Source organism: Zerene cesonia, chromosome 1, assembly GCF_012273895.1.
Source record: "Zerene cesonia ecotype Mississippi chromosome 1, Zerene_cesonia_1.1, whole genome shotgun sequence".
Lineage (NCBI taxonomy): Eukaryota > Metazoa > Arthropoda > Insecta > Lepidoptera > Pieridae > Zerene > Zerene cesonia.
Window position 1 is genome coordinate 2,056,003 of NC_052102.1, and position 72,089 is coordinate 2,128,091.

General features: G+C 33.6%; 7 protein-coding genes and 1 non-coding gene across 8 annotated transcripts in view; 3 read left to right on the forward strand and 5 right to left on the reverse strand.

Moving 5' to 3' along the window:
• LOC119831977 (zinc finger protein chinmo-like) overlaps positions 1 to 6,129 on the forward strand; it is a 45,000-nt gene extending 38,871 nt beyond the window's left edge. The window contains exons 4-7 of the mRNA XM_038355557.1: positions 2,449 to 2,771; positions 3,167 to 3,372; positions 3,871 to 4,062; positions 4,390 to 6,129. Of these exons, the coding sequence (XP_038211485.1) occupies positions 2,449 to 2,771; positions 3,167 to 3,372; positions 3,871 to 4,062; positions 4,390 to 4,610 (942 nt within the window). The 3' untranslated portion in view covers positions 4,611 to 6,129. The remainder of the gene's footprint in view (positions 1 to 2,448; positions 2,772 to 3,166; positions 3,373 to 3,870; positions 4,063 to 4,389) is intronic.
• A 6,286-nt stretch (positions 6,130 to 12,415) lies between these two features.
• LOC119830020 (larval cuticle protein A2B-like) lies at positions 12,416 to 13,989 on the reverse strand. The gene is made up of 2 exons (XM_038352881.1): positions 13,978 to 13,989; positions 12,416 to 12,916 (listed from the first exon to the last, which is right to left on the reverse strand). The coding sequence occupies exons 1-2, from the start codon at positions 13,987 to 13,989 to the stop codon at positions 12,416 to 12,418; spliced, it is 513 nt and encodes a 170-aa protein (XP_038208809.1).
• A 2,459-nt stretch (positions 13,990 to 16,448) lies between these two features.
• Positions 16,449 to 17,097, reverse strand: LOC119830106 (cuticle protein 7-like). The gene is made up of 2 exons (XM_038353004.1): positions 17,086 to 17,097; positions 16,449 to 16,994 (listed from the first exon to the last, which is right to left on the reverse strand). The coding sequence occupies exons 1-2, from the start codon at positions 17,095 to 17,097 to the stop codon at positions 16,449 to 16,451; spliced, it is 558 nt and encodes a 185-aa protein (XP_038208932.1).
• A 3,493-nt stretch (positions 17,098 to 20,590) lies between these two features.
• Positions 20,591 to 21,305, reverse strand: LOC119829881 (larval/pupal rigid cuticle protein 66-like). Its single transcript, XM_038352584.1, has 2 exons — positions 21,294 to 21,305; positions 20,591 to 21,170 (listed from the first exon to the last, which is right to left on the reverse strand). Exons 1-2 carry the CDS (start codon positions 21,303 to 21,305, stop codon positions 20,622 to 20,624), a joined length of 561 nt encoding a protein of 186 aa, XP_038208512.1. The 3' UTR covers positions 20,591 to 20,621.
• Positions 21,306 to 24,464: 3,159 nt separating this feature from the next.
• On the reverse strand, positions 24,465 to 38,876 carry LOC119830179. The gene is made up of 8 exons (XM_038353129.1): positions 38,723 to 38,876; positions 37,993 to 38,632; positions 34,298 to 34,454; positions 34,039 to 34,255; positions 31,163 to 31,216; positions 30,434 to 30,980; positions 25,483 to 25,496; positions 24,465 to 25,322 (listed from the first exon to the last, which is right to left on the reverse strand). Exons 1-8 carry the CDS (start codon positions 38,732 to 38,734, stop codon positions 24,537 to 24,539), a joined length of 2,427 nt encoding a protein of 808 aa, XP_038209057.1. The 5' UTR covers positions 38,735 to 38,876; the 3' UTR covers positions 24,465 to 24,536.
• LOC119831542 (larval/pupal rigid cuticle protein 66-like) lies at positions 33,705 to 34,532 on the forward strand. The gene is made up of 2 exons (XM_038354954.1): positions 33,705 to 33,772; positions 33,949 to 34,532. Exons 1-2 carry the CDS (start codon positions 33,761 to 33,763, stop codon positions 34,459 to 34,461), a joined length of 525 nt encoding a protein of 174 aa, XP_038210882.1. The 5' UTR covers positions 33,705 to 33,760; the 3' UTR covers positions 34,462 to 34,532.
• A 750-nt stretch (positions 38,877 to 39,626) lies between the features above and the next one.
• Positions 39,627 to 44,830, reverse strand: LOC119830260. Its single transcript, XM_038353252.1, has 4 exons — positions 44,735 to 44,830; positions 43,476 to 43,935; positions 40,291 to 40,373; positions 39,627 to 40,101 (listed from the first exon to the last, which is right to left on the reverse strand). Exons 1-4 carry the CDS (start codon positions 44,744 to 44,746, stop codon positions 39,733 to 39,735), a joined length of 924 nt encoding a protein of 307 aa, XP_038209180.1. The 5' UTR covers positions 44,747 to 44,830; the 3' UTR covers positions 39,627 to 39,732.
• A 12,970-nt stretch (positions 44,831 to 57,800) lies between these two features.
• LOC119832222 lies at positions 57,801 to 57,919 on the forward strand. The gene has a single exon (XR_005287919.1). It is a non-coding gene; the product is annotated as a 5S ribosomal RNA (ribosomal RNA).
• Positions 57,920 to 72,089: the final 14,170 nt, after the last annotated feature.

Genomic DNA, 72,089 nt, shown 5'->3' on the forward strand with positions numbered 1-72,089 from the left:
AAAGCTGTAATAATAGGAGCTTACGATATATACAATTTGAATAAATAAGTAATAATTTTTACAAGGCTAATGAGCTACAACTAATCTATGTAGATAAACAATTCAACAAGTCTATATTATTGGTCGTAGTTTAGTTTAAACGTTTGTATAAAAAGCAACAAACAATTCGTACATTATTAGATTATCTGAACAATTATCAATGATCTTATATACCACTTTATATAAATCAAATTAGTACACAATACGTATACTGATGATGCTGATGACAAAATAAAGCTTCATAAGACTGAAAGTAATCAGCTCAACCTTTATATCATCAGTTAAGATACATTTTCTAGAGCAGGTTTGTAGGAGCATTTTACCCAAATTCCCACCCATATTTGCTCACATCTTCAACCTATTTAGTTCGCGTCTTTGATGGCATACAATACATTATTCAGCCTTATTCTAATCAATCGTATTCGCTCTCTTTTACCTCATATACAACTTTTGAAAAACTGTGTTTTCAGTTAACTTCAAAAAAGGAGGAAGCTTTCAATTCTAATGTACTTTTTACCTGAAAAATACCCAATGAAGCTATACTGATGATTTTTTTTTATAAGCTATTGCCTTTCATGTGGTTTTTTGTTAATTTTTGTAAATAATTTATGGGTCTCAAGTACTTCTCTTATTTTATATTAAATATGCATATATAGTATAGAACAATTTATATTCTATTATTTATCATATCCATTAGCATTTTTTATAGTTTGAATTTCTATATTTTCATTAGTCAGTAAGGTCAGGTCGCTAAATGCCTCATAATAAAGACCTATGGTATTACGTCATAACCACTTAGAATGAATGTATATCTATAAAACCTATCTACCCCAACCTGCTTTTAATTACCAGCAATTATAATTTCGTAACACTTTCCAAAGCCATTTTAACATTTTCAGCATATAAATAGCTTAATTCATGAAATATCTTTTTATTTTGCCAACAAAGCTAGAACCCGTTTTAATTTTGTTTTAAAGAGTCAAACTATTGTCAAATGAAGTACATTTTAAATCGGAAACATGTATTTTATTCATAATCTATAAAATTTGAATATATAGGTATATTTAATAGACATAGACATACATTTATTCACAATCAAACACACACACAACAATTAACAAAAAAAAAAAAAGACAAAACACTGAGCATAAAACAGGAAATAAGAAAAAAAAATAAAAACATATAAAAAGAAAAGAAATAAAATAAAAACTAAGTTAGGTTGCTGTGATGTGTTATGGCTGTGAAAAGGTCCAGGCTCAGCTTTATATGCCATGAGTCAGTTGACCCATGAAGCTGTTAATTCTGCCAGAACCCAGAAGGAAGATGGATAGATTAGAAAGAAATAAATAAACACAAATAAATCAGCAATGATGTTAGACTACATTATAGATAAATATGTTTAAGAGACAAGTGAAAGAATTGAAGGATAGAATATTTAAATTACCACAAAAACAGAAAAAAAAAAGACCAGGATATATATATAATAGAAAAAGTGACTAAGTTTGAAGTGCAAGAAAGTAAAATAAATAACTTAATCCTTACAAATATTAAAAATGCGAAAGTGTGTTTCTTTGTAAGTCTATCACGTCGCAACGGAGCGATTTAATAATTATTTCTGGAGATAGGAGGTTACAGACGACAAAAGCCATGTCTCATTTCCATGGGAATTTCCTATGACTATTCAAGCCAATTGGGAAAGCTAGTGGATAATAAAATATACTACCATTTTCTCAATTTCTTATAATTACAAACTAAATTTAACTAGATACTCACAGCATTATTGCGATTATTGCTAACACTAGCCTGATTCATTATTCAGTATTCATTTACTAAATATCACTTTATTCAATACTAGTTTTACCCGCGGCTTCGCGTTATATTCGAAGTAGTTTAGTAGAAGTTATTGTACATATAAACCTTCCTCTTGAATCACTATATGTATTAAAAATATCTTATCGAAATCTTTTGAGTAGTTACCTGAGTATACATACAAACATAGGGACAGACGCGGGCAGCGACTTGCTTTATACTATCATATTCGAAAAACTATAATACAACAAAGCTTCGCATTTATAATATTAGTTGGATAATACAGAATATCAAGTGGCTGAAATATTACACGTTATTACCCTTATCTCGATAGAGTATCAAATGACCTAAAGCCGAAGAAAGGAAACTAGGTGGTCCAAAATCGACCATGAGTTTTATGATTTACATAATAGCAGGTTATGAAGGTTTTTTAGTGAAGTTTTTAGGTGAAAAACGTGACTAAGTATTAGAAACGAATACTATTATTTAATGTAAACAGTTCTTAAGAATGTTGTTAAAGATTATGTTTTTAATTGCATTTGCAACCTTACGACGCCAAAGCCTATTGTTAAATATAGCGTGAATGGTTTTTTTTTCTAGGTCAAAGGTCTCTCCATGGAGATGTCCCAAGACGCTTGGGTGAAGCAACAGACTCAACAGTCGGGGGAACGTCACCAAACCCGCGTGAAGACTAGTCCAGTATCTGGTGTGAACTGCGAGGTCCAGGAGTCAGCGCCACCACAACCTCATGCGGGCTCATTCGGACCTATCATGACCCAATATGGAATACCCATTCATGGTGGAAGTGGCGGGATGGGCCGGTATGCTCCACCCGCCCACGTGCCAATACACTCGTCGTCGCATCGAAGACCACCGCCTCCAAAACCGTCGCCATCAGCCAGCCCTGTAACAAGGAATTACAGGTAAACAAATTCAGAACACATACCGTGATGTAGAAAAAATCTGATCACAACAGAAATGTCTGTTCGTATCCTAATGCCACTATATTATTTCTTATCACTTCACTAACTATTACATTATATTTTCAACTATCTTTACTGGCATTTTAAGCTACTGAAAGTATATGTACATAAAGCAGCCTTAGCAAATCGTAGGGTTCTGCAACAAATTTATTTGCTTCATAGGGTGAGGCAAGGGGTTCAACCCTACAGCAATTCTATTCAGGAAATAAAAGGACATTTTATAAACGCGTCATTGCTATTCGAATGCGAGACTGCTATCTTGCATTGTTCATATTTACGCTAACATTGTTTTCTGTTTTTTTTCCATCTACTAAAATATTAACGAATATCTTCAGGCAAAGCTCCTCTTCGTCACATTGTGGCAGCGTGGCGGATGAACCGGATACTCGTTCATCTCCCGGCGCTGGTGCAAGATACGAAGAGAACCCCCCCGACTGTACCTCTAGCGTCAACAACCCGATCAAGAACAATGGCTATGAACGATCTGCTCCAGCTAAGGATGAAGTAATGGAACGCTTGCCGACTGATCAGGGCGCTGAAGGTAAGGACACCCAAATCATGGCTTTCATATTGACGATATTCTTTTAAAGAACAGACATACTATCTTCTACAAACACTTGAAACGTACCGAGTACATACTGATGGGAATATTCGCTTAATGTTGTAATTTGGTTTATGAATATTATTCAAAGTACAACAGAAAATTTATTGCGTAGATACTTCTCGAATCTACAACAATATAAATTCTAATATATTAAGTGTTCAGTTACATAAAACGCAATTTTGGTTTCAACAATAAACAATATTAAAATAACAGGATGAAGTCCCGTGTCCGTCCTTTCCGTCACCTTTGCCAGTCCTTTATGCCAAGTTGTCAATTCTTTCCTTATCCTTTACCCTTTAACCATATTCCACGGTCCTACTCAACAAAATGTTCATGGGCGGTGGATATCGCTTGCCATCAGCAAACCACTAGCTCAGTTTCCCGCTCATGACATAAAAAATAACAATGATTCAAACAATTCCCTGTCAATTCTAGATTTACGGATAAAAAGCGAAAATGACTACGCAGGCGGCTACAACAACTCGCCGCCACCAGTTGTGCCGATATCCACAACCAACTACCACGACAACCCGCATGAGACCTCGCCCGTGCCGCCCAAGCCCAGCCCTGATATATGGCCTACAAAGATCATCACTAGCAAGTCTGGAGGAATCGCTACTGCTGACGGTAAACTATCCAGCTAGTTATAAACAGTTACAATTCCTTGTAACAACACCTTAACTACACCTAACTAACACCTTAACTATGGATACAGAATGACCAATTGGACTTTACACACTGTAAACAAATCTCATCTTAGTGTTTTGGTATGAAGAGTTAATTAGGCATTTACAGCAACAGTTTGTTAGTGAAATATCGTCCCTTGGGGTTACGATTTTAAACGGTTTAATCACAATCAATGTTCATTATATTCGCATGACGCAAATGAGTTCTTTAAATAAACTTACTTATCTATAATTTACTCCACTGTACGATAATCGTATGCAATTCCAGGAAAGAAACTAAAGTGTCCATACTGCGAAAGACTATACGGCTACGAGACAAACCTGCGCGCGCACATCCGACAGCGGCATCAGGGCATCCGCGTGCCATGCCCGCACTGCTCCCGTACCTTCACCCGCAACAACACCGTGCGCCGCCACATTGCTCGCGAGCATCGCCACCAGGTCACCCCCCACCTCCCTCAAGGCCCTCTTCCCAATCATACGCAGTAAACCCTTTAAGTTATTCCAAACTATCAACCGATCTACCTCTATTCTTTCCGACCGGTTCGAACGACGCCCTACAGCCGTTCAAACCGCGTCCCTAACACGCGTACAATAAAAATACCTCGTTTAATGCATATTTATGTAACAGTAATCTACCTCAAAATTGATCTTAAGAATTTTTTAAGATATTTTCAATATGTGCGATAATATTTACTTAATTTTAATTTCCACGTTTAGCTGTGTGGTCGCTCAGTGTTCACCTTTTTATGGTACCGTGTTTTGAACATTTTGTACCTATTTCATCCCTACGTACCTTAATTTGACTGTGAATTGAAGTTACCTTTATAGACGTTTTATTTTGAGCTCTCGGTCGTTATGATATAGCTTATTTTATATTAAACTGAGCTAGGGAAACTTAGAGTTGATGTCGAGACTGATGGTCATAGGCTTAGTATGTAAATAATAGGAGAATGTATATCGCCGTGACCTCTGTCGACGTGTTACTGTGGCAAATTATATCTCTATTTTATATTAATTTTCTTATTCATAACAATAGACTGCAAAACCGGGTTAAGTTTTATAATTTTAACGCATCTGTGATACAATAGAACAGGCTCTATGATAATTTAGTTTTGCCACACTGTCATGAAATCCGAAGTAATGTTGAAACGCGAGTGTCAGGCTTGTGCTGTACAGTGCATGGTTTTAGTTTGTACAAAGTACAATTCGCCCTAGGGACATAAGTAGTTAGGTAAAGACGTGTTAATTTGTTTGCATGTAAGTTAGGAGGCGTGAATGTATTACCTATATTTTGTTCGTTCCCAAACTCGCCTATTCGGGTGTTACTATTGAGACCAAATATTATATGTTTTAACGCGATGGTGTCGATTTTATCATTCCGTTAAATGTTTTCGTAGTGCATTTAGAAGGCCACTTAATTTTTATATAGCTAGTCATTTCAAGTGCAACCAGTTGAGATTTAAATATTTAATATATGGTAGCTAGTGTCGCTAATGTATTATAATTGAGAGGGCGACACTGGCTCCCCACACCTTAGTATCTGCATTATCAAGCAAATGGGACAGTGCCAAATATCCTCAAATTTTAAGTTCACATTTATTTATTTTATATTTTTCTTTGTTACGTGTGAATGTAGCAACTGTGTGTTGTTCCTGATATTTAGGAATGAGTTGCATTCATATTTATTATATTTATATTTTAGGTTACAATAAATATTTTTTATGAAGAACGCTTTATGAAGGCTCAGTGATTTTATTATATGTTCCGTTGTCGTGTAGTTGAAATCTGAATGTTTACCTCGATTTCCTTAATGTATTTAGCATCTATTAACACTTAACTCAGTCCTGTTAGTGTCAGTTTAGATAAGAAATTCTTATATAAATGTCCTTTAAATATTAAGAAGAAAATATTTTCGAATAGTTCTCTACAATCAAAGATAAATTAACATTCTTGTACCTTTTTGTTATTTCCTGTACAACATAAAGAAGCTATTTTACAAATTAGAGAGGTCTTTAAAGATTTATACTTCAATATTTTTAATTGATCTTGTATTTTATAGTCTTACTATTTTATCTCAATCAATAATCGTTCCTTGGTCAAATAGTTTATTGAAAGGAAACGTATGGGCTACTGGTAGATTGGAATTGCGGAGAAGTGCCGAGTGTGGCCTAAATTCCTGAAATACAATGGGAGGTCACTGTATTTTTTATTTAGATATGAAAACGTTTATAGAACGTTATGTTGGCGGAGAAATTGGAACGGACAAACTTTGAAATAAAAAAAATAATAAAAAATAAAAAATTATCGCACGGATGTGAACTGAGGAAAGGTTTAATTTGCGTGATTCTGGTTTGGATTAAGAAATGGACTAGACATGAATCAACGCACCTTACAAATATGAGTCTTCGAAGTCGAGACTATTTGAATTGCCATATGTCTTTGTATACAACGGTTATGACCACAGGCCTTTTGTATGGGCCATCTTGCCGATTATTTGAAGAAAATTGTCGGCTTACGTGTATTATATAGATGGTTCACTCAGATTCTATGGTCCATAGAAAGGGCCTAAAGTATACTATAGGTTTTTAATAGTTGTAACATTTTTCTTATTAATGTTCTTGTCTAGTTGGGCTAAATTGGGAGATAATTTGACCTTTTATTTTTATCTTTGGATTATTATTGTAATAATATACATTTTAATATTTTTTTTGGCATTTACTTTAGGCGTACTATTGTTAAGACATGTTTTCTTTCAATCTTAAATTGTTAAATTTCCTTTATTATATTTGAAAAATATTATGGAGAAGGAGTAATTATTCTGTTTTTATCATTTATTTCTTATGAATTTAAAATTCATAGATGTGATTTCTTTTGACATTTAATGTTTTGTGATATGTAAAAAAGAATCGATTAATGCATCACTTTTAATTCTTTTTATTTTCTTCTTAATTTGGATAGCGATAGATTTACACGTGGAGTCGCTGGTTTGTGTATGTACAAAAGATCAAAATATCAATTACGTCAATTTTTATTGTTTACCATTTTGTGAAGTTTAATTATTTCGTTGTTGTGTACAAAGTTCGGTATACTACTAATGTTTGGACAGTTGAAATCGCATTAAAATTAAGTTTTCTCATTGTTATATCTAATGTAAGTGGACGTATGTCTACGCTAGATGTAATATTATTGATGTGATAAGGTTTTAAATAAGTCGATGTTTGCATCCTCCCCTTCCTCGGGCTGATCTCTAACACTGTTGTGAGATAATAATATAGAAAATGAGTTATAAGTGAATTCGTATTGAGGTTTTGTTGAGTATTGGCTAATGTTTGGTTTTGAAGTTTGAGCAAGAAGGCTAAGTCGTACAGTTGCAAAGAATTGCTTTGAGGGGTAATATTTATTTGAAGGTATTACAAAATTTCATTGACCATGGTTTTTACACCTTAATGTTGTTTCAAATTAAATATCACTGTAGCAAGACATTGGCACATTTTCTGTGAAATTGTTTGTTTATAATTCAATAAATATTACCCTATGTTCAGTCAAATTTAAAAAAGAATATCCTTTATATGTACCTCCGTCATTCCTGTGCAATAGATAAAACTCGTTGGCTCAAAGCTGCATTTATTTTGCTTAAACTTTGTCTCCATTTTGGGTTATTAAGGTTTAGTTTTAAGTTAATTTTAATTGTATATAAATCGCGATATGTCGTGATGGTAAAGCCAAAGATTGTTACGGGTATGGTGACCCTCTGCCGTCACATGGATTGTACTGCGATATGCATTCAAACGTTTGTACTACTACAAATTCACAAAACAACATTAGCTGAACGAATACGTATCACAGTACAATCCAAATTAGTCCATAAGTTTATCTACCTCGAGGATTAAAATAATTTTAAGCTTTTAAATAGATTTTTATATGATGAAATACTTAGGTTAAGCGTAATGGGAAATTTATGAAAAGTACAAATCGCTACCTCAGGATTCAAAGTCAAATGCTCCCGTCACAGAAGTATTAATGTTACTAAATAAAGTTTAGAGATAACGGATTTATGTGTCATTGATAGCTAGTTGGATAGCGTAGGACTGAACGTATGAGAAACAAAATGTACATGTAAGAGTCCTCGGCGTTCGGTTCGAGGAATATTGAATGTAGATCGCAAATTGAATCTCTGAAAGGTAGTCAGTGCTTTCAGCTCAGCGTGTGCCCCAGAAAACCTTGCGGATACTGTCAGAACCGTTGAGTTGATAGTTTTTAATTAGGTTAAGTGTTAATTAGGCTAGTTATTATAATCTCATCGATGTTCTACCTCATTTCGACACAATATGTTACAGAGATCGGCCCTGAGACGACAGCGAAATCTAATCGTACCTACTTCACTCTACGGAGTATAAAACCTATTTTTTTTTTCGTAATTTTTATTTATTTTTTCCCCAGTTATTTCTTGTGTTGCATAGATGTTACTATGTTTTAAGGAAATGAGAATTGAGAAAAATTATTGTTTGTTAGGTTTCTGCGAATTAAAAAAAATGTAACAAAATTTATTATTTTTTTTGGTTTTGTTTTTTTTTTCTCCCCTTTTTTTCCTTTTTCTTTTACTCCACAAGTTACACCCGTCCATCGTGTCTAAAGTTTATTGTAATTTTAAGTAAATTTAAGGAATTGACAGTCACACACGTTGGACAGACATTTAGGAATGATTTTTGGTGTTTTATATTTTAAGATTGCACTAGTTTTAGCCGCGGGATCGTCTCGCGAATTATTGTTACGAATTTGACGATGAATATTTGACATTATCTTACATCTAACATTTATTAGATAATCATGTGAAGTGATTTATATGCTCACTTAGATCTTCGATTATATAAGGTCATCGTTTCATTGATCCGGCGCTATATACCTACGTCAAGTATTGGGAACTCAATATTTTCGTTTGAACTTAAATAAACTTAATGTAAAATATATAAATAGAACAGATTACTTATTTTCAACTGAAATAGATAATTAAATAAAATGTAATTCGTACGTAAATTTTGACGCATTTTTGAACAAATTTAATTATTTACTCCGATTATTTTTAATTTTTTAATGCAAAAAATTGTTTCAAGATGATATTTTTATATGTTATTACCCTACATGTTTGAGTATACAAACATTTAATCAGTTCATTGCATTGAATGTAGTCATTAATGTAAATAAAACATAGTGTTTCATTAATTGTACATCTAAATTTTACATTACGTTATGTTCGAAAGTGTTTCGGTGTCATTTCATGTCTTGGTGTTAAGTGTGAGTAAAGAGCTCCACGAAAAATTAAAAAAAAAAAAATTGTCGTCAAAAAAATTTAACTAAATTAAAAATCGAGCACGGTTATTCTTCAAAAACTAAAGTACAAATTCAAGTCTTAAAAGTTACTGTCAGTACAAAGTAATTAAAAAAAAAAAATTATTGGATTTTATGTAAATGTTGCCAAAATTCTATTTTTTGGAGCATCCGCGAAATTATTTAACGTAGTTTTATTGAGATGAGTACAAATTAATTACTTCGTTAAAAATGTACGGCAGCCCGCAACGGTGATGTTGAGCGAATGATTTTATTCACAATTTTCATTGATTTCGAAGGTTCCATGCTGATTTAATTCCTGTATACGATATATATTGCAATCGGGTTTCGTTACCAATATCAGCTTTCGTTTCGAGGAGCCTTCCCTTAAAGAGATTATTACTTTTCTTTGGTGCGATTTGGAGGAGCAAGGGTATACAAAATAGAACTGGCTTAGAGGATAAAGTAAGATTGTATGTAAACCATCATGGTTGTAAAACTAAGTAAGGTTTTGTACGTAAAGCTTAGTAAGGAATAATCGGTCGGTATCGTGTGTAAAGGAGAAGTGATTGTCTGTGATTTTTTTAAGCGACTTTTTTATATGAAACCCTTAACAGTAAGAATAGCACTACATGTGATTATACATAGGTATTTTATTAGTTGAACTTCATTTTTGTACTATATGATATAGAGATAGGTGGCGGGCGTTCGGCGGGTTGATGTACATAATCTTTTACATATGTACTTAATATTTGGCATACGGTATGACCATGCGACGCTGAATATCGGTTGCGTGCTCTTCACAATTTGCCAGTGAAATTCAAATTTCTAGGCTCATACGAATTTATTCCCGTTTGAAGACGCGCGGCTTAGTAAATTAATTTAATGTAACATTAATTTAATGTTCTAGCGAATTTTTTAGTGTGGTAACATTCTTTTTGTTAGTCCAATAATAATTGTAGTAGGTTAACTGTTATGTTTGCTTCCCAAAACGGGCAAAGCTGATACACATAGACGGCAACTGGCAAAGGTAGTTTCTGATTGGAGACTTGCCCGTTATATGTATCAGACACAGAGCTTTGTGTTAAATACTTGTTGGATATACGTGTTTCTCACTAACTTCCATTGTCTATGTTTTTCGATATCTATCCCCCATTTGATCTACGATCTCATTAGTATCGAACTATCTCAGCAAGTATAATAGGTATATATTTTGGTGTTCTTAAATGTTGTACAATTCTAATGTTATCTGTAGATATTCAGGTATATTAAGACACACGTATATCCAAAATATATGTACTATGATATGCGTAATCGGACTTAAATACAGGTATTTTAATAGTCCATAATATGCACTTAATGTATTAATAAAATGCCGTTGTAATCCACTACTTGTACCTACAATCTGAATAGGCATAGATATTATATGGAAAAAATTTGTTCCATTGTGGAATTCTTAATAAAAATGTTGCTAAAATATATGATCTGTAGTTTTATTTTCTGTGTTCCTTATGTTATCCTCGTGCTGTTTTCTACTACATACGTTTTTGCTCGTTGATTTCAGTGAGGCGTTCAATTTTTAGTTAAAACGCAAGTATTTGGCTTTTTGCTAGACTAGAGACTTTGTAAGCTCCTATCAGAAATTAAAGCCAGTACCACTTGCCTACGATCATATTAAACAAAGATGAGGTCAATAAATTAAGAATAATTAAATAGGAGGCCTCCAAATTGAAGCAATTAGTAAATTATTTTAAATAATGTTTTGGTAGTGAAATGTTATTCCCATAAATTTAGATTAATAATTTAAAAGAGCATAAATTACTGTATAATTTATTATGAGCACTTCTCTGTAGAAATCGCTTTCGGAATCGATACTAAATATTAAATTGTGTATTTTGTCGATTCAAAAGAGCTTCTGAAGCAAGTTTTATTATCAAAAAAACTAGTAATAAGCCATAACTGAATGAATGTTTGTGTTTTACATCTGTTTGAAATAATTAATAATTATGTGTGTATATGATCCCATGTCCCCTAGTGGGGCAGATGATATTAGGATAAGTAGGTATCACCCTTTTGTGTCCTATAAGACAGAGACTATTTTTAAGTCTCTTCTGGGAATCGTATCCAGGACCCCTCGGTTATACACTCACGCGTTATCAATAGTACGAAGGAGGCAGTCTAAGCCATAACAGATATTAGGAAAACATATTAAAATACACCACTAATGCTTTCCATGTATAACGTGTTCTATAACAAGCTAACCAATTACAAAACAAGGAAGCGTTTACCTCCATGAGTGATTACTAGATCTAATTTGGCAGGTACATATTTGGTATAAGTTCATACGTTGGTACCGCTATATACGTCGTATCGTTGTCTCAGGACGTGGGCAGAGAAAATTATAAAATAATACAGTGATTTTTACTCTTTCGAATGTTTGTCTATTACTATATTCATATGTAATTTGTACATAAAATACATTATTAAGTTATGTTTCTGTCGCTAGAATGGCCTATGACAGGTAAAATCGCTTATTCATATTTTGCAATTCTTATCTATTTATTTATATATATTCCTCAGAATTCGATTGATGATACCGTTTAGAAAATAACTTAATGCTTGACTTAAGTTATTATGGACAATATATTGTTATTGACTACTACTTTGTCAAAAGTGGTCGTTACAACGAAATAAAGTGTGTGTAGGTATTATTATTTATCAAAAAATACAAACCGCAAAGAAAATTATAAATTCTTTTTGTGGTTGTTTATATTTAAGATTTATTTTTAACATTTTTTTCTAGCGTAAAGACGAGTGATTGTTCGATTTAAGTGAATTTTAAATGATAATTCGTAAGGTACTTAAAATAAAAACAACGATTGTGAAATTCAACTGTAATTTAAAATAAAAGTTTTTTTTTACGAAATTTACACTATTTACATTTTATTTGCCTCTTTGTATGGAATTTAGTAATAGGTGACTGGGACTGTGCCGTAAGTGTTATAGTAGGGAGAGTAAGCCTGGGAGTACACGCTGGGGGCCAAGTAGGATCTGCTGTATACAGCGGGGGCGTATGAGCGGGCAGCGACAAGAGGAGCTGAGGTGGCGTACACGGGCGAGGCAACGGCGGGGGCGACGACGGTGGAGCGGGCGGCGACAACCGCGGGAGCAACTACGGCAGGAGCGGCGGGAGCGGCGGCAGCAACAACGCTGCCGACTGCTTCCTTGCGCACAACAGCGTTGAAGCCGTTGACATCGTCAGCGGTGTAGTCGACGATGCGCTTGGTGCCATCGGGCTCGATGAGGGAGTACTGGCCGCGGACGATGCCACCGACGCGGCTCTCCACTTGGTTCTTGTAGTCGCCGGTGTTGGGGTCAGCCACGCCGTATTCGAAGCTGGACGCTTCGTTGTCAACGGGCACCACGGAGCCGTGGGCTACGGCGAGAGCGCAGACAAGGGCGATGAACTGGAGGGAATAAAAACGAGTTTGTAAATAATGCAATAGACTGTGAAAGATATTTACACAGAAACTAGGCCTATAATTAAGAGAAACGCATACGTAAGAATAAACAAAAAAAAATAATAATAATAAAGCATAACATGTGGTTGCCTATGCAAAATAATATATAAAATAAAATAATAAATAAACAAAATCTGTCGATTACTAGTGCTTCAATAAAATGAGATATAACTTACATTACAATATAATGACATATTTACTTGATAATAATTGATTTATGTTTCATACTAGCTGACCCAGCGAACTTCGCAACGCCATTGACCTTTTTTCGAAACATTTATCCGTATTTTTCCTTTTAAACCTTTCCTGGACTATTATGAATGCATCAAAACCAAAATTATCAAAATCAGCCCAGCCGCTCTCGAGTTTTAGCGAGACTAACGAACAGCAATTGATGTTTATATATAAGATGAACACAGTTACAGTCACTTGGAAAAATGTTGTAAAATAAATTATCTAATTTTTAAACATAATGTGGAAACAGTTTTTGTACTTCGCATAAACAGCGTAGTACCTACTCATTCTAATATTATCTATGTCTGTATTGAAAAATCAATATATTTCCTGCGCGCTCGCCCGGTCTCGAACCCCGACTTAAGTCCGAGGTTCTCACCACTGAGCCACTATTGCACGGCAAGAAATAAATTGAGTTTTCAATTTATCTGCGCATGTAGATAACATCACCACTGCTTAAAAAGGAAAACATCGTGAGGAAACTGGCATGTCTTAGAATCAAAAAGTTCGACGACTTGCGACATATGCCAACCCGCACTTGGCCAGCGTGGTGGATTATGGCCTGAACCCTAATAGGAGGCCTGTGTCCCAGCATTGGGAACATATGGGCTGATGATGATGATGATGATGATGATGGTGTCTGTATGCGAATATTGTACATTGAAAATTAGTCATAGAAAATATTATTTATAAGAAAAAAATCAAAGTATTGCAAATGTTTTTTTAAATAAATTATAGCATACTATAAAAGTAGTATTATAAAACTCTCCTACCTTAGATGCCATGGTGTCTTTGATGATTCAGTCCGTTTGACTAATACCAATTTGACAAATACCTTAGTTTTTATAGTAAAGCTAGGGGGCGTGTCGTCATATGTGGTTGATCTTTTAAAAATATTAGTACTCGTTAATGTCCATTAAAATCCGGACGTACAAGGCCGATTACCAGGGAAATAAATAGATCATAAAGAATTACATTACCAATTTGCATATGTTTGTGGGGTCTTTACTTTGGTGAAATCAAATTTAGAAGGACCAATTTATAACTGTTTCAGGTATGACTAAGAAAGATTTCTTGCAAGTGTGTTTATTTGTACTATTAAGTAGCAATTCTTCGTACTAAAGAAATTGAATTAAAGTATGCTTATAATTAATAACTATATGTACATACTATACAACATATAAAAATACTTGAAATAATTAGCTAGTTGATGCATTTGCTGTCTGTGCTATTCAATTTATGGTAAGAAAATTTATTATACCATCGTTATAATTATCTTGATAGATAGCAATGCTTTTCAAAAGCTATAATGCATAATTTCATGGTGTTTAACAAGAAAGTCAAATAAAGACCCTAACAGCTCTTTAGTTTTTTATATTTTTACAATTTAATGATAACTATACATTAATCCAATTAAATTTACAAATTCTTAAGTCTGGATTTATTTAAAAAACAATTGATCGCAGATTTGGTGCCAAATATAATTTCTGTAATGAATAGTGATGGCTCTATGGTCAGGAGTTTGGACCTCAACAAATGGTTCGATGCTAGTTCAATTTATCTGCCCATTATTTACATTAACTCTGCTTGAAACGGTGAAAAAAAATACTTAGTAAGTAGACCGGCATATCCGGAATTAAGTTTTCCTAGTCATATGATTTTGGCATAAACCCTCACAGAAGACCTGTGTCCTAGCAGTGGGAATAAGTATAGGCTGATGATGATCATATTTTCCGTTTTCAACAGTTGATATACTCCTTTTCGATGAATCAAATATGTGTACCTAGATATAACCTCTATGTATAATTTTTTTTAATAAAATCGTAGCATAATATAATTCTTCTAAATACTAAAATTTGTTGGTAGATATAAACATCGATGCATAATAGAAAATATTTCACATAAGTGGCCAATAAAATTTAAAAAAAAAATGGCAGGAAGTCCGGAAAATTACATAGGACCTTATCAGTAGTGTTTTCAACCAGGGCAAACAGGGAGTCATTGAAAGTAAGAATCTTGGTTTAAAAACCTAGAATAATAATAAAAAAAACATATTAATCGAAGAATAGAACGAATTTAATGTTTTTACTTATAAATCTTGGTATACATTTCATTTAGTTATAGTACAATAAAGGGCGATCAGAAGCGAAAAATAAATTAATATAATTACTATATGAAGCGCTATGTACTCAGTTATTTCAGTCGCTACTAGTCAAGTCTCAAGTAAATATATACTACTTATACGTATCATACTGTTGAAATGAATTTTATACAGTAAGTTGTTTGGTCACACGATGGTAAGGAGTCACCACCACCGAACCACCACGAACATTCGCAGAGGTCAGTCAGAGAACATTCGCAGTCTTTACAAATGTGTTGGCAGCCTAAACTAGAAGGGATTTCCCACTCAACTGATTGTTCTGTGGTTATTCTTAGTTGATTTTTCTGTGGTTATGGAACCATCCCCGGGCAATATGAATCAATTCGAGTGGAAGCATGCTCTACTCCAACAAGAAACATATATATTTTTACGTTTTTCTTATTTGATGGCTTGCATCTGTCATATCATTGTGACTTAGATAACAGGCTACATTATATTACAGTTATTTCTATTTACAAAATATCACAATGCTCTCATTATCAGATTAATTGTACCAGATTATTGCATTGATACTAATGTCACATATGTAAACAGTGGAAAGCCAAAAAGTGGCTCAATATTGACTTCAAAGATTTTATTACATTGTTAGTTTGTCCTATTCTATATCATATTTTATCTCTATTCACGATATATATTTAAAAATCCTGCATTTACAAAATGTATTTCTTTTGAAAATAAACAATAAAAACGAACTTATTTTTATTTCTGAGTCAGTCTTAATACTTGGCTTAATTTTTTATACTCAAATTTTTAACTCAATAAAATGAAATTGCGATGAGGGCATGAGTATCAATGATTCCATTTAGAAAGAAGAGTTTAAATGCTATACGAACCATACTAAATAACAATATTAGTAAATAAACACATTTCTCATTCTTATGACATCGAATTTTTATCCATTCTAGTTAAAAAAAAAAATAATAGATGTTTATATTTGTGTATATATTATATATTTGGTTGGTAACATAACATTGTTATAAAAAAGGCATTTCGAATTCAAAAGATATACATGTCTCTCTATTTCAATATAAGATCTATAAATATCGACATTATTTACAGTTAGTTCGCCTCTTTAGTTTACATTTAGTAGTAGGTGACTGGGACTGTGCCGTAGGTGTTGTAGTAGGGAGAGTAAGCCTGGGAGTACACGCTGGGGGCCAAGTAGGATCTGCTGTATACAGCGGGGGCGTATGAGCGGGCAGCGACCAGAGGAGCTGAGGTGGCGTACACGGGCGAGGCAACGGCGGGGGCGACGACGGTGGATGGAGAGTAGGTGCGGGCGTACGTGACGGGCGCAACTACTGAGGGAGCGGCGTAGGAGCGGGCGGCGACAACCGCGGGAGCAACTACGGAGGGAGCTGCAGCAACAACGCTGCCGACTGCTTCCTTGCGCACAACAGCGTTGAAGCCGTTGACATCGTCAGCGGTGTAGTCGACGATGCGCTTGGTGCCATCGGGCTCGATGAGGGAGTACTGGCCGCGGACGACGCCACCGACGCGGCTCTCCACTTGGTTCTTGTAGTCGCCGGTGTTGGGGTCAGCCACGCCGTATTCGAAGCTGGACGCTTCGTTGTCAGCGGGCACCACGGAGCCGTGGGCTACGGCGAGAGCGCAGACAAGGGCGACGAACTAAAGAAATATATACATCATTGTTATACATGGTTTTAAAAATACAGAAAATATTTTTTAAGTATGTGAAATTCACGTTTTATCGTCTCACCTTAGCTGCCATGTTTTATGTCTTAGGTGTAGTGTTTGACTGATACTAAATCGACCCAGTTCTGTACTTTATATATCAAATCTTAGATGTACATGTGTGGTTGATATTTACAAAAATAGTACTTGTTAATGTCCATTAAAATCCGGACTCACAAGGCCGCTAAATTTGGATAATAAAATACTCCTAAATGATTTTGTGTCGGCGAGTACCTTATTTGTAAATGAATCAATACGGTTATTTAAATTTATAAATAATTACTACAAGAAAAATGTTCTAGCGAATTATTATTATTATTTTCCATAGGCTTGAACTCGAGTTCGATAACTTTTTTTAACGAACATTATGAGATTGAGATGGTTGTTGTATGGCGTGACAATGGAATTTATTTTTTGGGAAAGTTTCCTCTCATATAAACATAATTATTAAAATTGCACAATATGTACAATAAAAAATGTTAATTTATACATTTTGTAACCCGAATTAAGCCTCTAAAAATCTTTGACAGCTTTCTCAATTTCTTAAAATATATAATTTAATTGATTTAGTTTTCAAAATTTTCATGAAATATGAAAAGTTATAAGCCGAAAATAATTAAATGTACGTATTTTATCAAAATCACAACCTACACTTTTTAACAATGACGAATGTGTTTTATTTGACTAGTTTTATAACCAGCTCGCTATAAATTTTTATTAGTTAATATTCATTAAAATAGCATACGGAAATTGTCAATTAAAGAAATAATTGTAACCCGAGTTAAGCCTCTAAAAATCTTTGACAGCTTTCTCAATTTCTTAAAATATATAATTTAATTGATTTAGTTTTTAAAATTTTCATGAAATATGAAAAGTTATAAGCCGAAAATAATTAAATGTACGTATTTTATCAAAATCACAACCTACACTTTTTAACAATGACGACTGTGTTTTATTTGACTAGTTTTATAACCAGCTCGCTATAAATTTTTATTAGTTAATATTCATTAAAATATCATACGGAAATTGTCAATTAAAGAAATAATTGATCTAACGTGCCATTACTTGGTATACGCCCATGTAATATATCTATAACTTATAACATACTCCATCGTTGTACATTATCATTATTATTTTTTAAATATCATAGTCGGCAAAGACGTTGGTGGGTCGCCTCAGGTAAGCGTCTACCACCGCCCATAAATATTCGTAAAGGCGTAATGCTATTTGCAGACGGCTTTTGGCAAATTGGTTGCCGACTTTAAAAGGATAAACGAAGGATTGATGAGGAGAATAAAGATGAGAACTAGGAAGGGTAAGGAAAAGAATACGGACCATACGAACATAATAGAGTTATCATATAAATATGCTGATTATTTATTTTTAGTGTGGGAATCAAGTTGATCCCGTCCGTACGAGTTGGGCCACCTCGCATCGGGCAAGGTACAAAATCCCCACAGAAAATCGGCTTGAAATAGTAGAATGCGAATACAACTGTGATTCGCTCCATGAGTGAGAGAGATGGAGGCCCATATTAATTTCATGGGCGGTCGTGAATGCTTACCATCAGGCAAATCAACCACTCTAGGACATAACAAATAAGATTTTTTTAAACATAATCTGTAACTCGGGCTTTTTCGGAAGTGAAATCTGGTTTAAATCTTTCTTTAGTTCAGATTATTTTTGTTATTATGTCGTGATTTAACAACATTAACCTATACATCCATAGTTATAGTTTTGCATTAGTAATATTAGTAGGAAAAACACATATTAAAATAGTGTTTTTTAACTGGGACTCTTACAACTTATGGATCTCATGTTATATTATGATAAAAGATGTTTTGTGTTATGGTGAAATGTTTATTTAGAACGTCTTAGTGCTTCCGATAATACGTTCATATACTGGAAAAGTTTTAATTTAAAATAATGCTTGTTAGAAGTCAAATGTTATGGTCGAAATATAATATACAGGTTTAGACCATACTATTTTATCAGTTACAAATATTTTTATGATTCATATAGGACAAAGAAATGCAGATAGGTTTAATCTTAGGTTTATTTTTCTTAATATCAAAATTCAATTTAATCTGTTCAGTATTAATTGTTTCATGCGTTAAAATGTGACAAACGGACATAATAAAGACTTAATCTTGACATCCTTATTAAGCCTATCCTACTATCCTACTAATATCATAAATGCGAAACTATAAGAATGTGTGTGTGATTGATAACTCTTTCACGCAAAAACTACGCAAACGATAGTAATGAAATTTGATATGTAGACAGCTGGACAACTGGAATAACATATAGGCAACTTTTTATCCCGATATTCCTACGGGTACGGACTTACGCGGGTGAAACCGTGGGGTGCAGCTAGTATTATATATGCATCAGTGCGTTTGTTTGTCTTTCTTGATGTCACAAGGGAACAATTATATGATATGATATTTAATGCCTGGTGATATTAGGAAGCTAGGATACATTTCACTGCAGAGAAACGTCTTATTTACATGGGAATTTCCTTTGACTTCACAGGTGAAGCTGTGGGCAGAAAGTTTATTTCATATTACTCATCCACTCATTACACTATTAAATTTGAAGGTTATTTTAGCGAAAAATTTAACTTTGAATAATTGTCTCAAGATACATCATCACAACACAAGACATCTTCACTTGGAATAAAATGAGATTATTAAAGTAACGAAATGTGTTCTTATTCAAAAAACCCAATTGTTTGGTAAACAGGGTGTCCTGTATGTTCCTGTATGTTGCTGTTTTTTCTAAAACTCTAAGTGTTAACATAAGCTATGACATATTTATTAAATGTCAACGTAACAATGTGTAAATGAGCTAATATCAATAAAAACAGTAAATAAACATGCGGTATGAGATCGATAATAAAATTTATGAAATGTAATGTATTTCTACTGACATCTTTTGATGATGATGTAAATTATTGAATCTATTTATATATATAGTACTATTTTAATAGTATTTATATAAATTATCTTGTCACAGTGTTTGTAACCAATCAGCTCCGAATTGTTTGACTGCCATGAAGCAAAGAGGCAAATGCGTCTATTATTTCAATATTTCACCCTCTGACTGCTTTAACGGTACTTGTCGTATAGCAGACAATTATTATGTGATATTTGACCTTACCCTTTGGCGTATTCGATCCAGATTCAGTCAAATGTCAGTTATATAACTAGATATTCAGTCAAATAACTAGATTAGTAGAATTTAATTTACGCCAGACGCAGTTTTAAAATCATGATAAATCACTTTTATGTACAAAATCCCGTAAACTAAAATAAGGTTACCTGGCCACACTTGATGGTATTGAATTGTTTTCGGTTATATAGACTAGGAACGTTGTGAAAAGTATATTTTACGTAGTACAATTTATGTGGTGTCTAAACCCAGTAATATATTGTTAAGGAAATCGATTTTTGGGTGTACAGTTATACTACATGTTTTAGTTAAATTCAAATTTATTTACAGATCAGATATAAAAAATATCAACATTATTTACAGTAAGTTCGTCTCTTCAGTTTACATTTAATAGTAGGTGACTGGAACTGTGCCGTAGGTGTTGTAGTAGGGTGAGTAAGCCTGGGAGTACACGCTGGGGGCCAAGTAGGATCTGCTGTATACAGCGGGGGCATATGAGCGGGCAGCGATAAGAGGAGCTGAGGTGGCGTACACGGGCGAAGCAACGGCGGGGGCGACGACGGTGGATGGAGAGTAGGAGCGGGCGTACGTGACGGGTGCAATTACTGAAGGAGCGGCGTAGGAGCGGGCGGCGACAACCGCGGGAGCAACTACGGCGGGAGCGGCGGCAGCAACAACGCTGCCGACTGCTTCCTTGCGCACAACAGCGTTGAAGCCGTTGACATCGTCAGCGGTGTAGTCGACGATGCGCTTGGTGCCATCGGGCTCGATGAGGGAGTACTGGCCGCGGACGACGCCACCGACGCGGCTCTCCACTTGGTTCTTGTAGTCGCCGGTGTTGGGGTCAGCCACGCCGTATTCGAAGCTGGACGCTTCATTTTCAACGGGCACCACGGAGCCGTGGGCTACGGCGAGAGCGCAGACAAGGGCGACGAACTAGAAAAATAAAATAAAATAAAGTTAACCTGGTTTAATATACATTTTTTTAAATAAGTTTGTTTTGAGTGTAAGAATTGGAGAATATTTATATCTTTTTTTTTGTATTTCTATGAATTTTACCTTAGCTGCCATGGTGAATAGGTCTATTTGACTGATACTAATTTGATCTCCAGCGTAGCTTTTATACTTAAATTAACGTGTCGTCATATGTGGTTGATCTTTAAAAAATGCTCACTAATGTTCTTAAATAACGTAAATACAAGGTCATCAGTCGGGAAAATAAAGTATTCATAAAGAAAACATTATCGTAGACATTAAGTAATTATTGGTTCAATGTTTAGAGACGTTATTTATGGCTATAAATCGCATGCCTTTTTATATAGAGCCATTATGCATGTCCATCTATATTTATGCGATTTTCATTATAATTTCTCTTAATAAAATGTCTCATAACAGTTTATGACCTAAATTTAGCACGTGACAATTCACGTGTTAAAATTAGGTCTTTTCATTTTATATCTTTGTTTTAGTTGTCAAAAACTACTATAATTATCATAAGAATATTATGCTTTGTATAGGAATGTTTTTGCTTTTATTTTTGAATTATTTACATCATTATCAATTTAATTGGTCTTTTGTAAAGGTCCCTAATATAGAAGTCATGAAGGGATGTCATCAAAGACAAACTTTTTATTTTCATTTACTTGGATTTTTTCCTGATGTAAAAGGTGGTCGTTTTCCCTGACGTATATGTTTAAAAAAATAATGTAACAACAAAGAGCAAAGAAAAATCAAACGAGTGTTTTATTGAACCTATTGTCATTATTCACTTGTCCAGACCAGTGAATTTGAGTATTAATAATATAACAAATCCATTAATTATCTTTTAAATAAAATACATCTTTATTATATGCTATTATTAATACGAGGATAAATTTTTAAGCTTTTTTAATTTGAAGCAATTTCGAAGGAGTATTATTATATTATCAAAATACAAGTTGAATGAATGAAGCAGAAGGGACAAAAACGAAATGTAAACGTTAAGGTGATTAAAAAAAACGGAAACATAAGAGGTTATAAGAGTTCACAAAAATAATAAATTCTCTGTTTATGTGTAATGTAGGAGTGGATTATTGTTTTGATTTAAATCTAGTTCGTATCTAGTCACCATGTATGACTAGATTAGAGTCTGTCTTTGCGATAGGACACTTCCCTTTACGGGAAGTTAGTCATACTGTACCTACGCATATCTTTGAAGTTTATGTGACACGTGAAATGTATATATACTAGCTGTTCGCCACGGCTCCGCCTGAATAAGCTTGTTACATTAGAGTTTTTGTTTTTAGTAATTTAGCTGTTGCCCGTAGCTTTGCTCGGGTGATTAAATAAAATTCAAGACACCAACCTTCATCCCTAATTTTATACCCGTGGGGGAAAAGCTTACTAAAATCCTTGCTTAAGGGATACCCATCTAATAGTGGCTATCTGCATGCTCTCAAATTTCAGCTCGATCGTTGCAGTAGTTTGGGCTGTGCGTAGGTGACTGACTGATATATACCTTTGAAATTAATATAATGTTGAGATTATATAACCTTCAAAGGGTACTGACGCGCCTCGGGAAAGTGAGTTTTTTGTATTGGTAGTATATATAGCATTTTATTATCTGTGGTAAAGGTAAAGAAAAGTGGCGCGATATATAATATTTTGCTCAACATTTTTAATGATTTTTCTGCGCGCTTACTGTTCCTTGTGATTTAATAAAAACATGAAAAATAATATCGTATATTCATAGTATATTATATATTAATAATATCGAATTATTATGTAATTGATATAACGATAATATATAAAGGAATATATTAACAGGTGTCGAAGGAAACGGTGAAGGTCTTAGGAAATGATTTTATGAATCACTTAGATAAATAACCAGTTGTCCTTTTAAATATCACTGTTGATACTTTTCGCGCGAGTTTCATTTCTAATGATTACGCATTTTCGCATTCTTTATTTGTATACATTGTAATAATAGTTTGTCATTAACAAAATGTATAATCACAATGTTTTATTCTTATGCATTTTTATGTATAAACTGTATATATAACTGCGGTATCTTTTCTCAAAAAATATACTATAGATAGGCAGCTATTTTTATGTTTTTTAATAACATTAGTTATTATAAATTACAGACGATAGGAATAAGAACAGTTGTATGATCCAGCCGCTCCTAGACCCTCTCTTCTGTATGAATTTCTTTTTGATGGGCTAAAATTCTTTGTTAGCCACTCTGGTAGGTATATATCAGTTTTAAAAGCATGATCATAAAAAATAGAAACACATTCAAAAATTTACTCAAGTTATTTAATACTAGCTGGTGCCCGCGTCTAGCGCCATCTGTTGTAATTTATAAATGTCGCAGTGATTCAAATGTACATCTTTACGCATCTTTTCATAAGAAAAGGATGTTTTATTTCGGTAAAAAGTAGCCTATTTAACTCTCTAACGGATAAACGATCTCCAAACACAAAAATCAATCCTGATATATACTCTTCCCATTCTAATTATAGCAATTTGATTTAAACTATATAATTTTTGTCACTAAAAATTACCGACGCTCTTGTTTAAGCAAATACCCAATACAATTTATTTTTCTAAAGATCTATCTTATCTTAAATAGCATAAGTGCGAATTTAAAATGTACATGAATATTTAAAAAAAAATAACTAATAGTGCAAAGCCATATATTTTAACGATTATATTTCTTTAATATAAGAGTGTGTCTTGTATGAAGTATAATTTTTCGACTGTTATTTAACATGAGATTATTAGCGTAAACATGATTTTTACGAAGTCTATTATACATAACATGTTCAAAAATTCATGTATAATGTGTAAGGCAGTATTACTAGTACTTATTTTTACTTATTGCGCAATTTTCAATGCTCATTTATTATTATATTTGAATGATTGTATTAATTTGGCTTTGAATTTGCCGTAATAAACACAGTTACATTCGTATGTTAGTAAATAGATTTACAAATAGGTATCGGATCAAACATTGTAAAATATCCAAACTAATTTGACTATTCCAAGTACTTTGCAAGTATTACAACAAGTCTATAATGACACATTAGCATTGCAATTAGCTCAGAAAGATCTAGATTTAATAACACTTTAATTATTACCCTTTCAATTTATACATTCGTATATTATAATATAAAATTGTGTGTTTATATTGTAGCATGAGGTTAAAAAAATACAGCTTTTATTTAACATTTAAATTTATTCATATGCATATGTACAATAATCTATTTACATATTACACGTCGATACATTTGGTTTATTTAATAGCCTTCAAGTCACAGTTTACCAGTAGGTAGAGTAATATGGGGAGGCATAACGAGCGTATGCGCTTGGGGCAAAAAGTGAGTGACCAGCGCTGTAAAGGGCAGGGGCAGCGTAGGAACGAGCTAGCACTGGAGCTCCGGCGTAAGAGCTAGTGAACACTGGGGCAGATGAAGAATAAGAATGAGAGATGGCTGGAACAGATGCTGCATACGTACGGGCAAATACTGGGGCAGATGCGGCGTAAGTGCGAGCAATGACTGGGGCAGATGATGCATACGAGTATGCGGGGGCGGCAGCGGCGTAAACTGAAGGAGCAGCGAATGAGCTAGTTGCTACCAGGGATGGAGCTGCTGCTGTGTAGAAAGATGGGGCGGCAATGGCTTTTGTGGCAACAACGGCAGGAGCTGACGCAACTACGGCTGGGGCGGATGCTACTACTGGGGCGGTGGCAACAACGGGTGCAGCATATGTGCGGGCGGCTACAACTGCGGGGGCGACGGCGGGAGCAACTACAGCAGGAGCAGCAGCAACAGAGGCTATCACTGCGGGGTCCTTGCGTACAACAGCGTTGAAACCGTTCACATCATCAGCGCTGTAGTCGACGGTGCGTTTGGTACCGTCAGCATCGAGCAAGGAGTATTGACCTTGAACAACGCCTCCAGAACGTGTCTCCACTTGGCTCTTGAAGTCACCAGTGTAGGGATCCGCCACATCATACGCGAAGCTTGTGTAGTCGTTGTCTACTTTCGCTACTGGAACTACTGAGGCATGGGCCAGAGCGACCAGAGCGGTAAGAACTACAACCTGAAAGCAAATTAAAGACTTACATTATTATTGAAATTCTGGAACAAATCCGAGGTTAACACTAACACAAAAAGCTAGTTCACTTTATGTCATTTAATGAACCGACTATCAATGAGATGTAAATAATTTGCAAGATATTATTTAAATAGTTGTCACACACCTTAGCTGCCATTGCTGCTTGTTCAAGAGAATCTTGTCAAGTGAATACTGATGATTCTAAGTTGGAGCTTTTATATGGAGTTGCGGGCGTGGCTAGTGCGTGGTCTTTTGATATTTTAAGCCACATGCACAAGTACATGGTAATGTACGATGTATCTGGAAACGCAAGGCCGTCCGCTGATCTGGAAAGTACAAAGAAATGAATAATTTGTATCAATTAACGTGCCTTTCCCGTGGAATTCACTCATGATTGATGTTTGCTACTGCAGACCAGCCGTTGAGAATTTATGGGTTCAACTTTTTGTTTACGTTGGGAATAATTAAATTTGAGCTCGGTTGTCCAATTGAGGCAATATTATGGGCCCAATGGTGTAAATGAATTCCATTTTAATGAAATGTTTTTTATGTACGGAGCAGCTGGAAAAATATGATCTTGTGACTTGTGAGAAAGTCACTCATTTTTGCAATTCATTGGTTTGTCCCTACTACAAATTTAGCAAAAGTTATGGACCATTTCGTGCAGGTTTTTATGAGTTTACATGCGAGTTACCACAACATAAAGTGTGCTTAATGCTTCGGCGAGACACGACATTTTGTAAGAGAGATTTAGATACGATTGTAAACCAAAATTATTATTACTGTATAAGGATTAAGGATTTTTATTATTAGCTATCTATTTGCTACCATCTCACGTACGGTTTCGTGTGGGGACATAATAATGACCGCTGTTCGGCTAAAGTATTATGCTTGTATGCTAATATTATTTCGGTTATATTTGATATTGTATTCATAATTTATCCTATTATTTGGTTCTTTCGTATTTTGTTCTGTACTTATCAAATTGCACCCCGCGGTTTCACCCGCGTAAGTCAGTAAGTATCCCGTAGGAATATCGGGATAAAAAGTTGTTTATATTTTATTCCAGCTGTCTACGTACCAAATTTCATTGCAATCGGTTTAGCAGTTTTTGCGTGAAAGAGCAACAAACACACATCCTTGCAAACTTTCGCATTTATAATATTAGTAGGATAGTAGGATAGTAGGATTAGTAGGATTTTGATAACAAATGCAATATCGACTAAGTATACGATTATAGCACATTTACCAAAACTAAGTAAGATAACCACGTGTATATTATTGCTAGATAGATTTTGGGTGAAACATATATTTTGGTCTATAATTTTTATATTTTATTTTGTAATATTAATAGTATATGATAAAGAAAAAAACCATACAGTCATACCTAGTTCTAAATCGAACATGTAATTTAATGACAAGTACATATAAAAATGTATGAAACGGAATATTCTCTTAATTTTGAAGCATAATATCAAAGTATCGAAGAAAGAAATTATTGATAAAGGGATTCGGCGCAAGGCCGTCAAGCTTTTGTTATGCTGTGTACACACTAGTGACGTTTTATATTTTATTCGCGTTAATGTAATGTAAATATTTTCTAATAATTAAAGCAAAAACTAAAACGAAATTATATGCATCCTACGTGGAATAATTTTATTGGATATTTCATTTGAATTCAAAATAACAATTATTCCTATCGAAATATTTCACTATTACAATTTTTTTTTCATAATACGATCAAGAGACGATATCTTGTAAAAAAGGATCAAATTTAAAAGCTTTAAACCTATTATAATGTTAATTGTATGTATAAGAAAATTAAAACGACATTAGCCAGGGAACGTTTACTAGGCGAGTCGACATCCACAAACACACTCACCTATACACACACATAATAAAACACCCACACACACACACAAACAAGCGTATACAAATATTTAAATACTGATAAAAATATTACAAGTCTGTTTGTCATTAAATATTATTTTTCTTTTTCTTTTATTCCAGATACTATAACAGAGGGCGCTGGCTCCTGAGATTTTCCTAGTTGGTGATGACAGGCCCTACTATAAACATTTTTGTCAGTAAGCTTTAATAATAATTATTATTCAACACAAATGTGTCCACAGCACGGACAAACTTCGTCTGTTACTTTAGGAAGTGTATAATTATGTCAACTTGAAACAATCTTGACATGAGATGTTATGCTTCCGCAACTTGCTAAGTAATTATTTGCTTTTGAACACTTTATTAAGGTTCAATAAAGATGATGTATATTGATATGAATACGAAATAAGATTTTTTTTTCTAATGTATGATACGGAGTTTTAGCAATTACTGTTTTAATGAATATAATGCTAAGATAGACATAAAGAGTTTTATAACTTTCCGTGGATAAATAGTCTGATCTAGTAAGGAATACCTCTTATATGCTCTGGAATGGACACAAGATGGGAAAAGAAAGCATGGAATTTCCAGGAAATTTACGCAATGATTGGTGGCAGTCGAAGCCAACTCGATTGGGTTGACCTAGCTGGAATGGAACCATCACATGGTTAAGGCACGCGATGGTAATGCCCTCTGTTCCACATATGGGCCATAGGACAATAAGTAACTAATCATTAACAAAATATCACAGTCATTGAAAATATTTCATGAAACACGCAAACTTATTGGGACATTAGTGAAAATTTATAAAAAGAAATATGAGGTTTAAGAGATCAATTCGAGAGCTGATAATGTATAATTCCAGTTAAATACATCCTCCAGCTACAAATTCAGATGAAGTAGGATAATTATCTACAGCTATCAGCCAACCCATCGTTAACTTTGTACTAGTTTAATCAAAACTTTGGGTAGCAACATATGAGATAGGGAATTATCGTGAACTATTGTGCCAGAGGTCTGTTAAAATCAGGTATCTATCCTTACTAATGTAATAAATGTGAAATTGTGTTTGTTTATTTATTTGTATGATAATTTTTTGTCGCGTAGCAATGAAGCGTACGATATGATCTTATGTACCTGGGGTTGTTGGGAGGCTAGAGAGTTACATTTTACCACTGTAAAAAATCTCATTGGCGATGCTGCGCGCGTAAAGTTAGTACTAAATAAGGAGAATTTATGTATCAATATAATATAATTGTGTTGTGGGTGGTAAATACTTACATATTTCAAATTGTTTCCTCCACTAACCGTGATGATACGTATAACATTTTGCATATTGCGATATGTAGAGGAACGATGAAGAATTTCAAAGATTATTAGATTTCTTTTTTTATCTATATGCGTTCTGCTTTATAAGCAAAATAATTTGTTCGTTTGAACCCGATATCGCAGTAACGATTTTATTTCAAGTTGAACCAGTAATTTGAAGAAAAGTATAATTTAGTTCGAATTACATATATATTTTTATTATAAATAAAATAAATCTAATAAAATGAACTTAAATATGACTAGATCATAGACAAAATTTGAAACTAAGAAATAAAGTTTAGGTAACTAATTGTTAAATTATTTTTCCACTTCCACTGCTCCCAGTTTCATCCGAGTAGTCTCGTGATAAAAGCAAATGTAGACTATGACACTCGATAACGTGGCCTTATATTGATAAAAAAATAATAATATAATATCGTTTTGTAGATCCAATGATTAACCCCTACAACGCCATATTTTTTTTCTTTTCATGATAATCGTATGATCGAATCGATTTGAGGCTTTTGCCCAGAAGTGGGACAGTCTTGGCTGATAAAAAATGATAAATCGTATAGATTGACTTTAACTTTATATTATCTCTCAGCGGGGTAAAGACTAAAGAAACAAATAATGGTTATAAACGAATCGCATAAATGCAAATCTAGTACAACTAAACTGTATAATGCTGTATAATTCTAGACTAGATACGGTACAATGAACTCGATAATATACAATATATTATGAAAATATATTAAAATGTCAAAGGATTAATAAATTGTTATATGATGAAATGTTTTATGAATAGTTGATAATATACTATTTTCTTGTGTTTGATTTTACGCGAGTATTATACATTTAGAAATTTAGACTTTTAAACGGGTTTTAAAGGCGATTTATTCATTACATTGACTCAGGTCTCCCCGTGACCACGCTCGCTGAAAAGTGTGCGAAACGTCGGATTTAAAAGTCTTTAATTTCTAGTTGATAATGGACACATGACAGGAAACATGAACCTGCGAAATTTCTCTTCTTACCCACACAAGGATAATATTGTAAATGTTTTTTAGTTCTGCAGTTTGAATTGTATGCAATACAATTTAAGACAGTTTGCTTATATTAATGTAATACATTTAATTCAATTTAAGAAACAGCGTGCGTTTATAAAAAACCGGTTCACCTAAAATAAAAGACACAAAAATGTGTGATAAAACAAAAGCGGATTAATTTACAAACTAGTTTCAATTATCACGAAGAAACGCATTAAATTATAAAAAAATAGTATCATTTGTGAGCAATTAAAAAAGGTTAAACAACTTCATCCTTCTTACGTCAAAATATAATCGATCGAATGTTTTTTGTCGCCATAAATCCAATGGAGACATTGCGAGTATTGAAGGACGAATTCAAATAATAATTCGTAAGTTGCGAACCGGTCGAGCAGGAAGTAAATCGAATTATTCAGTTCAAGTAGGCTAGGTTTCATTTATTGCTCTATTCAAATTCATTACGCCTTTAGTCACATATTTCTAAACATTTCGAAATAGAACCAACCTAACGCTATACTTTTTTTTGTGAAGAAACAATATCAATATTTCATATCCCTATTAAGTGAAATGACTAATCGTTTGACAACTTTTTATTACAGTATTGTTTAGTCATTATCATTAGCCCATTAATAATCCGTATATAGGGATACATAATAAATACGCACGAGCCACATAAGGCTAAGTGTATTCCATATTTTATTTTTTATCTAAGGTTTTAAATGAAATATATGATTCGGTAATAATGTATATTTTTTAAATCTGCATATTTACAAAAATGACTCAGATGGGGAAAACAATATGTAACATCACAGTTTCATTAGTTAACTAGGATCACATAAGGGTTCGATAATTACCAGGCTAAACGAGCGTAACCGTGAGCTCCGTAACCATGTGCTCCGTAACCGTGGGCGCCGTATCCGTAAGCCAGGGGGGCGGCGATGGCGCTGTGGGCCAGAGGAGCGGCGGCGTAAGAGTAAGAGTTGTAGGCCAATGGGGAGGCGTGGGCGGAGTACGCAACGGGAGCGGCGTGGGCGTACGCGACGGGAGCAGCGTGTGCGTAAGCTAAGGGAGCGGCGTGGGCGCCGTACGCGGCAGCAACGGGAGCGGAGTATGTGAGGGGAGCTACAACGGCAGGAGCGTGGGCGACGAGCGCTGGGTCCTTGCGCACGACAGCGTTGAAGCCGTTGTGGGCGTCAGCAGCGTAGTCCACCGTCCGCCGGGTACCGTCAGACTCGAGCAGAGAATATTGGCCGACCACGTTGTCACCGACGCGGGTCTCGTGTTGGCTCTTCACGTCACCGGTGTGGGGGTCAGACACTCCATAGGAGAAGCTGTTGTAGTTAGCTCCATGGATGGCGCTGCCTTGGGCGGCAACCACCAATAGGGCAAGGACGACAAACTGAAAATCGAATTTTTTGGGTCAATTGATGATAATTGTGCAGCCACTATTGAGAAATTAAAATAAATTTTAAGACGTGGATATTATAAGTATATTCTTAATATGCAAACAAAGTTGTGTGAAACTTTGACGCAATAGTTTTAACAAAGGTCGAGAATGCGTGATATAAGTATAACAATTACCTTAGAGGCCATTGTACGTGTGTTTAGCTCGACTTCTGACTGCAACTGATTTGACTGTCCAAGATATTACTATTTATAATATTATCGCGAAGGTTTAATTTGGGGAACATAGCAGGAAGTTCATACGTACTTTCCTTCGCCTCGCATGTGTAATTACTTTATTTATAGCATGAATGGAATAATTGTGGTAAACATTGTTGCTGTATCACATTGTATTATAAAAAATCTAGTAGGAATTACGGATTAGATCATTTATTATTATTTATTTAGAACCCATCTACTATTATTTAGAATCCTTTGAGCATTAACAACTTTAAAACATAAAGTAATAGGCAATTAACTTTCAGTCTAACATTATTAGCGCCTAGAAATGAAAAATCTTCTTATAGTCAACTAGTCCAGGTTGTTATTTCATATATTAGCTGTTTAGCTTTATTTTTTTATCAAACCTTTAAATAAATATATAAACTACTCAATATAAGCTATCATTTTTCTAAACATGGTTTAAAAAGATTGCTGTCAGCGACAAGAACAGAACTTTCGGCTTTACAACTTACGTGACTGTGATTTTGAATGAAACATCGTGATTTGTGAACTCATACAAATATGTGATTTATTTCAATTATAATGAGTTAAAATAAATTTATGCCAATTACCATCAATAATTAATTAATCAATCGTACATTTTAATTAATTTTTATTTAAACGGAAAAAGTTGTAAGTTTTCTTGTTGTTTATTTTGCTTATAGATCCAAAGATTCCAAAATCTGCTTATAAAAACAGCGAATATGATGTGATGATGAGATTATAATAATATATAATAATAATAGAAGTAACCTTACAAAATATCTGAGTTAGAAACTGCTTTCCGAACAGGTGGTGGTGGTTATCTTTATGTAGTATATTAACTAATAATATAAATGCGAAAGTTTGTGAGGATGGATGTATGTGTTTGTGTATACATATACACATACATCCATCCTCACAAACTTTCGCATTATATTAATACACCATACACTTTCACGCAAAAACTACTGAACCGATTGCAATGAAATTTGGTGCGTAGATAGCTGGACAAATGGAATAACATTCAGGCAACTTTTTATCCCGATATTCCTTCGGGATACAGACTTACGCGGGTGTAACCGCGGGGCGAAGCTAGTAGAATATTAATATTAATAATTATTAAGTAATAAGTAATTTTAAAAATGTTATGAACATAAACTATATAGAATAAAAGTAACTAACTAGAATAGAGTTTTATTTCCATTTATGTAGAATATAAAACTTAAATTATATTAAAAAACTTAAGTATTTTTGTGCATTATTCTACATTAGACATTTTGTTAATGTTATGAACATAAACTAAAATGCCTTATGTAAAATAATACACAAAAAGTCCTTTAAATCTTGTTTTTTAATAAGTTCATGAACTAATTAAGGAATTAAAATCGTATCACGAGTACCTACCGGTTTTTAATTGGATAATTTCATTGTTCGATAACATCTTATTTTGTTGTTTAGCACCACATTACTGCGTTTCTAATTAAAAATGTTCTTGGTAACAACTTTCTGACAGACATTGTCTGTATGACTGAAAAGCAGACGTACTTCCACTTCTTATCTGAACATTAATAGTACAAATTTTCAGCCCGGAAGAAAAATTTACGAAATTTTCGCATTTCTTAGAAACAATATAATCTTTTCTCGTAGATAACCAACATAAATTATTCTGCTGATTGAGGTTGGTTATAGCAAACATCAAATAAATAAAAGATAGAAATAGTTAAGTATATTGTTGTATAGTTGTATAGTAAGTATATAGTATTAAATGTTATTCTGCCTCCCTTTGTACACCTAATAGGTTGGCCTTCACCTAAGGGGTTGCCTGGAAGAAATCACTCTAAAGTGATAAGGCCGCCCCGTTATACATTATCTTTAAGTATTGTTTATATTTTATTTTTCTTTTTTCTTCTTTCAAGTAAAAGTGTTAAAATAAATAAATAAATAAATATATCATGGATCATTTTGATTTTAGAAGAAACTAGTTGCGCCCTGCGGTTTCACACGCGTAAGTCCGTATCCCATAGGTATATCGGGATAAAAAGTTGCCGACATATTATTTCAGTTGTTAACTATCTATGTACCAAATTTCATTGCAATCGATTCAGAAGTTTTTGCGTGAAAGAGCAACAAACACACACACATCCTTACAAACTTTCGCATTTATAATATTAGCAGGATATAGTAGGATAATAAGTTTAAATTATAAAAAAAAAAACAGTTGTGTAGCAATTTTTGTCACCGCCTAAATTTGTAACTATTACCGCAATATTAAACATATAAAATATATATTTCGCACACGTAAGTAATAAACCTTAATTCCTTAAAACAATTCATAATAATATAAAATGTCATGACGTATGAATTATTAAACAAAGGAATGCGTGTGAACGTAGGTCACTGTTAACTCTTTCACAAGTTCCTACTCAAATCTGATTGCGTATTGTATAAACGTGCTTATAAAAATTATCACTATATAAGGTGGTAAGCGTAAAGCATATGCATCAGTTGTTTCATAGACAGCACTAGATAAAAATGTTCTCAAAGGTACTTACTATAAATATTACGGCCTTATTAATATGAAAGTATTTGATAAAGTTTCATTCAAACTTTATTTCTTGTTACAATAGTGATCTTGAATTTCTGAGTTTTAATTTAGTTGTAAATTAGTACAAAATGATAAATTTAAACAGGTCAATTATTTCATACTATCTTCATTACAGGTCGCAGTTTTCGCTTTATTCGTTGCCGTTGCGCAATGCAGCGCAATCCATGGAGCTGACTACAACAGCTTCTCCTATGGAGTGTCTGACCCCCACACCGGTGATGTGAAGAGCCAGCACGAGACCCGCGTCGGTGACAACGTGGTCGGCCAATACTCCCTGCTCGAGTCTGACGGTACCCGGCGGACGGTGGACTACGCTGCTGACGCCCACAACGGCTTCAGCGCTGTCGTGCGCAAGGACCCAGCGCTCGTAGCCCACGCTCCTGCCGTTGTAGCTGCACCCCTCGCGTACTCCGCTCCCGTTGCTGCCGCGTACGGCGCCCACGCCGCTCCCTTAGCTTACGCACACGCTGCTCCCGTCGCGTACGCCCACGCCGCTCCCGTCGCGTACTCCGCCCACCCATCTCCCTTGGCCTACAGCAGCTACGCCGCTGCACCCCTTGCCATCAACGCATACGCTGCCCCTCTTAGCCATGCGTACGGCTATGGCGCCCATGGACTCGCCTATTAAAATTGTGACCCAAAGAAGGATAAGATGACTGTGATCTATTTAAGTCGAAAATAAACTTTATTGTTTGTATACATATATTTTTTAATATTCAAATACCCTATTATATCAATTAATTAAGAAAGGAAGAGAGATAGAAACATTTATTTGGCTCCACGTTAAATTTTATTGAATTGTAATCATATGGGTATTATTGGATAAATTAAGAAATAACAGATACACAATCAAATCATACTCATATATAGTATAGTCATGTCTAACTTTTAATTGTTATTTTAAAGTTAGCCTCGTTTATTTAATTAGTCGAAAGCTTTTTAATTGTAATATTCAACACCATAGCATGCAAGCGATTTTTTTTGACCTTTGTTAACCTTGATTTGAGCTAACTTATGTTTTTTCCTTTAATACAAAGAATATCGGCAAAAAACTGGCATTTACTTCTTACGCTGAATCTAATCTAACTACCATTATTTGCTAGCATAAACTGCTATATTTTGTAAACTGTATGTTTAGTTAAAGGGGTAGGTGAGTTACCTAATTCATGTTTTCTGATTTTATTTTAATCCTTCCGTAACACATCCCACCAGTACACATTTCTCCTTAATCTTTCTCGGCATATATTAAAAAAAAAAATCTGGCAATGTTAACAAAATTAAGTGATAATTTGATGTCTTTTAACGGGTTTTGTAACGTATTTTATTCTTAGACCTGCTAAAATGTGTTTCGTTTCTAAATCTATAATAGTTGCGAGCAATCAAACAGAATAAAATGTTAGGATTGATTTATAATTAATTGAAGTAACATAATATTATTTAAAAAGTTATGATCATCATCAGCCCATATATGTTCCCACTGCTGGGACACAGGCCTCCTATGAGGGTTCAGGCCATAATCTACCACGCTGGCCAAGTGCGGGTTGTCGATTTTTAAGTCCGAGGTCCTCACCACTGAGCCACCACTGCTTAAAAAGTTATTAATTTGATTATATTATGTTATTTAATTATATTTTATTTACATACATTTAAATTAAATAACGTATTTAATTATTTATTTTTTATTTTTAAAAACATTAATGTTTGTATAAAAAAAAACATCGCTATAGTCTTTAACGTAAAAGTTATGAAAAGTGCACTTTGCAGTGTATTTGAAGACCAAAGAAAGGATATTTGAATATAAGATTAATTTGAAGTGAAAATTAAATATGAAGAAACAAAATTGTTGTACAATCATACAGGGGCATAATACAAGAAATATAATATGTTGTTTGTAATATTCCGATGAAAGGTATAAAATATTCAATATATCATCATAAAGACATCCTTAAAAGGTATAATACAAATAAGACTCATATATTAAATTATATTAGTTTTATTTACATTATAATACTATAATGATTCGAATCAAGTCTTATTAAGTGCGTATTTTCCTTTTGTTCTGTTGAATTCTAGATAATTATTTACAATTTTATTTATGAATGAAAAAAAAAAACAAGTAATTATTAAAAATAAACGATTACGGCTTAGATAAAAGCATGCATTTAATACCAGTACCGATAACATTAATAAAACAAAAGAAACACAAAAATGAAGTGTCTCTGATTTAAAAATTATTAAAATGATTACTGTGATTAATTGGTAAAAGTATTGTACATGAACTTTGAACGAAGGACGTTTGTGATTGGTCCGCTATTTGTCTATTAAGTATTAGTTCCGCGACTAACGTATAATAATATAATCGATTTTTATCACGACCGTCTATGAGAACTTTAATGTTACCAAAACTTTAACTAGCAATAATCGTCGAAATATATTTGAAATCTTTATCCAATTAAGGTTTTTCCATTTAGTATTAAGTATATATTGTGTTTCAGTAAAAACTCGCCGGTTAAAACCACTTTTGACTGCAAACATGAGTCAAAAGTGAGTATTAGGTTTGATTATAACATATAAAGCTGTGTTAATGGTAGATGTTCATTTTATGTATTTATTATAACAATTAAAATAAATTAAAAAAGATATACATATTTCACAATATTCTAGTAGCTGGAATTTAATGGTAATAATAATTTTGATTATGACGAAGACTTTAAGACCGTACACAAGAACACATGAATAGTTTTAAGCTTTAATGAAAGGTAAATCTTAATCAATTTAGTATTGTTAATTGAACTAGATTGACTTTAAATTATCAATAGACCAGGTGGTTTGACGATTTTATGTTATTAGGTACTCTGTAAGTTTCTCATAATCTATTTTGTTTATATCTTATATTATTTCATGCGGCATTTAGATTAAAGATTTAAAGGTTTCACTGATAGCATCGATATTTATTATGATCTTTAAACAATCCAGACATACACACAAGTAAGGGGATATCTTATAAATTAATAATAGTATTATCAGATAACTATTCAATTTTGCAAATATTCAAAACTGTAAAAAACATACAGGGTAAAACATTATACGCCGAGAGCTTTTTAAGTGTGAATGTGTGTGAGTTTGTTGCTCTTTCATACAAAAACTACTAAACCGATTGCAATGAAATTTGGTTCGTAGATAGCTGGACAACTGGAATAAGATATAGGCAACTTTTTATCCCGATATTCCTACGGGATACGAACTTACGCGGGTGAAACCGCAGGGCGCAGCTAGTACGATATAATAAACAACAATATTGCGTGAGAACATGTTAGTTTCTCATTAATATCAAACACAGGCAATTTAATGAGTGTTAATATAACAGAAATGCATGAGCATAATGCAATATCTTTTAACAATATGTCATTATTGTATGTAAGCCAACAATTCCCAATAACAAGTTTCACCATCATGTATAAAATAGACTAGCTTTTCGTCCGTTGTTTCTTTTAGCATATTATTATATTATTATTGTTATTATCACAGCCTTGCCTCATAAAAAAAAATTGTTTTTAATTTATCGGTTCTGTAACAATAAGAGATATTCTGGAATTACTATATAGGCTTTTAAGCTTGCTTGAGATTATATAATAGTACAATTAGGTCAAACGCTTTTTGTGCTTTCACAATACAAAATTTTGTATTTGCCAACAACTTAAACCATATTCTTTAATATACTTTACGTGAGCGTACTTCTTAGTGGATTGGATGTTGAAAGGTTTAAAATTAAAATGCGAGTTTATATTTGAACTCTGAAAAATATTGAAATGGTAATTTGCAATTTTATGAGCTATTTCATATAAGAAATGTGTATCAAAGCAAATCTAATGCAAATTCAAACATATAATAGATCTTTAACCTTTTCAAACGATTTATAATCAAAACTAGATTACTATCTAAAAAAGACCTACATGTTTATTCCAGCTATAGGTATTGGTTGGTTTATGTTATTAAAGAATAGCAATTTAAATTGGTGTAAATTTTACAAGGAAACACAAGCTTTCTGTACACAATAAATCTTTACACATTTATTTCACATCACAGCAGTTTCATTCATAATATATCGTCAGAATTATTAAATACGTAGTTACATAAATTAGTTCCTAGGTCAGCGTTTAGTAATGTAAGCCGAGTCCGTGAGCGCCGTAACCGTGAGCGCCGTAACCGTGAGCGCCAAGTCCATGGGCGAGGGGGGCGGCATAAGCAGCTCCGTACCCGTGGGCGAGGGGAGCGGCGTAAGCGGCACCGTGAGCGAGGGGACCAGCGGCGTAGGCGAGGGGAGCGGCGTGAGCGACAACTCCTCCATGAGCCACTGAGGTAGAGTGAGCGGAGTAGGACACAGATGGGGCAGCGGCAACAGCAACGGGGGCGGCGTGAGCCACGGCTACTGGGGCCACACGGGCAGCATAAGCCGCAGGGGCGTATGCGGCGTGAGCAGCGTACGCGGCGGGAGCGGCGTGAGCCACGGGAGCGGCGACAACAGCGGGAGCGTGGGCAACGTGACCGATCAGAGCTGGGTCTTTGCGGACGATAGCGTTGAATCCAGAGTGGGCGTCAGCAGCGTAGTCCACGGTACGGCGGGTGCCGTCGGACTCCAAGAGAGAGTATTGGCCGACCACGTTGTCACCGACGCGGGTCTCGTGCTGGCTCTTGACGTCACCGGTGTGGGGGTCAGACACTCCATAGGAGAAGCTCGTGTAATCTCCATGGATAGCGCTGCCCTGAGCAGCAGCTACTAAGACGGCAAGGACGAAGAACTGTTAACAAAAAACAAAACACGTTAGAGCGCAATACTAAAACCGAACAATCACTTTCTAATCAACAAAATTCACTTTAACCCAACCCACCTTAGCTGCCATTTTGAGGTGTGTGTTTAACTGCACAGTGAACTGTGAATGCTAAATCCTGGCTGTGATAGGGCTTTTATACGGGTCCTGAACAATCATTTGGCGCTATTAATAGGAAATAAATGACAGGTCCACGCTCTAGGTCAAGTAAAGTGAATGTTTTTTAGAGTTCATTTTCGTCAGGCACAATTATTCGCTATGCGGAACTGGCCGGACCACGGCTTGTCCGAGGATATTGCACAGACATTAGTATTGATAATTTATAGGAAACCATATCAATAACAATGATTTGTTACATACGTGGTTTATTGGTTTATGTTATCGTCGATTAATATGAAATACTATCGTTTCGAACTAACGCTTTAAATAACGGATTATAATTTTACCCGAAGTTAAAGGATAAACACGCTTCTATATTATTGCGAAATAAATACACTTAAGTATTTCTGTACTCATTAGTAAAGATCTATTATATAATGTATAGGCAAATAGAATAACATAATCAAATCCAAATCGCGTCAAGAACATAGGTATATATGTATTTAATTTTTTTTTACATTCTCTTGTATATTTTCTTTTCCTTTCATGATTATCTCTTTTTGTACAAATGATCGATTGATTGAATTTTTTTCATTTTTTTTTCTTGATACAAAATTGGCATTATTTCTATTGTTCTTATGAATAATACCTTATACATAAAATTCCCGTGTCACAATTCTAGTTAGTTTAGAGTGAACTCCTCCGAAATGGCTGGACCGATTCTTATGAAATTTTGTGATGCATATTGGGTATGTCTAAGAATCGGCCAACATCTATTCGTCATACCCCTAAATGATAAGAGCAAACAGCGTTTGCCGGGTGCAGCTAGTATCCCCATAAAAACATTGAAATAATTAAAAACAAATGAATAGACGGACATATCGGTAATTTATTTACATTATTTACAATAGTACAGACGAACTGGTGTGAGCAAATGAGAATTTTGTTCTAAAATAATACGTTGTGATGACTTAGAGGACGCGGTTGTAGGCGAAGGGAGCGGCGTATGCGTAGGCTCCGAACCGGGCGTAAGCGTATGGGTAGGAAGAGGCAATTGCGAGGGGGGCAAGGGGAGCGGCGATGGGGGCGGCAATGGGGGCAGCGATCACAGCAGGGTCCTTCCGCACTAGAGCGTTGAAGCCCTCAGCGCCGGCGGTGTAGTCGACCGTCCGTTGGGTGCCATCGGATTCCAGGAGACCGTATTGTCCCTGCACCCGGTCTCCAGCGCGGGTCTCGAACTGGTGCTTGAAATCACCGGTGTAGGGGTCTGCTACTCCGTACGAGAAGCTGGAGAAATCAGCAGCGCTGGCGACGGCCACCACAGCGAATAGGATCACGCACTGTTAACAAAATAAATGGCAAAATCAGATATGTTTTGCATTTTGATAGTGAACAAAGCTTAGAGAAAACTAGAAAATCTAGGTCTTCTATTGGAGTGTAGAATGTAGGTAAATCTGATAAATTATTTAGCTAGATGAAAAATAGGTTTGAGACGCCTTATGCATAAAATATTTGCGGTGTATATTTACCTTCGCAACCATTTTGAAGATTATTGGAGAGGTTGTGACTACGTTGATGAGTCCTGAATGTTGTTTCCAGCAAGTTGCACTACCTTTTTATATCATCCAAATATCAGCCCAGATCCAGATGGACCAGTTTGAAGAAATTCAGGAAATGAATAAAAGTCAAGTTCATTGGGCCGATGCACTTTATAAAAATGTCTCGGTGCATATTGTTTATCAGTACCTTTTTACTTAACAAGCCCCACGCCCTTGATCATAGTTTATAGTCAGTAAAAGTGAAATATCAAAACATGAAGCGATATATAAACGCGTTGTGTTCGTGAATTAGACTCATTTGATTGCGGTTTAACTAAATTATTGCATTTAACACTGGCAACTTATACCATATATACATGTAGACTTTAATTATCGAGTATAAGTTTTAAGTAAGATTGGTTATAAAGGTTCGTAATTGGACATATAGCTGGTAGTTTTACTAATATTTTACTCCCAAACTATCATTCTACAGACCAGTGTTTCTAAGTGCCCTAACAAAGTTTCGAGGGTAGATTAGGGATCAAATTTCTACGCTAAAATATGCTACGTGCGTCAAACCTGATAAAAATAAATATTGATTCTATGGACAGATTATATATAGACATGCTATTTGAATTCAAGACAAACATACTAAATATTTCAACATTGTAACTGTCATTAAACTAGAAAACTATTTAGTCGACAGTATAATCTAGGTCGATGTTTTGTGTCTAGTTTAGACTTCCTAAAATAACGCTGGTTGGTTAGTTATTCCTTTTTGTCATCTGGAACCTTATGTCTATCCTAATATACTATTTATGTGTTACCAGGGAATAAAATTTGCCAGTCTTTTATAACAATCTAATGTGTGAAAGAAGATGATTATCATCATTACTAAACAGCTTTGTGCTGCGAAATCATAATAGGCCAGGGCCAATTTATATAAAATGCTCTCTTATTTCATCCTTTAAGAGTGAGTGAGTTTTTCGTTTGTTGTTTCAATATAATTTGCAATTTTATTAACTCTAATTTTAAATTAGAAAATTAGGTAATCTGAATGTCAAATCTTTTGTAAGTAGGCACCCATTGCATAAATGTTCCTGCCCTGATTTGCATAAAACTTTGCGTTTGCAAATGAAAGGTGGTCTGGGTCCAGTTTAGTGGCTTACCTAATGAATAACTTTTGAAATAATACATTTTTGGGGAATTATTCATTAACAAGCGCTAGTGTTTTATGTTAAATTAGTTAATTTATAGCACGAGAACGTTCTCAAAATATAAAGTACCGTAATTTTACATTTTTATATATTTCAGACGTACCGTTTTTTTATCATTCACGTCTTTTTCTAAGTATTTACAATAAATATTAAGAGTTCTATTGTCGAAAATCGCTGACAAAAAAGCATTAATCTGGCTAGTTAATGTAATAATAAAAAAATATACTAATAAAAACTATGATGATAGAATCATAAATTATATCATTTGCTCTTTTACAGAGTATATATACACGTAAGGAAATGATTTAATCCTGGCGATGACTATTTTTTAAATTTAAAAATACTATGAAATTGTTGTAATGTCATCCTTGATAAGTGTACAAAGTTTAAATCAAATCTATAGATATGTTTAAAGTGGGTCAAAATGGAGCGAGTCCAGTATATAAGTGTATAATCTATGGAGCGAGTCTATAGGAAACGGTTATATTATAAAAGGTAGGTGAATAATCGTGCCCTATATGGCACATATATAAAGAGGTATAAAGGAGTTTATAAATATCTACTTTGGAAGGTATGTCAACATTGTAATTTTCGATGATATTTGTATAAGTATTAATCTACAGCAATACTAATAAGTTATTTTAACCTATTGTTTTATCTTGGACATTCCAGCTCATTTGTCGTCCACGGTCTGAGATAATGCGATCAAAGGGATTTTGTGAAAAAACTGTAAGGCGCTCGCGTCAATTGTTCCACGGTTCATTAGGCGATAAGGTAAATATCGTGTAAAAGTTCAATTATAATTAGTAATTAAAATGTTCAACAGCAAAACGATTTTATTCTTCATTTGTCATCTACTATATAAAAATAAGTCGGGTTTTCCTTCCTGACGCTATAACTCCAGAACGCATTAACCGATTTCCACGGTTTTGCATTCGTTGGAAAGATCTTGGGCTCCGTGAGGTTTATAGCAAAGAAAATTCAGGAAAAATTTGAACAAAAAAGCGGGAAAATAATTTTTCACATACAGCCATCTGGTGGCGAAACGGAGTTCGCCGGGTATGCTAGTATGTAATATAAAAATGTTACTAAGCTATGTAAATACATAGCCTGTTATTTTATAAAATAACATCTTGGATGCAGTTAAATATCCGTCACCCTTCTGGTAACCTCCTTGGTACAGTGGTAAACGCGTGAGCGTAGAACCGAGGGGTCCTGGGTTCGATTATCGGTGGGGACAGTAACAAAAAATGTCTCGGTCTGGCAGGACACAGAAGGCTGATCACCTACTTGTCCATAAAGAAAATCGATCAGTGAAACAGATGTATATCATGTGCCCCATACCCCAGTAGGGGACACGGGACTTCACACCCTTCTGGTAAAAAGTATTCGAGCGGGGCTGCTTTTCTTTCTTGTGATATAATGATAAAATATTGTGAGTGTATACAATCCCTCATGACACCAACATATTAATATTTTGATGTGGAATACGTTGTATTGTCAGAAAGTTGTCTCAGCTAGACATCGGCCTAAATCATATGACGTAAATTCTATTTTTTTATTCGTTAACCATAAGTTGTTAGAAATAATATTGTTTACGGACCAAACATTATGTGTAAGGTAGGCCAATCTCTTTTGAGATACACGTAATAACTTAGTTCAGAAGGGATAGATTTTTGAGAACTTATTGTAAATTGAACTTGCTAACAGATTTTATTTTATTGTTGTACTTATTTAAATGTTTTTAAGACTTCTAAAATGAATATTTCGTATTATTATAATACTTGTAATACATTGTATTTATAATTCAATCCGTTCCTTGTGATCACAGGTGATTTTTTGTGAGGTTATTATTCAGAATAAAAGACGTTTTAAATTACGAGTGCCAGAATATATTTATATAATAATAACAGGTACATTTTGCGAGGTCAGTTGAACATCAATTCTACAATACACTTTAGAGCCACAGGTTGTTTTGGTAGGGGTGGAGAACAGAAGAGAAAGAAATGGTTGGTGGGGTTGAGCTGGGGCTTGGCCATCCTTGACTGGATTGGCCATCGTTGCTTCCAGAGCTGGCTGTAGTTGGACGAGTGGATTCTTCCTGATATTGTTCTTGGTGCTGGTTGACTTGGGGCCTTTGGTTGTTGACGGTTGCTAAGAAACCAGTTAAATCATTCGCCTGGTAGTCCACAGTCCTTCTGATTCCATCGGGTTGAATGACGGAGTAGTGGCCAAGGACTGTGTCTCCACGCTTGCTCTCTTGTTGGGATTTGACGTCACCAGTGTGGGGGTCGTTCACCTCATAGGAGAAGTCGTAAGGTTTTGGTGGTTCTTGGAAAGTTTCTAGAAAGATCGGCACCGGAGCTGGGTGAAGAAACATGCACGTGGCAGACATGAAGAGTGCGGTGAAGATGATTAGCTGCAGACGAACAGAAAGTTATTTTTATGTAATGTAAAGGGTATTGGACATTTCAATAAAAATTTGTATCACCTCAAACTATTGAAATACTTGGTCTTGGAATAAACGTAGATCTATTATGGGGTGATACTTCTTAGTGTTCCTAAGCATGGTCTTGATTTTATAAACGAATACGTTTTGCATTAAAAATAGTGGAATCAGTAATTTCATTTATATCGATTGTAGTTTTTACAAGTTACTGAACGAATTCTGTTCTTATAAAATAAGATGTCACTAGAACTGTCCAGAACAAAAAGTTAAACAAAAAAATATAAAATTGACTTAAACCTCGCTCGCAGTTCAAAGACCGGACAAGGCTAAAATAAAACTGAGGCGATGACAAATTTATCCATTTACTGTCATCAATAAATCCGCGATTATATTTATTTATACTCTTATTTACTTCTGAATCGATTTAACTGGACGATGTAAATAATTACAAAATTGTAAAAGGAAAAAATTGTGTTGAATTTATATTAATATTTAAAGTTAAATTTAACAAGGAAGGTGATTAAATATAATTCAATTATTTAATGACTGGGATTGGTGGTATGAATAAAATTTTGATCTATAGTAATTGATGAAGACAATTGAGTATAATGATATCAACTTATCGAATAATAACATTATATTTTTTAATAGTCATTCATAAAATCTAGCAAAAAGTTTTTGGTGAATTCGATATTTTATTGAATAGTTTTATTTTTCTGATATTTTTTTTGGAAATATTATATTTCAAATAAATAGATTATTATATTACCTTGTGAACCATGTTGATAGTTTATTGATGTGATCACACAATTGAACAGAGGACGAGTGTGATTAAAAGACAAAATCTCCACAATTTATATATGAAGAGATGAAAAACGATACCCTTTTTCGCAATACGAATGTGATATGTTTGATATCTTGTGGATTAGAACGTTTGTAAGCTATTGTAGGTCTAGATTACTCTGGTAATTCGATCAGTGCTACTTTTCATTCAATGTGAAGACCTCATTATAACCTCTACGTTTTAATAATAATGAATATGGAGACATTTTTTAAAGAAAGTTGCGTGAGCAGTAGTAGGCTACTTACACTAATAGATAATTTTGTTGATATAATTTGGTCTAAAATTATTTTATGGTAAAACATAAAAAAACAGTACGGAACTTTTTTCTATCTCGAATTATTTTTCCAAGTACCGTAACGATGACGGTGAACTTTGGCATTTTTTTTTTATTTATGAATGATTATTCATATTTTTAGCTGGATGGGTATTTTTGTATCTTTGAATGTAGATGGGGATATAAAAAAATTTAAACATTGAAGTGCTTGCCATTTGTCTAAGCAGATTAGAAAATAATTTTTGCTCTCGTCTGTAAAGCAGGAAATTTTTACTCAGTGTTTAGGTACAAAAATTATGTTTAAGCTTAATAAGATAACTGCTGCAATGTTTACATCTCTTATAATATGATTAATTTAAACCAATTTAAATTTAATTCTAAAACATGAGAACGCGGCTAAAAACAATTCTAAACTAAACAAATTTATTTATTAAAATGTAAACCTTCGCGCTGTGTTAATAAATATGTTTTTACCGTAAATCGAACGTATTTATTCTCAAAACCTTACGGCACCTCTGATGATGTATTATGTAATACATTACGCAACTTGCACGAGATTACCTGACCGTGGCATTGAACTTGCAGCATCGCCGAAAACATCTCGACCTCAATCTGGTCGAGATGGCGATATGACTTTAAGGAAAAACAGCTTTAACGTCCTGAGCTATAGGGCTCATTCTCGTAGAGGTGAATAAAGTGCACGGTGCATTTGATTGGGTGCTTGTACAAGTTGTTTCGCTGTCATATAAGCGTATGATATGAATCTGTTATACGGCAATTTACATAAAAAGGCATGTCTGGGAATCAATATTACTTTTCAACAGTTTGCGAAAATAAAAATGGTATATATTAAAGGAATATACTCATATTGTTTGGCTTCATAACAGTTGAAATATAAATTGTACAGCACTAAAATAATAAATCATTCCTGCATATATGACTATGCTAAAAAATTAAAGAAGAAAAAAGTAATTATATGGATCATAAACATTCAACGGACAGCTTTACAAAATGTATATATTTTTTCTATAATAGTATTGCGTATTATGTTTCTGCAATAACGCAAAATATAATGTTTTGTGCATCAAAATGATGTGGTGCACACACACAGTGGTGATTTCGTGATTACCTTGGACTTCAACTTTTGAGGGTTCGGGACAGGCGAGGGGGCAAGATAATATAAAGATAATCGGTACATTATCCACATCACTGACGGACCGCCTCCTTGGTACAGTGGTAAACGCGTGAGCATAGAACCGAGAGGTCTTGGGTTCGATTCCCGGTGGGGACAATAAAAAACATGTCTCGGTCTGGCAGGACGCAGAAGGCTGATCACCTACTTGTCCATAAAGAAAATCGATCAGTGAAACAGATGTATATCATCTGCCCCATACCCCACTAGGGGACACGGGACTTCACTTTTTTATCCACATCACTGCTCGAAATGATGTAGGAAAACATCGCGAGGAAACAGGAAAGTCCGATAACCAAAAGTTTAAAGTGTGATAAAGGAGATATTTAGGTTAGTTTTTACAGCATCAAAGGACCACATGCATAGGAAGTTCCATGTGTTCAGGTTTTATAAAGTCCCAAAGATTACGTTATTACACTTAAGTGCTTTCATCATGCGATCGAAGCCGCGGTTAATAGCCAGTAAGTACTCGTACAGAACATAAAAGACAGGTGCAACTCATTAGATATCTCTTGATGAATGATGTAATTAAAAGCGATTCTCCAACTGACGAACTTCTTTAATCACACGGTCATCATCATTATTTCGAGAACTTTTGTTTTTTTGTCTTTAGTTTGCTTAAATTAAAATTTCGTATGTTTATATATTGTAAGCTTTAAAGAGTTGTTAAAATTAAAGGTTTTTAATAACATGTTATAATTAATCCTTTGACTTTCAATTCGATTATATGTAATATAAAGTATAGACAGATAGTTAAAAAATCTTTTCTAGATTAGTTAAAGAATTTTATAATTAGTTCATGCATTTCTTTTGTCATTGCTTCATGATACATATTGTTTTTCTTTCTCTCTTTCTATTACGTCGGGATTGTTATCGTTCCGTACCATCTGGATGGATTGATGGGATGGCGGTTCATCACCGTACGCTTCGCTCGCAACTTCCTTTCACACACGGTGATGCTGTGGAACGATCTAACACATGCGGTATTTCTGAACAATAACAACATGGGGGCCTTAATAGCAAATTTGTCATTAACAGACAGGCAAAGCACCTGTAATACGGCTATGAACGGTGGTGACCCACTTAAAATTAGGTGTCTACAACCTGCCCATTCGGTTGGTATGGCATAAAATATATAATTGCTGTTTTATAACAAACAACAACAGGAACATCAATAATCTTTTAAAACCTGTCTGTAGGGCTCTGAAGCTAGTAGCTCTAGACAAATAGTTATATTAATTCATATTTCATTTTGCGGTTTCTATAATAGAGTAAAATTCATTTTGCGATTGTCCAGTTATTATTTCTCTTTTTTGCACGAGAAAGTGAAAAGACACAATATGACTTTACTTATGAAATATATGAGTTTACTTATCAAATACGTTATAATATATTATAGTTCTTCAATTAATATATATAATTAATAATGAAATAAATATACAGCTTTTTTTACAAATTGGACTTGTAATAAAGAGGCTTACAGCTGCAGTATTTTTGTTTGTCTCTGTGTGAAACGGTAAAAAATTTTTACATTATTTCTGTTTTTTCATTAAAAACTATTTATGATTTTTAATAAGGTACAAGAGCAAGTTAATAATAATGTAAATAAGCATTTGCAAGAACAGAAATAAAAATAAAAGACACGACGAATTAACGATACATGCACCAAATAATTCAACCTTGAAACGATTCCGGAACCATACAAAAAACAAGCAATAGATTATAATCTTTCTCGTACGAGTAATATAAAAGGCAACCCATTAAAATAGTTACTGTAAATTTATCCTACAAATTATATGAATTAAATTATTCTATGGTAAAGGTTGGTAAATTGTCATGATTTATTATTATGGATATGAAGTGTAATAAAATCAGTTAAATGCGAGTCGGACTCGCGACACTAAGGGTTTCGTACAAATAAGCTAAAGAGCATATGCGAAAAATGTTGGTCACCCATCCAATTGATGACAGCGCCAACCGTTGCTTAACCTCAATTTTTTAGTTCAATCAATTTCAAAACTATTGTGACAGACGGACGGACAAAAAGACAGTCAGAAAGAGTCATGGTACGTTTTTGATCTGTAGAATGAGATAAATACCACTTGTTTCAAACTACTTGTTGAACACATCGGTTGACTTACCAACTAATTAAGTTGTTTGACGCGTAAGATTAAGTTAGGGCTTTTATTTACAGAATTTCATTATCTACCCCTCCATGATCTTGCTTTTAAAAAATGTTTATTGTTCAGAAAGAGTTTCAACTTGGCATATAAAACATATTACGTTAATTCGTTTTTTAATAATCTGCAAAGAACTGTATCATGCACACGCTTAATTCGGCAAACCAATTAACAATCCAACAGGTCCATATTAATAGGATTTACTAGCTGCCCCCCGCGGTTTCACCCGTGTAAGTCCGCATCCCGTAGGAATATCGGGATAAAAAGTTGCTTATATGTTATTCCAGTAGTCCAGCTATCTACGTACCAAATTTCATTGCAATCGGTTGAGTAGTTTTTGCATGAAAGAGCAACAAACACACACATCCTTACAAACTTTCGCATTTATAATATTAGTAGGATATATCTGATTACTGAGGCAGTGATGGCTCAGTGGTGAGAACCTCGGACTTTAAAATCGATAAGTCGGGGTTCGAGACCGGGCGAGCGTGCAGGAAATAAATTGATTTTTTCAATTTATCTGCGCATGTGGATAACATCACCACTGCTTAAACGGTGAAGGAAAACATCGTGAGGAAACCGGCATGTCCAAGAATTAAAAGTTCGACGACATGAGACATCTGCCAACCCGCACTTGGCCAGCGAGGTGGATTATGGCCTGAACCCTCATAGGAGGCCTGTGTCCCAGCAGTGGGAACATATATGGGCTGATGATGATGATATCTGATTATAATCATCATTGTAATCCTGCTAGTTGATTATTAAATGTGTTCCATCAATTGTTCATTTATCAGAATTTCTCCTTTAAATGTTTATATACATTTTCATGAAAAAATTGGTTAAAACATATTAATTATGTAGTTTTTCAAATATTTGATTAGTGTAGCGCAGTTCGATACTAAAATCCTACTTGTATAATTATATAATAATTAAATTATTAACGTACTTTTCACTCCTTATTAATAAGTAACAACCACAGATAACATAATACTAGTTAACAACACAGTTTTATAAAAATGACATTGTAGTATATATGTCTGATTTATTAAAGTCAGTCTGATTTATTAGTCATTGCTATAACCATTATAAATATCATATTAGAGATAAACAATTTTATCTATATTCATGCTATTTCACAGTTATCTTGCGACACAAGGGGATGCCATAGTCATCGCTAAACCAGAATGAGGTCGTTAGTAGGCTTCGATTGAAACTTGACAAGTCATTCCCGTGACTTGACCGTAATGAAGCAAAACGACGTGTAATGGTTGGGTTTAGTCATATTGCCGGTTCTTCCATTTAGAAGACTAGCTGTGCCCCGCGGTTTCACCTGCTTAAGTCTGTAGGAATATCGGAATAAAAAGTTGCCTATGTGTTATTCCAGTTGTCCAGCTGTTTACGTACCAAATTTCATTGCAATCGGTTGAGTAGTTTTTGCGTGAAAGAGCAACAAACATACACACATACTGACAAACTTTCGCACATATATTAGTAGGTTTTGGTATTATATATTAGTAGGATTTTGAAACTGGTAGAAGACTCGTAATTTGTATTAACATTATACTGAAATGAGATTAGATTCGATTTGATTAGATTACAAATGAGCTACAAATATATTGGAACTGATTTTTATTCTTTCACCATTCACCGTAATAACTAAGAATTTACTGAAGTTACTTTGTAACTGGTATCTAATACCACATTGTTTTATTTTTTGTTTAATATAATATTTAATATAATATATCCGGGTCAACCCGGGCTAAGGGGGGACGAGAGGTCGTAAAAAAAGATTATTTATACGCATTTTGTAACATTATTAAATTGAATGATATTTACATTTAATTTTACTAGCTGTGACCCGCGGTTGAAACCGCGTAAGTCCGTATCCCGTAGGAATATCGGTATAAAAAGTGCCTGTGTTATTTCAGTTGTCCAATTATCTACGAAGCGAATAGTATTATTATTCACCAATAGATTTCAGGAAAAAAAAACACGAATAAAACACGAATATGACATTATTTCAGTTGTCCAGCTGTCTACGAAGCAAAATAGTATTACTATTCACCAATAGATGTCAGGGAAAAAAAAACACGAATAAAACACGAATATGACATTTTCTAAAAAAAATTCCTAGCTAGATCGATTTATCGCCCTCGAAAACCCCTATATACTAAATTTCATGAAAATCGTTGGAGCCGATTCCGAGATCCCAATTATATATATATATATATATATATATATATATATATATATATATATATATATATATATATATATATATATATATATATATATATATATATATATATATACAAGAATTGCTCGTTTAAAGGTATAAGATATGTAATGTCAATCGATTGTAGACTCAACTGAATAAGGACAATAATATAGTTTCAAACGTCAAGGCTCTATAAAATCGTATTGTAAGTATCATTGAAACAATACTATTTTGTGGAGCAAGGTTACACTTAATTAACAATTATTTAAATTGCGTTGCTTTAATTTCGGAACATTCTATATTTAATAACATTGTCTCCTCATATTGTTGGCATTGGTTCTTATTTTGAGGTCTCACGTTTCTAATAAGTCGCTTATTATTGCAAGGAACTATGTCTATATTGGCCATGCACTGGGTGACGTTGGTATGTCAGTATATCACAAACTGTCTAGATGAGTGAGTATGTGATATTAAATGTGGGAGTCGAGCACGCTTCGGCACGAATTGGGCCAGCTCGCACCGGGGAAGTACCACACCCCCACAGAAAACCGGCGTGAAATAGTGGCATGCCACTGTGTTTCGTACGGTGAGTGGGGGAGCCGGAGGCCCGTTTCCTTTTCCTCACCCGTCCTAGTCCATTCCTTCTTTGCAGTTCATTTCCAGTCGTTAATCCTTTCCTTTTCCCTTACCCCATAAAAGGGGGCAGCGCATTCACAGATACCATAAACATTCGCAAAGGTACTTACACCTTTGCGAATGTTTATGGGCGGTGGTGATCGCTTTACATCAGGCGAACCACAAGCTCAGCTGCCCACTATGACATAAAAAAAAAGAGCTTGAGAAATAATTTCACGTAATGTGGATTGTATGGGGTACACGGGTAAGTTAATTTTACATCCGTGTTTATGGAGATTTTATTAGATTTTAATATGTCAAGTCGAGGGAGGAAAGCTGCCGCCCTGATCTATAGCCGCATAGTGAAGGGAAAATACAGTAACGGGACTTTACCTGTATAGCCTCCATTCCCGTGGGAATCCTGGGATAAAAATCTCATGTGTTTTTTCAGGTCTTGAACTATCTGTGTATCAAATTTCATCCAAATCGGTTAAGTTAGAACGTACATTAATTCGGGAAGAGACAGACACGGGTGACGAGAGTTCGAATCCCACCTCGTGATCAAACAAAAAAATTTCTCCAGTGTTCATTGGATTGGATTGCAATGTATGAAAATCACATAGAAAATAGCGCGATAATTGCTCATCGTAGCAAAGCGATAGCTTTATCTAAATCCTAGGACTCCATACACGCAAAGAACAATCTATATATATAAAAGAAAGTCGTGTTAGTTACGCTATTTATAAATCAATTACGGCTAAACCGATCATGTTGAAATTTGCTACAGTGATAGTTTGAGATACTAGAAAAAACATAGGATAGTTTTTATCCCGAAAATCTAACGGGAACTGGAACTTTGCCGGTACACACCAGGTATATCTTTCCTGCAACTACGCGGGCAAAGCCGCGGGCGAAATGCTAGTTCCGCATTAAAGTAATTCACTTATTAATATAGCAAACATAAATCTTATTTACAGCTCGAATCTGGTATACATAAACATAATTTATATCGCTGTTTCGGTGTCGAGGTTCAAGGAAGTTTATTTGCATCGCTCATCTTCGGTCGGTGACACCAGAAACGAGATGAGCATGAATGAACGTAGTACACACGCTGTAGGCGGCTGACATACGAGAATCTGTAATGCGAAAGCGAATATTCCGTTGATTGAAAGATTACACGCAGACATAAAATGCAACTAAAAACTATTACGTTAAATACGTTCATTACATGGATTCATCTTGATATATACCTGCCTAGATATAAATCTTTTTGGGTCACAGAAATGGTAATACATATTATATTTATGATACTTTTTAGATATATACTTTTAGATGCCTTGGCTGTAATTTGAAACATACTTTCACAAAAAAAGTGGTCGTTGGACATAGCTGAAATCAAAGATTCAATGTGATCTTAGTTAAGGTCATTAAAAGTACTATGCAATGTAAAAATTCACTTAGAAATTTGTGTTTTTAATTATTCTTATATATGTTCATTTATCATGGCTCCTAGACCCTATGTAGTGCATGGTCCGTGGAAAATAATGACGTTTTATTTTTAGTTAGTATCCTTGAATAAAATCTTGATATACAAAATTTTAAAAATCCTATGGTCGTCTATAATATAATTAATTTTTCACAGTGTAGTTAACTTTGAATTTTGAGAGCTTCCGTTTAATATAATATTCATACTCGCCAGGTTTATATCCGGCCTTATTTTGAACTGCGCATGATTCAGCGCTTTATACGGAATGCGGATTGAAAGTAAACCGGTCGGTACGGTCAGCAACGTAAAGTAAGTTAAGCAATGGGCTCCTTTAGAGAATATGTTTGCTATTTTTTATGCAATATAATAACTTTTAGATATACACTATTCTTTCTTTGCCAGATAAGTTACGTTGATTCATCGTAATTTTCTCATTAGTGTCATCATGTCATTAAAGAATATGGAAAATTTTATTATATTATACGACATGGGTGTATAAGCTATATAATGTGTTATTTTAATTAAAATCAATATAAAAACTATCTAAATGTTTACTAGGCAGTCTACACTTATTTTCTTTTATTGGCTTTTTTTGCTAACTATACTTCTCGGCGGGAGTGTGCGTACGCGCCGGCACCAAGGCCGTTTCTTTGTTTAATCTGGACGACGGTTATTAACGCCCCAGATATTTTGTTCATTAAATTATAACTAGCCTTTGCAAGTAAACATTGAGGAAAAAATCACAGAGTTCGCTGGCTTGAATAAATTGATTTTGATGGACTATTTTACGTCCGCGTTGATGATATATTATATCTATACCCATGATCCATTTATAGTATGTAACGTTTGATTATAATAATACGGATGTAAATGTAAGGTAAAAAGAAATATTAGAAATATATTTGGATTACTTGGAAGTAGCGTTGTTTTTAATTTTCGTTCTTTAAATAAAGCATGGTGTTTGCACAGAATATAAAAAATGAAAATCTAAATGGAGATTTTTCGATTTGCGATTATATATTCTATTACAGATTTTTTAGCAGTCGAGATTGTTTATTTAAACCTATATAATGATATAAAACTGTTAGTAATTATTAAGGGAATTAACAATTTAACTAATAAAATCATTTCTATATCGGATCAGTACATACAGCATTAAATTTGACTGTTTAGAACTAATATGCATTTTTTTTAAATATCCATAAATAAGGATTACTCAAGAACTGTGCGGTAGATAAACAGATAGGGACGTAATTATTAACCAAACTGCATATAAAACAACCAACCTTGGTCAACTAAGAAATAACTGTTTAGTACAGCGAGAGGTCAGTATGATTCTAGGTCAAGTAATTCACTTTATAAGCCTTTATAATAGAATAAGTTAGGCTCAGAATACACTTTTAACTACGTGGTACAATACGCAAGCTTGTTTTTTTTGTTTTTCTGTTACGTCATTGTTCTAGACTCACCCTACATTGCTACTTATATTTTGCAGACATTTATTTAATGTATACACTATTTGTAATATATTTAAGTAGTTTTGATAGGAAAAACTTCCTTCGCACTATCAAGGAGGAGCCGAGTCAAGCAAGCAAGTCTATTATAAAATTAAGAATTATGAATTTATCTATAAATCTGTAGTGTTTTATGATATGATGAACATACGTTTTGATGCACGTTTGGGTAAAAAAGAGATATATTTTAAGGTTTCTTCAAATGAATTCTTTTAGTACTGCTTTAGTACCGAAGATCTATTCTACATTTTAAATGACTTATGTGCGGATCACGCCTTATGTTAATATTTAAATGTATCGTGAGAATTACATTTATTATAGTTACTTTAAGAATCTGTTAGATTGTGCAAGCTTTGCTTTGTTTATTAGTGCAAAACCAACTTGCGATATATTAATGAAAATAAATATCTATAATTTTTAGTTTCATAGCATTGAAATCCTTTACAAATGAGAAGTTTTGAAAGAATAGAAAAAAATGCTACACTTTCTCGAAAAAACGCGGGTTCGAACAAATTTTTACTGCTCTTTAAAAATTTCTCATTAACATCTTTTTTGCCATTGCAATCTTTGTATAATAACAAATACTAATGTGTGTAAATTATTAATGAATTATACTTAATGAACCCATAAATTCTAGAAGCTATCGAAATACCCCATCAGTCAGTCAAATTATAAGTGTATAATCTATGGTCAAATTGACATACAATATCGCGCTATACTATATGGAGGTACTGACCAGAACAAAATGGCCATCTCTAGTAATCTCTTGGTTAACAAAATTCATCGATCACGGCAAGAAGTGTGCGAAAGAAATCCAAATATGTGTTTGGTAAACCTTTTGGTTAACAAATTAATAATACTACTTTTACCAGCACTATGTATTTGTGAAATAGTGTTACCCGTAGGCGTTTTAGAAATCGACTTACCTTAAATCAAAATGTCCTTGTCAGCTACAAAATCTAAATCTGATTAAATTATAAACTTTCCAAAAAAAAAACATAAAAACGCTTCAAATACCACTACATAGTATAGTGATTTAAGAGGAAGATTTTTATGTATAATAACATCCATTAAAATACTCCGAATTTAACACGTGCGAAGCCTCGGGCAAAAGGTAGTAACGTTATAAAATCATTTATGATTATTCGAAGATATTATTCATTAGAAGCTATTCATTTAAAGTTTAATTATAATTTAAACGTAACGCTACTATAACCACCATGATACCAAACTTTCTTATATTAAGCTTTCGTGATAGCAAGCTGATATATTTTTTTTTTTATTACATACTAGCAAACACGGCGAACTCCGTTTCGCCACCAGGTGGTTGTATGTGAAAAATGATTTTCCCGCTTTTCTGCAGAATTTTTTCCTGAATTTTCTTTGCCATAAACCTCACGGCGCCCGAGACCTTTCCAACGAATGCAAAACCGTGGAAATCGGTTCGTGCGTTCTGGAGTTATAGCGTCAGGAAGGAAAACCCGACTTATTTTTATATAGTAGATAAACAATTTTGTATTTGAAACTCGTAAAGAGTTTCAAACTAAGCGCGATTTAAATGAATATAATAATCTTCAAATTTTTCAGTTGTTTTGTAACTGAAAGATAAATATGTGGAATCAATTTGAAATATGGTAGCAATAAATATTTATAAACACGAAGGGACTCGCTGTAAATTCTGTATTTAAATAAATTTTGCTTTGTCAAGAAGAATTAATGGTGTTCTGTGTTTGACTTCCAAAAATTTTGTATTTAAAATCATCTATAAAGACCTAATCGAATAGTATTAATTGCTTATTGTGCTCAGTAATGTTGTGGATTTGAGTTATTTTTAAAAATAATTTATAATATGTGACAATATGTAATAGATTCAAAAGGTTTATTTAATTCGTTTTAAAACACTATATTTATTGACACCAATTATTAAGTTTTTTTTTATGTTTGCATAAAGCATAACATATACACAATACACATTACTCGTACAAAATACAATGTTATGATACAAAAACCAACGCTAAAAGGAAAGCCTGTTTTTAATTAAGAAAATAAATGGTTCGGACATTCTTAATGTTTTCAATACTTCAATGAGCATACATCCATATGTTGTTAATTAAGGAAATATGCTACACTACCTAATCGTCCCGGCTCTACCCGAGTTGCTTCAAGTAAAATAAAATATAACTTATACTACTATAATGTGGCTTTCCACAGGTGAAAGAATTTTTGAAATCGATAGAGCAGTTTTTGACTTTATTCGTTAAAATGCAGCAGAAAAATCTTTTCATTCACAATATTAGTGTAGATTTGTATCAGAACAAAACATATAACGCTCCAATAATTCTTTTCAACAAAGAAGGTTACTAACGTCCCTTGAAAGGAGGTAAGTACCGTGGTACCACTCCAGCTTTTAAAATGGGACCTAATGCAGCAAACAATTTCCTATCAAAAGCATAATAATGAATCACGACAATTAGCTAAAAACCTACAGAGTTATAGAGTAAAACAAAATAATATACGAATTGAGAACCTTTGATTTTGAGAACGTAAGTAAAAATACATAATCGTTTTGATTTTGGGAACGTAAGTAAAAAATATAGTCCTGTATTTGTTGTCAGTATGTCAAATGGCTCTTTGACAACCTACAATGGACATGTTTGACATTTACTTGCGACTCGCGTTGGTGGCAACCTTGTCCGCTTCCTACCGCAAAAGTAAACGTACAAACATAATTATCGATAATTGACATTATTCATAGGAGTATTAATGTCATAATAGATTACTGAGTGTGAAAAGGAGACTGTTACGCGGTAGCACAAAAATGCGTGGAGTTTTTAAGTAAAACAGATGTAAGGGTGTGTGGATTATGTTTTATTTTGATTGATATATACTTGTGTAAGTGTTAGTGATATTAACTTGTCTTGAACATGATTTCTTAGGACCAAAGTTGTACATTTGTTATATTAAAAGATGATTGAAAGTTGATGATTTAATTGTTAAATAAATTAGTATACTTATGAAGAGTTTTTCCGGAGTATTATTGTAATAGTTCCAATAGAAGATACACATAGCATTGCAAATCCTCAAAACGGGATCCCAGAGATTTTATTAATCTTCTAAATCCCGCACTATCAAAGCATAGATACGGGGATCGCGTAAATTAAAATTTTGGCGCTTCTTACAGATTTCTTTGAGTCCAATTGTATCAGAGGAGTGTAGTATGCTGACGGCCTACTAGCATTGAAGCCGAGAGATCATTTTCAGTATCAGTATAAAATACAGGATAGAATCAGGCTCAGAGAAGTAATTTGCATGTATATGTTTTGATCATTTTAAGAAGTTGCCATATAGTAATATGTATCATAGTATAGATAAAATAAATAATAATAACATTATTGAATTACTGTTATATGAGAACAATGTAAAATTTAACAAAACTAGTATAATCAAAAATTTTAAGACGAAAATAATTTATGACATACATTATTATGTATTGCATTTTCACAAAGCATATTGCCAACGTCCATACCACGTTGAATACACCGGTTCTCGTCCGATCACCGAAGTTAAGCAACGTCGGGCGCGGTCAGTACTTAGATGGGTGACCGCTTGGGAACACCGCGTGATGTTGGCTTTTTGTAACTTTTTGAAGCTCTATCTTTTTTATTGTGATTTCACCAATAACTTGATTTATAACTCGTATTAAAATTCAATTTTTATTCGATTTTCTATAGGTATTTCAGTGGATTATACCAGGTTAACCAAATACGTAGTTACAGTTTTAACTTTCCCCAAGGGTGCCAGGCTATTTCGTCCAAGGCCTTGAATATTTTGTGAGATTCGTCAACATGATGTGAACTTTCCTTTGTGACTGTACGCTCTTGTATTTAACTTCTGGATATGTAATCTGTGGACTTGCAGCATGAAACAAAAAGCTCCCACTGCAAGCGTTCCATATTTAAAAAGTACTCGTCATAAGAAGAGCGCACATAAAATATCTATTTGTGAACTCCCACCGTTGCGCGTTCTATTTCTAAACAACTCCAGTTTTAGAACGCCGCTGGCGAACTCTCGTGCGTTCATGATATCCTGGTACCGATGGGGCTAAAAGTGACGGTGATGACGTAGCAGACATACGTCCGTCACTGTCACACCGTTGTCAGTGTCGGCGATGTCAGCACGGTAATCGTGAAATGCTGAAAATTGAGCTTTTATGGTTGTCATGTTATGTGAAACGTGTTGACACATCATAGGGGTTATTCTGGGTTTTCATTTTTATGTAAGAATTGTACTCTATGAGATATGTGTTATGTGCCATTTTTGGTTAAGTAATAAAACACGTTACATTTATCACTTTATTTTTTTAATTTTCTTGAAGTATGACCGTTTGTAACGTTCTTATTTTTTCATGATATTATGCAATCAACATGGTTTTTATTATTAAGTTTCTTGAAGGAACACATAGAATTTAAGAAAATCAAGCAAACAATAAAAGCTTAGATTTAATATATATTCAGTAGCAGTAGCATCTGAAGTGGACATGTATAACGTTCGAAGAAGAAAAACATTATTAATTATTCACTTAGTTTATAATATTCTGATACATTCCTGCCTAATTTAAATGTATATTGGGGGTCAGGCGGTTAATGAAGACATCAAGTTTCCTTGAATTTCAGGAATAAGGTTAAGTATACCAGGACTAAAGGAATAAATGGAAAGTAAATTATATCTTTTCATTGAGTCGATTGTATAATATTGAGTTTTCTATAAAAAGTATTGTGTTTTGTATAGCATTAGCAAATTTGTTGAAATAAATAAGTCTTTTTTTTTGATGTATTAATGCAATCTGTTTCAGGAACATTCAGCAAATATTTATGTATGTCAAATGACTTGCAGGGCAAACAATCTATTGATGCGTGTCCAAAAATTATATATTTATATCATAGATATGGATTTATGATATAAATATGTGATTTTTGGGAGGAGCTTTTCTTTTCAGTCTTATGAATTTAGAGTTACAGATTTCATTTAGTCGCAATCGTTTTTCTTGTACATGCCTTAACTTATGTGAAAATTATTAAGATTATGTTTTATTCTTCATTTAATTTATGACCATGTTATTACATGGTGATAGAATAAATATAATAATCGCTGTAACAAATACGTACGAAAGAGATGTTCTATGTTACTGACACCTTTTTATTAGGTTATAGAAGCGTTAAAAATGTATTTTACATACAATAAAATAACATGCCATGTTTTGTTACTTTGGTATTAGGTAGATGATATAGATAAGCCCCGATTGATATATGCTCTGTCATGCCAACAGTGAAGCTAATTTAACAAGACGGACATTTTGTTTTTATGCTACATTTTTCGTGTTGAAATAATATTTAAATTTTAATATTAATGAATTGAACGTGTCTCTAACTAAGCACACACATTAGAATTATATGCATTTTATAGTTATTCTATCTTAATCCATACATGTTCAGTTTATATTACTAAATGTCAGTATGGTACGATATTGCGACACTTGATAGCATATCAAAGTTTGCGTATTCAGGTGTTCAGTGAAGTAATCATGAATAACTTCAAAACAAGATTACAACGTATCAACTTCACAGACTGCTTGGCGCTTCCCGATATAACTTCTCGCTCTTTCATTCGCACCCCTATTTTTGGAGTATACCTGTCCCGCTCGCTTTCCCCTAGCTTTTCCCGGGCATGCGCAGTAGGTGCGCACGTGCTCGGATAACTCCTTGTGTTTCATGTTCGCCTGGTATCGGGCGCGCCTAGGGCGGGCGTCGCGCCGCCGCCCAAGCCGCGGCCGCCCTACGATGCTGCCCCTCTTCAGAAGCTCACACGAACGCCGCCGATCCGGTCCGTTCTAAACCAACTCCGAGAAGAAAAAGCACGTGCTTATCGCGCGTGAAGTTTGCAACTAATAGTTTTACGTAGTAACTTATAATTTCGTTTAATAATCAAAATTACATTTATTTTACATACATATATATAATTTTCATTATTTTCATTTAAGGTGTTTTAAAGTGTTTCAGTGTTTTAGTGTAGGTCGGGTGTCGGCGTTTGATGAAAAACAGCTGCAGCTAGCTCCAAAATGCAGAAACAGTTTTCTGTACCAGGTAAGTAATAATTTTAAAACATTATTGAACATTTTGAACAATATTTCTATTTGTGTATCTCATAAGATGCAACATGTGACGCAAGTAGCTTTTACTATATAAATTGCGAATTGTTATTCCTGGAAATAGACTATAATATTTACTAGCATTTAACAATGGACTCTGTATTGCTAGCTGCATAAATTGCGAGACAATAAAACAGTATAAACAGGGAAATACGTATTCAGCCTAGAAGTACATTCTATCGGATTCTTAAGGTCATAACGCATCTTTCTAATGATTTTTCTTTCTCACTAGAGATTTTAATCATTAATGAAATTGATAGGATCAGTCAACGTTTTAATTAAGTCATTACTTTGGATTACAATTTAAAACTTCTAAATGTCGTTCAATTGTAATGTTCTCAATTTGTTTTAAGTAATTTACACTTATTTATAGATTAAAAAAAGGTATTTAAATGAAAATTTAATTAAGGTTGTCCCTCAGAAAAAAGGTTAAATATTTTAGGAAATCCTTTGTTAAAGGGATTAATAATTTTCAAAATGCGAGCAATTGTAAGGTTTACGAATAGTATAAATTTGTGGAAATAAGTAACCACTTGAACTGCTGTCCCGATTTTGACTACGTTTTTATGCTCTACGATGATCATGAAGTTTTTCGAGAATTTACATAAGATACATACTATATTAGTATATTTCGATTGAGAAAAGGTTTCTAGTTTATTTACAACATACTTCATAGACCCTTTATCCTTTCATAGTGGAGACAAATCTAACAAAACAAAAATTTAATATCAAATCCAATTAACGATTCTTAATATAAATTATTTAATTAACCCAAATTACTATTACACATATAGAATATAGATAAATAAATTAAATTTGGAGAAAGTTAACGAAATAAATAACGTAACAGCAACTAATCTATAAAAGTTAAATTAACCAAGTGCTATGAAAGGGCTTATCACGAAGTGTCATAAGTCAATTCCATTTAATAACTTAAGCTTGATAAATTGCACTTATGAAACTGCTAAGGTTTTTACATTATATTATGATACAGTTTATAGGGTAGGGGCTATACTATAGGTACATTCACTTCTCTTAGCTTTACTTCTAATATTATGTCCAATGTTTGTCCGAGATTTAAATTCTAAATTTGAAATTAGAATTTTCGGATTGACTCACGTTTGAAAATTGTCCATTTTTTGACGTTTACTGATTACGCAACCAGCATTCAACCCCCATTACACATTTCCCATGTTTCTCTAAAACCTTTCATGCACGCTGAATTAATTGCTTCCGTGGTTCATTTATTCAGATCCCGAAATACAAAAACCTTAATCATTTAGGGTATAATTGAATGGTGATTTGTTAAGTAGGGGAGAAGGTTCGAGAAATAATTATGTTCTCTGTTTACGAGAATCGAATCTGCGAACAATTATGGAAGCACCCCAGGTACCAGATTATGACGTCGAGAGAAAAATATCTGAAAACATTAGAGACGAATTATTATAAGGCAAAAGTGTGCCGAGTCATCATTTATGATAGAATATTTTAAGGCACATTAATAGAAAATTCATAGTGAAATTTGCTATGACTTCGTCAACGCATCTTCAAAGCTTTTATTTGTGAAATAAAATATAAGAAGATTTAAAAGAAAATTTAACAAAATAAAATAAAACCTTGTTTCATACGTCTCTTGTCAAAAACTCATATTTTATAATATCTGTATATTCTGTATATATATATGAAAAATAATGTAAATGTAATCTATCCACACTCAAATATAAGGTTTAATTTTATTTCAAAACTTTTATTCTTAAAAAGTGGAACATAATTTTAATTAAATATAAAAGTGGAAACTGAACAATACAATTTTTAATATCATATTCAGAATTAATTTCGTTTTTATTCTATTAAAGACCAGTGAAATATGAGAAAGTTCTAAAATCTTATAACGCGCAAATTGCCATTTATTTTAAATTATTGCGCTACAAGCTTTTATATTTTTATATAACTGTGTTTTTGCTACGTTTACATATAATACGTATAGCTGAAGATTTTATTTGTTAATATTTCTTGGAAATGAATTATTGTTTATTTCTTTTTATCTATTGTTATCTTCTTATGTATATGGCTCTTCCTCTACATTTATTTGAATATGAAGTATTTAAAATGATATTTAATACACAATTTTGTTCTTACGTCTACACTCACTAAAGCGGCTCGACGTAACACAGTGGGGTTTTATTCGGCGGGAATCCGACAAAACCCCGTGGCCCGTGGTTATCTAGGCAAGATTTTCTCACAAAAAAAAAAATACGTAACTTAGATTTTTGAGTATCTTTCTGTCTTTCTCTACTTTAAATAATAATATATGTTTCTTAGAATATTAAGTTATATTTCCTTTCATTATATTTAAAGAAGCTTAATAGGAAAACTACTATATTCATTCCAAAAACAATTTGTAGTAAGCCATTTGAAATTAAATTAATTAGAGCAGACTTATAGTATTAATCGGATATAACGTTTAAATTCGTTGAATGAATTGTTATAAAACTATTCGAAATTCTTTTATGCCTTCAAAATTTTTTTATTATCCAAAAGATAAAACTGAAACAGGTGTAGTTTTGTTCATTTAATATAATAAGAAGAAAATATTATAGATCTACGATAGATATATAACACCCAAGCAAAATACAAAATTGTCTGTCTGTCTGGTAACATATCGAAACTGCTGAATGATAAATTTATACTTTTCATATTTATGCTCCTACCTCCTCTATAATAATACTTATATTTATACTCCTACGTTACTTGCCGGGTATTTTATTCTTGATATTCAATACGTACGGTTCCCTTGGGAGCTGGGGCAATGTACAGTTCAATAAAGTATTGTCCAATTTCATTTATTCTTCTTGATGAAAAGATGACACTTGGTAAATTGACCTGCAAATATATCAGACAATTTATTAAACATAATAACTGATTTATTATATCTATCTTATTTATTCTTTATTACTATTTGTCATATTAAAAACTATTAGGAAACATAATCTATTAATATGAACACGAAAAATTGTACAAATGACGGCAAAATTATAATTTAAATTTATCTAATGATCTCGCTATTACCGCATCGTCGGTTGTAAGTATTCCGTCAGATAGAAAAAAAATTGAAAAAAAAACATTTTTTTTTTTCATACATTAACTACGTGATCAAAATTTTTGTCAATTTATGTTACAGATAAATCCTCCATTTATTGGCACAGATATTGGTATAGCTTCTGTCCAGTTTTTTAGCTCGCTTGATTGCAATATATATTTATTTTTTCCATTTCCCTTTTCAAATAGAAAACACAACCTGCCGTATTTTTCACTTTCCATAAGAATCAATCTACAAACCAATTTGAAGTTCCAAGTTCTTTAAATATTTCCTGTGAAGGAATTCAAAGAAATCTTTTCATTGCTAACTTTGTAACAACGTTCCAAAGCTATCATGGAATGCATAGGGAACTTGTGAAGCGAGAAGAGAAAATATAAATAGTTTAGATTGAATATATATGTGAGCCGGTATATCTTTGTGTTTGAATAAATTCAATTTTTTGATGGGATTAACGAAATATGTTCATATTCAAATATTTATGGTTTAGTCTAAACATGTTTCAGATTATTATCCAGATGGATTTCTACGTAAATAATGCTACTACAGTAAGGGAAAATTTTCATGATTAATAATAATAAAACATAGGTAAGAACTCTTCTCCATCGTCAATACTGCATGAGTTTCCAATTGACTATTCATTCTTTAAAGCTAGGAGGCTACCTCAACTTGTATAATTATGGCCTACCATAGTAGGTTGTGTGGCGTATGGTAGGTGATAATATAGTGGTATGGGGTGGAATGGTAAATATCTAACCAACTGCAGTTAGCAGACACTTTAGATTTTGCCCCTTTTACCACTGACCATTCAATTTATATCGGTTATGTTTCTTTTTATTATTTTTCAATGTGTAACTCCTAATCTAATCTCATAATATTACTCGCTTCACCATAATATAAATTCAGAAACCAGTGTTGGCTGAGAGAGCAGTGGTGGTTCATGGGAAAGGTCGGGTAAAGTCGGGATTGAAGACCAAATGACCGTGCTACAAATACTTTGATGTTTCCAGTTATCTGCACATGCATATATCACTATTGCTCGAAAGGCTGAAAGAAAACATCGCGAAGATACCAGGCATGATGAAGAATCAAATGACATCTACCAGCCCGCACTTACCCATTGTGGTGGATTATGGCTTAAACTCTCATAGGATGATGATTATAATTTCCTAATTCTATCGAAATAAATCTATAGTCAGGTAAACACTGACATCCTATCCGTTAAAATGACATTCATTGATTTCAAATGTAATATACTATTAAACCTTTGATAATTGAGCTTAAATATTTAACAACATTAAAAAGAATGGAGTTAAAAATCCTTATCTTTATTTCTTTCGCCCATGAATGTTAAAGCATAATACATTTTCGTTATATTTAACGTACAAATAATAAACGATAAGTAATTAGTAACGTACAGCGTCTATATTAAGACAATTAATTGTTCCTGTCTTGAGTTTAGCAACTTTGTTTCTTCGGTTTAATCAGCTACAATGTTACAAAATGTTCAAGCTGTTTTTTCTATGTATGAATACAATACCTATAGTTAATTTATATCGATTGCTATGTTCTAGAGGAGAAAATATTAGCTCAAAATATTATAAATGTGTGAGCTTGTAAAAACGCTAATTATAATTTTATAATAATCTATCCTAAAAATAAAATGTGGTTTCAAATAATTACAAAGTCTAGTCAATGTCCTGATTATTTATTGGTGAAAATGGAATTGTTTTCAGTTTATTAAGGCATGCGTATACGTTTTAGTAATTTCACCCAGCGATTAAAGTTTAGGATATAATATTGTTGGAAACTTGTATATGAATTTGAAACTTTGCGAACATTTGGCACATGTATTAAGACTACTAAATTGTTATATAATCACAAAGGCATTTTAATGTCACTTACGTATAAAGTTAGTTTGTTATAGAAAGTTATTCCAAACATGTAGCAAAGATTAATTTATTTGTTTTTTTTAGTACCTTATCCTAAGGATAAGACGAGACTCTATTATCAAGACTTCACTTTACATTAGTCTGTCTGTCTATCTATCTGTCTGTAATTATGAGGCTGTACCTAATTCATGAATCGTGACAGTTGGACAGTAAATTCTTCAGATATTTGTATTTGTTACCAATATAAGATTAAACAATAAAAAACAAGGTTACAGACCATACACATGGCAGGGTCATAAACTGGATTGATGACTATTTTTTTGCATCTGTTCTTTAGCTTATTTGAAATTTCTACTATCTACTATAAGCCCTTATAATATCTGTACTTGGATAAGATATGCTTTTATGTAATTTAAAGTTTATTTACGTCGGGTGTATTAATTCATTAAACCTTTTAACTTATCAATTTTTACTCTGTAAACCAAAGTCAAATAATTAAAATATTTTGAGGTCTTTACGCGTGTCTTTTCTGGAGGTATTTTAAATTATTATTATTCTTTTTATTCTATCAGTAGTAAATATAAATTACGTTTTGCAAATATATCCTAAGGGCTATTAATAATTAATATTAGGTCTGAAACCAAACTAAACAGCGTATATATAACGAGATTCATCGTTTACCCTCTTCAAAAGTTGCTTGAAGTTTCAAACAAATGGGCTCTTCTGAAATTTAACTCTCTGGGTAATTTCCCCTCAATATCGATTACATATTTTGTGTATAACATCACATATAACTTAGTTTCGTGTGTGGCTACATTAATAATCATATGAGGATCATAAGGGACTAGAAGAGAAATTCTTCATGAAATAAAATAAATTCTGTAACATCGCTAAACACTGTCTGATATCCCGAGCCCCATATCCTTCTCTTTACTCTTCCCAGTCCTTTCCTTTATTCCTTTCTTAATTTCTTCCCAATTAAAGTCGGCAATCAATTTGTAGAGGCGTAAGGTCTGTAATGGACCTCATGCCTCTCAAAATGTTCATGGGCGGTGGTAGCGCTTACCATCAGGCATCCCACCAGCTGCATTGCCGACTGTGACATAAAAAAAGTATATTGGGTATTACTGCTGTCTTCATGATAGAAGCAATTTGATAATAAAACTAATCATGATGGACCATAATATCGCAAAATATCATCTGGTGCATAGCGAAGTTTCACTTCTATCGTGTGTGAATCGCACTCCGTATTGAAAAGGCTATGATCTGAAGATCTAGATATAAAATGTATCAATGGGGAACGAAGCACTAGCACGTCGTGTTTCTTTCATTCAAAAATAATTTATTTAAAATTATTATACACCGACTAAAATATTCCATTAAATTGAATGTATAAAAATAATAATAGGTACATGTCTACATTATTATTAACATATATATTTTTTAAGTTATAACCACGCCCAATTCTGGTGAAATACGCCAAGGTTACGGGCTTTTGGCCTAACAACTGTGGGGGTTATCTAGTCCATTCCTTCTTTCCAGTCGTTAATCCTTTCCTTTTCCCTCACCCCATTAAAGCGGGCAGCGCATTCATAGAGGTACTACCTTTGCGAATGTTTATGGGCGGTGGTGATCGCTTACCATCAGGCGAACCTCCAGCTCATCTGCCCGCTATGACATAAAAAAAAAAAAAATCATGATTCTACTGTCAAGAACATTCTGACAATCCTGCAGGTGTTCATCACTAAGTTTGCAGTCTATTAACTTTTTACTACTTTCTGTAGTAGGAAAAATGTGAGTGGTGCATCCACTCACATTTATATTATACTTCGCCCACGACTTTGCCCGCTGGGAATTAGAAAATTTTATCAAATACTCTTTCACGCAAAAACCACTGAATGGTTTTAATGAAACTAACAATAACATAGCTTATACATAATACTTGTTATTGCCCGTACATTCGGCCCCGGGTAAAACCACGTGGCATAGCTAATGTCAACAGAAAAACAATATATCACTGGAAATGGTTACTCTAGTATATATTTTATAACGTTTTATAATCTTATATCTTTTATATCCCATTTATCAAATAACTAATACGAAAATAGGTGACATGAAGGCCATTAGTATAGTTACAGTTTATGACTGATCAATCTCGTTGTTAAATTTTATAACTATCTCTATTACCATCTATTTACCACGTAGTAAATTCTGCAATAACTTTAAGTGCCACATTTGGTATGAGAAATTTCGTAGACATTACACATTGGGTAGACTTATTTGGGATTTTCCGTCATAATATCGAAAACCATTACATGGATTAACATAAAGTTTATGAAACTAAACAAACGTTTAAAACGCAATAACATGATCATTCTTTATTTGAAACTAGCGGTCCGTCCCGGCTTTAACCGTGGTATATATATAGCCTATAGCCTTCCTCAATAAATAGGCTATATAACACTGAAAGAATTTTTCAAATCAGACCAGCAGTTTCTGAGATTAGTGCGTTCAAACAAACAAACTCTTCAGCTTTATAATATTAGTATAGATTAATTACATATATAGGTACATCCACCATTATCTAAGCATGTATACCGCAATAAAAGTCTATGGATTATAAGTAGGTCTGCAATATTAACTTACGACATATTATGGGCACAGGTCCAAATTTCTGGGCTACAAAATATGAGGAATTGCATATTAAAACATTGAATTAAAAATCTTCTACAACTTAAAACAAGCTAGGTCTAAAATTATTATTACACGGTATAAAACTATTTGTTCCATATATTTAAGAGTTCGATGGTATTATTCTGTTTGTGAACTAGCTTTCCACACGCGGTTTCGGTCGTGTATACTATGCCAAACTCGCATAGCTACCGTTCCCGTGGGCTGGGTGGTACTAGCTGTTCACCTCGGCTTCGCCCGTTTTACAGATGTAGCCATTGTCACTCAGTGAAGTTGCAGCTTTCTAACGGTGAGAGAATTTTTGAAATTGGTCCAGCAGTTTTGGCGTGAAAACATTACAAACATACAGAAAGTTTCCTTATGTAATATCAGTGTAGATGTAATATTTATGGTGTAAGAAGAGACAGACAGACGAACATACTTATGTTATTATATATTACTTTGGCGTTAATTATAATATCAGTATTAAAAAAAAAACTCTACCAACGTTTTAGTGATACTAAAATTTTCATGTATTTTCTTTGCTTATTAATAGGCCCACAAACTATGAACTTTATTACTCGCTTCAAATAAAACAATTAAATTAAGCAATCAGAACGTTTACCCGACAAAAAGATTTATCAAATCTATCCGTATTCAGCAATAAAACAGCTGAGCTATCGTGAATTAGCCATTATGATTAGCGTTTTCGCATTCAAATAACTGGAGCTGAAAATCCCATAAAAATACAATAAATTTCCATACCATAACCTGGCTGGAGGAGAGGTTATATTAATTTAATGAGCGGTTTCATTGCATCTCTTTATTCCTTTGATTCATACGTGCCTGGTGTAGTTTTATGAAAACCACTAGCTTACCGCCCGCGGTTTCGCGTATTCAAGGAAAATTCCCATATATTTTTTTGTAATAAGAAGCCTATGTTACTCTAGGCTTACTAACCATCCCCAGACACAAAAATATACATCATAAAATAGCTCTGTTGTCCGCGGAAGAAACGAACAAACACACATACGTATTTATTTTATTAATAAGGAAGTAAAAAGGATTTGTGTGATGACAGTAATTGGGGTTATTGAATGATAAAATGGTGAGAGCATATTATAAATCTAGTAATTAGAAAAATAATTTATATCATAACATGTAAAGAATCGCATTTGAATACCGGATATTTATAATTAAATGTTTTATTTGCTTTCGATATGAAGATAAATAGAACAAAATGTAAACCAGATTAATGAATCTGTCCGTTTTTAAGCTACGAATGGTATATTTAACTTTAGACAAAAACATGTTTATGTGTATTTATAGATAGTCGGTCCAACAATTCTAATATTGACAAATCAATACAATATAGTTATCCAAGTTTCACACAGGCATAGTTATTTACACTGTTTTCTATAGACTAGCATATAAGATAGATTACTTGCGTGAATTACTCTTGCATCTTGGATGTTGATTTTCACCTACATGAGTAGAGATTTGACGAGAATTCATGGTATCATTCTTATTTTCATATTAAATTTTCAGTCACATTTGAACGCCCACACTGCTATATGTGACGCTAGACTAACAATTATATACAAACAAACATAATAAAAGTACAGGATCCCTGAATAAAACAACTAGAAATACTCAACGGTAAGTAAACCCCTAGCTATTTGGGGATATAGGCCACCTGCAAAGCCATTAAAAGTTGCTGTCAATAGCGAATAGATCTGCAACAGTCGTGCTTTTAAATAAATATACCAATTTCCTTTCACGAAAATTACGCTATTCGAAAGGATTTGCGATTATAGTGAAAGCCTTTACTGATAACCATTATGGAAGGCATTACCGCAATTATCTCAATATAATTTCATTGGATAATTGATCTATTAGGAATTAGGCGTATTATAAAGCGAGGTTTTAATTTATGTGTGGATTTTATTGGAAGTACCAACTGCCAGTTATATCTTGTTTTTTTTTTCATATTTATTTTACACCTTTTTAAGTAATTCATATTTAGACTTTATAAAAATCATACTACAAATAAATGAAAGAAGAAGAAAAGAAAAATATACAAAAATAATCAGACCATATCAATCCAACCACCAACCCACTTTTAGTAAGAACGCATGCGAGATGTGGTCTGTGCAGCATGAAAACAGAAAGAATTTACTTTTCAACAAAAATTTAATAAACTGTAAACTCAGTTAAAAGCGAAAACAATATTAATCTATTTGAAGTCCATCGATTGATCGGTTGACAATTCCCAAAAATATCAATGAAAATATACAACAAAATCCATAGAGTAACATAGAGCCGGTTCTTCCGCCTTTTTTGTGCTCGGTTAAAAGGACATTGAACTACGTACTAATGATTCCTTACCCTCAACAATACACAACCAATTACATGGATAATATTTCGCAACAATTCCGCCATAAATGTTTTAAAGAAAAAGATACCCCTGCGGCTAGAATTGTTCATTTTTACCAAGTTCCGTCTCGTTCAAAGGATAATAATTTCGGTCATTAATCAAAAGCAAGAAGTTGCGATTGTGCTCATTCGGGAAGGAATTACTGTTTTTCGTATTTTTAAATGCTTTCTTTGCTGGAGTTTGCTTTTCATTGTTTTAATATCGGAATTCGCTTTGTCATCTGTACTATAATCTACAAATTGCCCAAAACGGAAGTTTCGGTTGCATAGAAGTTTGAGTTTTAAATGTAATTCCAAATTACAGTTAGAGTCAATAGTAAAAAGTGTATTTTTGTCTATTTTTAACGTTGTAACCTAACGTTTCACAGTCTCCTTTGTTCGAAACGTAGGGTCTAATAATATAATGAATAAATCGAGTTTAAAATCCGTTAAAAAGTCGTAAAATCAAACAAGCTGTTACAACTAATACTGTTGTAACAGCTTCACCAATACGAAAGAGATATTTTAAAAAGCACAGCAGTTGTACAAAAAAGTTATAATTTGTTTTATGTATATATAATATCAATTGTATTTCAATCTACACAAGCTTAAATTTTTAAAGAACATATAATCCTACTAATATTATAAATGCGAAAGTTTGTAAGGATGTGTGTGTGTTTGTTGCTCTTTCACGCAAAAATTTCTAAACCGATTGCAATGAAATTTGGTACGTAGGCAGCTGGACAATTGGAATAACATATAGGCAACTTTTTATCCCGATATTCCTACGGGATACGGACTTACGCTGGTGAAACCGCGGGCGCAGCTAGTACTTTATGAATGCGATCTATCTCTAAGGTATATTCAGACTGATATATTGAAAGAACCTTTATCACATTATTTCAGCTTTGTAACTTCACTCGAGAGTTGAGAAAGAAGCGATTCAATTTAAAATTAGTCATTCATTTAAAAACTAACATCTATCCGAGTACAAGTTAATTAAAATATCAAAGTTAAAAGTTGGCGATCGCTGTTGGCGACAGAGATAGAAAATGATTCATTTAAATCTGATAAGTAACTTATGGAGTTATTTAGATAGAAAGAGAGAGAAGAGTTTAATTAAAATGCCAGTGTCTAGATTTATCTCCTTATGAACTAATACTAATGATCTGCTTATTGAGAAATTTATTTTGAATTATTGGTAGAGATTATGCCTTATTAACAGGGGTGATGGATACGATTTTTTTTTTATGTCATAGTCGGAAATGGAGCTGGTGGGTCGCCTGATGGTAAGCGCTACCACCGCCCATGGACATTTGGAGAGGTGTAAGGTCGAATGCAGACCTTACGCCTCTTCAAATGGATTGCCGAATACAAAATGGAAAGGAATTAGGAAAGGATTGAAGAGAGGAATAAAGGAAAGGACTGGGAAGGGTAAGGAAGAGGATATGGGTCTCCGGCTCCCCCACTCTCCGAACGAAACACAGCAGTATTGTATGTATGTACTTCCCCGGTGCGAGCT

Excerpts from the sequence above, each read along its gene's own strand:
- LOC119830260 (XM_038353252.1), bottom strand. Across the intron at positions 40,374-43,475 it reads CCAAAACAACCTGTGGCTCT|GTAGTGCAACTTGCTGGAAA; the intron begins AAAGTGTATTGT and ends TGATATAAAAAG. Across the intron at positions 40,102-40,290 it reads TCTTCAAAATGGTTGCGAAG|TGCGTGATCCTATTCGCTGT; the intron begins GTAAATATACAC and ends TTTTGTTAACAG.
- LOC119830179 (XM_038353129.1), bottom strand. Across the intron at positions 34,455-37,992 it reads CGGACTCGGCTTACATTACT|GCGAGTCCATGGGCGCCATA; the intron begins AAACGCTGACCT and ends CAATTTTAATAG. Across the intron at positions 34,256-34,297 it reads GTACGCGACGGGAGCAGCGT|CAACGGGAGCGGAGTACGCG; the intron begins GTGCGTAAGCTA and ends CGTACGCGGCAG.